Genomic DNA, 71290 nt, shown 5'->3' on the forward strand with positions numbered 1-71290 from the left:
ATCCACAACCTAATCCCTCCCCATACTTGCAGCATAACAAATCACAGTCAAGTCTCACATCCCAGCAGGTATTGTGTGTATTAGTGCTTTTTTTTTTTCTTTGCAAACGTAGTTTTCCATACAACGTGGGAGACGCTCAGTGTTCCTTACCATAAAACGGCTTTTACTCTAGTTTGTCAGTTTCCCTGTAGATAAACCTGTCAGAACCATCAAGGAGGAGCTCCACAGGATTACAGGTGAATGACGTAGAAATCTGATAAATTAATTTGAAATTATATTCTGTTAATGATATTGTGCTGCAGACTTGCATTAGTGACTTTAATTTCTTTTATGATTTCCCAATATATTTTTGAGTCTTTGAGGGCTTTTATCTGGAGGACAGGCGTTACCTATGGCAACAGATGCATCTCAATGCATTTCATCTACAGGCAAAAATAGATGATGGGACTCTCCTCTCATGTTAGTCAGTGGATGTTGGCAACAGATTTGCTGATGTGTGCACTTCTTATTACATGAAGCATTTTGTGCTGCATGCAGGAATAAAAAACCTGTTGAGTTGTTATTCAAAGTACTCTTGCGTTATTTGTTTTTTTACTGCTTATAAATAGTATATTTGACCAATAAATGGATTATACTCCAGGTCCAAGGCAACTGTCAGGCCCTTTAAAACATTAAAACATGACTTTATTTTGAACTTTAATCGCATGTTTGAATAATTTTGCTTCCATCCGTGTATTGCAAGTGTAATTGCAACTAGACAAAGTTTCCCGCTATAAAAATTCGAGGCGCATGATGTGTCTTTAAACCGTGTTGATCTGCAGTTTCGGAGTAAAGGAAGGAAAACACATCCTTCTGGTTTTTTATGTCATTTCAACGTAACCGGATGGAAACTCCGCGGTAAAGTGCGCTTGCGCCCAGCGGAGGGGATTTCGGCCAGAAATGCTGCGCCTTTTATCAGTCCGTGTTCGAAACCCTTTATTCAGAGAGAACCAGTGAACGATGGATGAAATATCGGTTTGGAGCCCGGTTGGTAACAATTCAAATGAAGCCAAAGCCAGATCCATGCACGACCAGGTGGGTTGTTTTAAATCTTATTTTTTATTATTTACTTCTTATTGTAAACCTTTTCTTCCTGGACGCGTCAGAGCCTCTCCTGTCAGGTGTTGTAGGGAGTTCACACCTGTCTGCTCACACCTGTCTGTTCACACCTGACTGCTCACACCTGTCTGTTCACACCTGTCTGTTCACACCTGTCTGTTCACACCTGTCTGTTCACACCTGTCTGTTCACACCTGTCTGTTCACACCTGTCTGTTTAGATAGAAGACGGAACAGAGCGTGGAACAACTCACATTCTAACACCAGTCTGGATTTGTGTTACAAACTTCCATCTCCAGATACATAATTTCTGAGTAGTTGTAATTTTTTTCTGATCAAACAAACAAACAAACAAACAAAACTAACTCCGAAACACAAAGAAGAGAAACTTACTTTATTAATTACTTTATTATTTTCTATAACACACACACACACACACACACACACACACACACACACACACACACACACACACACACACACACACACACGGGATGTAAGCATACAAATTAGAGTGATGGTCGAGTGAAGCCAAGCAGCGCCCAAACAAGCAGCTCCTGGTTTGGTGCCTTGCTCAAGGGCAGCTCAGCTTTGCACAGGAGGTGAACTGACACCTCTCCAGCTACCAGTCCACACTCCATACTTTCTGGTCCACGCTGGTCTTGACCCAGCCCCCCACCCAAACGGGAGCGACAGACTGAGCGGTGCACGTCTTCCTGCAGGTGGTCTCACACAAACCCTCCAGCATGGACCGACTCCTCCAGGTGATGCAGGCAGCGGCGCGGAGGAGCTGCTGTCAGCTGCTCTGCTGCCTCCCCATCCCCCTGCTCTCCGAAAAGCTCACCTGGCACCCAGGTAAACTTCATTTCTGTAATACTATCTGAACTATTTCATATGTTAGCGTCACCTTGCTTTGTCACTGCGCTGGCCAAAAAGTCAACATCCAGCTTCAACTCTCTCACTGTCCTTACAGCTCCAAATCATCAGTCAGCCAAGGACGAACCTTCACGAGGTAAACTCAAGTTTGGCTTTGACATCACGGCCTGCATGTTTAACCCTTTCTTTGTCTTAACAAATGGGAAATGTCTTTTTCTCTTTCCTGTTTATCACGTTTTCATTATCGGTAGATTCTTTAGCAGTCTGGACGACCAAATTAATGAGACATGCTGCAGATTTCTGTGTCATGCTTTACTTAAATAAGGACGGCTTCAATGAAAAGGCGTCAAAGTGCTGAGTCAGTTCATACAAGAGAGGGTTCTCTTATTATTCTGCAATTGCAGCAGCAGGTCATCTTTACCATTGCGTCAGTCTGTAACAACTTCCTAATATCTCGTTGCCTTCCCTTTTCCCCTCTCTCCCTTGTCGACTCACTAACAGTAGTGCTCCAGGGGCCACCATCCACCATTTTCATTGTGAACATCAGCAACTCTACCTTGGTCAACTGTGTGATCGGGAAAGATAACTACCCATCTACGGTGGAGGAAAGGCACCCTTTCCTGCAGGAACATCATCATCATCCTCAAATTCCCAGTAGGTCACAACAAAGACAGAAAATCGGAAACACTGCCTCCAGATTTTATTTTTCATTCCTGATCTGGACAAACTGCAGTGCTCCAACTAATGAGCAACATTCTGTTGGTGTTCACAGGTCACTTGAGGTGCAGCTGCAGATGCGGACAGCAGGGGGCAGCACAGACCACTCCCCATCCTCTGCCACCAGCAGAGACTCAGAGCGTCACCATCCACAGCTCCCACGTCAGCTGCGTCATCATCGGAGACAACAACTGCATGCACGCCAAGCAGACCCACTACACCCAAGCAGATGAGGCAGAAGAGTGCGAAGCTTCGGCCTCACAAGGCTGACACACTGCTGTTTGGAAATGGTTTCAATATGACTTCATCAAACTTTTGTGATGCTGGGTCACGATTTAAAACCAAACCACAGCTCGTCTGGGATCTCCAAGTGTAAATAGGAATATGTCACAATGTCAGTTCCTCTGCTTCCTGTTTTGCAACCCTGGGCCCCCGGCTGATGAGAAGACAGGAAGCTGACAGCCCTTTCATTTTCCTTGTGGATGGAACTTTGTAATGACTCACGTCACCATTCGTCTCTGGTATCCAGTACGAGGATGTGCTCAGTGTTGTTGACTATACGTTATGTGAAACACTGTGCTCATCGACACTAATCCCTATCATATCCTGATACATGTATGGCCTATGGTCATTAGCAGTATACGACATAGTCGTGCTCATCTCTGATTCATCAAACGGATTCCTTGAATTTGTTGGTCTGGTGTTACTGGATCTCACTAAATGAGTTTCACCTTTGAAAGAGGACTTTGAATCAAGGTACTCTGTGCTATCTGATGACATAGTGCTGTTTCATGACGCCTTCACACAGGGTAGTGTGTATAGTATTATAACTGATTAGTATTTAATATTGTTCTTTACTGAGTGTTAACAATTGTTTGCGGGTTTTTTTTTTAACTATTTCAAACAAAGAACAAAGAATATTCAGCGTCTTTAATCAGGAATTGTATTATTCTTTATTGTAAATAAATAATTTCGATTGAGAAAATGATTTCTTCTACTTCCTGTCCTCCGTCTGAATCTTTTGCTTTTAAAGCACACAGGCCTCAGAGCAGCATGCAGCCTCTCCACCAGAGACAGTGTAACAAGGCTATGGTCACCTGGGCCGTCTCTGTAAGGTCAAAGGTCACATTCAGGTGTAGGAATCCATACAGTAATAAAAGAGACGTCATAATGCATATTAGCTATGATGACATGACGGGAACACGATCAGATGTCGAATTTAACGACAGCATGAAAAACAACTACTTACAGCAGGTACAGCTTTGATCGCCACGATAGTTCAGAATTTTTTTTCTCGTATTTTCTCACAATATATATTTTCTGCTTTTTTGTAAATGGAATTTTTGCGTTTAATGTTGTAGTAAACCACAAGTTTAAAAGTTTGGCTCTGTGGATTTAATTTTGAATGTGGATCGACATAAGATAATTTTATTTAGAATCAAACCAGGGCTTCATTCAGTGTCATCTGAGGTGAGACTGACAGTGACGATGGCGTGATCGGTGACGGCGGTAGAATTTAACCTCCGCTGCTGGTAGACAGTAATGAGCATTCCATCCTCTCACTGGAGGAGGAGGGGGGGGGCTTTCATTAAGTGAGATTAAATCACACATCTAAAGCTGAGGCAGCACATCCCCAGAGGTAAAAGCCACCCCCACTTTAAAAATAGACAAGTACATTTCAGAGAAGATTTGCTCTTTTCGTTGGTGGTGGCTTGACAACCTGTTTTAATGTTGCAGCAGCATGACTGGGATGTCACAGCATGTGGGAACAAGACGACGTGTTAGGTGATGCTTTTGGACGTTGCCCTTTTCTCGATTCCACACCCACCTCCCCTTCACCAGTTCACGACATGTTCTGAAGCAGTGCTGCTTTGCACCCGTCGGGGCCGATCACGGGTGAGGATGGCTTGAATGTGGCCCCGTGTGATCCCCAGAGACAGCTGAGAGTGATGCGGACAGCATCTCGCTGAGGGTAGAAACGGGATGACGAGTCTAAAGCACAAACAACGAAACCTTCTCATCCTATTCTGCCAGTGCTGCCGAGCAGGAGGAGCTCCCACGGCAAGAAAAGACAAGTGTTCAGCTTTAAATTACATTTATTTGATACCGTATGTCGTTATATTCACTCGAAATGTTCCTCATGTCATGACATAATATGATTTTCTGGAAACAAACAAAAAAAACCCTGCATACCAGAAGCACCAATGAGTTTATGTCATTTCCAACATGTACAATAATAAACTTTTTGCTTACAGTATCCTCTACTGTACATACAGAGGATGTTCTCCCCACCATGCACAGGTGTGTTCTAACCTGAAGCATAGGCACTGAATTTATCCTCTTTTAAAAAGACAATATTAAACTTCTAGTTCTGCTCCATTTGCTTCCCTTCTACTTTTTTGGTGAATGTCCAACAAGCCTGAATATATGTTTTAGAGCAGTTTTTTTTCTTTTTTAGAAAAGATTAATGGCATATTTGTCAATAACATTCCAAGAGTATTCAATACATTCTTCAAAACATGAATCCATGCACATTACAGGATAGATGTCTTTTTTTTCCAGTCAAGCTCAAGTCTTAAAGGTTGTTGTTTTTTTTGTCTAAATGTTGCTGATAGTGGTTGAGAGTTAACACGGAAACACGGATGATCATGAGAGAACTCATGTTAAAGAAGTCCTGTGTGATGCAAACTCCTATGTTTGATGCCCCCCCCCCCCTTTAACCGGCAGCTGCAAAACTTGTCTTTGGCAAATGTCTTTCAAATGTCGTTCACTGACTGTCTGGCATCCATACATTCAGATGTAGAAGAAGAAACGTTGTAAAGTAGCTGTTGTGCTACTCCTTAAAGGTGCTATCTGTAGCTGTGGGTTTCTAAACCAGTACACCGCTGAAACCAGCAGGTCATTAGCTATGTTTGCTATTGGTTGAGCAAAATCCGAGGGGAAAAAAAAAGAATCAAATTAGGCATGTTTCCATCACCTGCCTTTTAACAAGTAAGCAAGGCTACAAAATTACATTAGTTTTGTCAAAAGAAGCCAAATGAATGCAAATAAAACTGGATCACCACTAAGCTCCAATAAGTATTAAAGAACAAAACCTGTGACCTTGACCATTTATGAGGGAATATGGGAATTCATCATGGAATGGGAATATCCAGGAAGATGTTGCTAACAAATACCCCCCCCCCCCATGTCCTTCTGTGAAAGAGAACAGCTGATCATTCTTGTGGGGTATTGTCAGAACATATTGAGGAAAGTCATTCCCATCTTGGACCATTTCCTTTTTTTATTTTTTTTAAATTTCCCATTTCCATACACATTTTCTAAGAGTAAAAATACGTTGGTGGAAACACAACAAATTCAAAAAAAAATACTGATATCTGTGATGACTTGGTTGTCATTGCTTTTGTAGATAAAGAGCAGAAAATGCCCGCCTCCATTTGACACCACTGGAGCTGCATTAGTAGTGCTTGAAATGTCAAGACGTAAAACCGTTTCCTGGAAACTCTCCAATCACATTGCTTCTTGTCCCCATGAACTGTTGTCTTTACTAAAGTACAAACATGTCTCATCTTTGCCTCGGCATTTCTCAAAATCCATAGTTGCAATTGTCAATGTAGATGTTTTGAACAAACCTGAGTGAAAAATTCAGAGAAGCGACTTCTGTGACAGACTGCTGAACAAACCAAATTTAATACTAACTGAATTGAACAGGTTAATGGTTAACCGATGATATGTATAGCACCTTAAATCTACATGAGCCCGCCTCCTACTCATTTGTGTGTCTGCGAACACAACGCTGACATCAACCGGTGAGCTCCATTTAGCATGCAGTCATTTTACTTATTTCCCATTAGTCACTGACATGCAGTTATGTTAACGTCACCATTGAAAAGACACACAATAGACTGAGAAAAGCTCAGCTGTCTTTTAGTCCCTTTTCTTTAAAGGGGTAATCAGCGCAGAATATAATAACTTTAAGATGTGATGTCCACAAAGGACACAAGGGATGTTTGTCTCATTTAAAAGAGATATGGAGAAAACACGTCTACATCATTTCCTCATAGAAGAGCAGGTATGCCTGAGAGTTGAGCACTCTTGACTCTGGTACCATCTGAACGGTCGTATCGCTGATGTACACCCACTGGCCCTGGGAGCTGCTGCTGGCATCCCTCGCACCTGAAACACACACATAATGTTCAGATCGTGTGGAAAGCGTCTCTTGCTTAAAAAACAGCCAAACAACGAAAGTCTGATGTAGGTCACAAACTTGTTCAGTGTATGGATCGTGAAGAGAGCTAAACGCACTTTTCATGTGTGAAAAGTGTGTTTAGATGGCAAGACTTTCCACATTTACACAAAAACCACGGGACTAATTTCCATGAAGCGTGGAGGAGCTGGTGATGTGTCAGCTGGAGACACGTGTAGGACTGTTTGGCCTTGGTGAAGGAATAGAGTGTGTCAATGAATGCTCTTTTGTTTCCTGCTCTATCAACTCATCTGATGTTTCAGCAGGTTGACCTCCACTAATGTGTATTGAAGTTTACAAACCACGAAGGTGTAATGTGTGATAATTCTCCAGAGCTTTCCAAACTTTAGCTGCTATCTTATCCAAGAAGAATACGGTGCTCATTCTGAGAGGCCTCAATGTTGGTATATGTTGACCGTCACATCCCAAGTCCAGTGGGCATGCTGGTGGAGCTGACCCATCAATCTGGTACAATCAGTTCAAGAGAAAGCAGATTCCAAAGGTCAAATGTTCAACGTGAGGCGAAAGCCCTACCCATGGGCCACTTTTCATAAAACATGGATGCAAGCATGGAAAAAGCCTGAAAAAACTCAACTAATGTGAATTTATATTTCATAAATTACATAGTATCAAATGAAATTAAGCTTGACAGTGGGTGACACGGTGGCGCAGTGGGCAGCGCTGTCGCCGCATAACAAGGCGGTTCCGGGTTTGAGTCCACCTCTGTGTGGAGTTTACATGTTCTCCCCGTGTCTGCGTGGGTTCTCTCCGGGTTCTCCGGCTTCCTCCCACCTCCAAAAACATGCCCTTCAGGTTAACTGGCCGTTCCAAATTGTCCGTAGGTGTGAGTGTGTGCGTGCGTGTTTGTCTGCGTCTCTGTGCGGCTCCGTGGTGCACTGGCGTCCAGTGTTTGTCCTTAAATGCTATGGAAGTTCACCAGGTCTCTGATCTCTGGCAGCTTCTAAAACTGCAGCACCGTAACATCTCAGTGAAGTTTTAGAATCCACATTAATATTCTGTTCAAAATGTTAATGCTTTAAATGGCCTAAAAACAATTATAATAATAATAGTAATAATATCAGCCATAATCATTATTATTAAAAATACTGTATTAATTATAGTAATAATAAAAATGTTATTATTATCATCATTATTATTATAATTATCATTATTATTAATAATAATGGATTTGATTTATATAAAGCTTTTTCGTGGACTCTCAAAGCGCTTACACTGGTTCCATTATTCATTCACTCCTCCATCATTGGTGATGGTCAATTGGACTACATGTGTGGACACAGCTGCCCTGGGGCAAACTGACGGAAACGTGGTAACCAATCTGTGCCAACGGATGGAACCTTGGTGTCAAATGAAATCAGAGGATGCAGCTTTGCTGGTTGTTCTAACCTCCTGATAAAGGGTCTCGCCCAAGGACACAGTGACAGACGACTGGGGGAGCAGGATTCGAAATGCCAATCCTGCGATCATTAGATAACCTGCTCTACCACCTGAACCGCTGCCAGGTCTCCATGAGCCTCAGTGTCAAATAAATTCAGGAGATGCCGCTTTGCTGGTTGATCCAACCTCCTGACATATGACTAAAGGTCAGTCTTTGTGGTCAGAAGCCGTAGACATTAGTTTCTTAGTTTTTTCTTGCATTATTTCCTACCAATGGCTCCATCTACATCTGCAAATATGGATATTCTACTTATGCTGAAGAGAGAAAAAAGACAAACCACACAGATCTATAGAGCACAACAACATCCACATGTCCAGCTTATTGAGGAAGACATGTTAAATGTTACATGGCTGCTCACACAAACTGTCCCAGAACCGATCACAGGCCTTCAAGGAGCTCCAGAGAAACACACTCTCACCTGACAGGTTCTTGTGGTGATGATCCGTCTTCTTCTGATGATTGCGGACTTTCACATAAGCGGTATAGTGTCCCCCCCGCATGGATCCACTGTGTTCAACGATCCCATACAGACCATAGAGGACACGTTCACCTGCCGACTGGTTCTAGCAAAGAGAATGAACCAAGACAGGAAACAAGGTGGAGGTCAGCAGGGACGAATGAAGGAAGAAACAGCAGATAATTTAAACACGGACGGTGGTTCAATACCTTGCAGGACACCGAACAAAATGGAGCCAGATCCAAGATGAGGGGGAAGTCGACATGACGGTTCACCTTCCTGAAATTCATCCCTGCCTTTAAACAGAAAAAAACAGAACATTACCTTCGAGTAAATACCACACAGATCCCACACACTGTCACTGTGTGAGATACAAACACACACAGATGCAATAAATGGAGGACGAAAAGAGGCAGTGTGTTCTCACCTGATGGAAGCGTTTAAGATGCAGTGTGATGACAGGAGGCAGCCAGGATATTAGCATTTGTTTCCTAGCGCTGGTGTAAATCTTCTCCACCTTCTTATCTGTGACAGCAGCCAAAAACAGAACGATTTAAAAGTTTAAAAAAAAAAAAAATCCTGGTTCAGTCAAATAAACAGAGTCCTGCTCGTTTTAAATAAAACAGCTGAGTGTTTAAATGCAAACAGAGATATTAGCAAATGTTCATTACAGGATCAGAAAAACCATCAGCCACCACAGAGAAACTGATCCCTACAAGAGAGACACTGAAGGTCTTTATGTTCACACTAGGACAAACTCACTCTGTTGTGATGTGTTCAAACCCACACAAACAATTAAACTCTGGTCAGATGTTGGAGTCAAGGTCTGACATGGAAGTTGAATCGAAGCATATACTGTAGTTGCAGAAATGAGTGCTGGAATAGTCAGAAAGAAATAAAATACACTGCAAGGGTGGATTGAATTTTTCTACAGATATTTTCCAGACAATTGTTGTTAATGACAAGATTTGAAGTTGTCCGTGGCTCTAAGCTCTGTGAAGAATGAAATGACAAACTCTTTCACAGAAAACAATCAAGTCAATCTGAAATGAGTATTTGGTTTTCAAAAGACAGAGGAGGGATATGACTTTGATTCTTGAAGATGTGCACCATCTTTTAGAAACATTTTTGTAATGAAGCTGTATCATATCATCGCTCTGAGCGGGTGCTCATATTCGAAACTCTTTGTCGCTGCGGGTGATTGGTCTTACCGGCTGAGCTGCTCTTGCGCAGCTGTTTCTGTCTGCGTTCAGTGCAGCACTCACACAGCAGCTTGTTGTTCCCCATCAGCAGCTCCACAGAGGTGAACTGGTGGAGGCAGGACTGGATGGAGCACTCCTTAGAGCTGGGCGTGTAGCTGTGGGACAGGGCCTGGAACGCCCCCTGGTGCTGCTGATGGTGGGAGTTCTCTCCTTGCTCCTCAGGGAAACAGTGTGTAGAAGGAGAGCAGTCCCCAGAAGCAATGCTGATGCTGACCTTTGACACTGCAGTAACCAGCTGCTCTACGGCGCCTCCCTGCCTCACACACGATGATGACGAAGGGGAAGCGGCAGAGACGGGTGTAGGAGACGGAGTGAGGGTGGAAGTGGACGAGGGGGTGGACGTGTGTCCTTGGCTGTGGCTAGAGAAGGAGGTGCGAGGCGTCCACTCGCTCTCCGACGCCTCGCTGTCGGCGTCATTACTGCTGTCCTGAGCACCAGAGTCTCTTTCGCTACCGTCTGACAGGCTGCCGGCCGCAGCCATCTTGCAAGCTGAGACACAACGGGCCGATCCTCCAGCGACACCCTCCTCCTCCGGCGGCTCCGTACTGCAGCCTGCTGCCTTCTCCTCCACAGAACTTGAGGATCTCCTGCCCTGCTGCTTCTGGAGGAAAGAAAAGCACATTCGATCTTGGATTAATTTCTCTGTGGATGATGCTCCGGTCCTCAGCTGACATGATCACAACTTAGGAATCAGAAAAGTCTGGTTTCAGTTACTGGTAAATTTGGTGGACCAGCTGTTAATTTCAGAAGAATGAACACCTTTTCATAGCGATGAAGTGACTAAAGTAGAATTTTCTTGCTTTGATGAATAAAAAAATGAGACATAAACCTTAGATTTTGAAGTGACTCAGGTTGCCGTTGTTTGGTATCAGTTTGGTTTGAAGATCCAACAAAAAAGAAGCACACAAGAAACCAGGAGGGTTCCTGTTCCGTTTCACTGGACTGTATTTATCACACACACCCTTCCTTACCTGTGCACTTGGCTTCCTGGTGTTTCTGTTGACAGAGTGCACTGCAGAATGGACCTGATCATTGTGAGTTACATGGGCGTCCAGCTCCCGGATGCCCTTCCCCAGCCTACCAGGGTTGGATGGTTTTGATATCTGAGCACAACACATGATCCATCATCAGTTCAGAGTGGAACCGTCAACAATGAAGCCTGACAATGACAGACTTTCTCTGCTGAAAAGGATTAGATGCATAAAAGCTTACTCGTGTTGCGCGGTTAAGTTAGGCAGAGTGTGTGAAGGCGATCAGCTTCACCTTTTATATTCATCTACTCAAAGTTAGACAGAACAATTAAAGGAGCTCACCCGCTCCTCTATGATTGGCAAAGAGATGTCTATGAATGCCTCCTTCACAGTGGAGATCTGAAGTAGAAATCACATGCAAGTCAGTGTCAACATATTCAATGCATCACTGTCCTTAATACACATAATAAAAGCCAGCTGTTAACAATAAACTTCTACTTTTAACAAGTCTGAAAGGAGATGAGAGAAGTGGCCATTTCTTTTCCTTCTCCTCTTCAGCTCCACACCTGGTGCTCTCTACCTTCAAGGTTTTCTTTTAGTTTTCATCTTGGCAGTGGCTTTTGTTAACAACTCCAAGCTCAAACATTTTATTGTAAATGCCTGCTGCAAACAGTTGGTGTTTGAACTGGTCCTTGAAGTGCTTTTTGTTTTTTCCAACTCATGTCTTCCTCCTCTAACTTTGGTACATCATTAGCTGTAGGTTGTGTGTATCGAGTCAAAAATGTTACAATTTGGTCTTTACTTCAAAACAGTAAAACCGATCTGCCGGTTTGTAATCGGTTCAGGAAATATATTAATCAATTTGTCATTCAGTGCCGCCTGCAGCACGCTCAAGACGAAGCAAAATAATTTCGACATAAGAAAAGACAAGGATGGTGTCTCGTTAAATATTATACACGTACACTTACATGTCCACACTCTTCACACATAATAGTGTTGGTCAGTTCACCAACAAAGATGCGATCCACAAAGTTCATCTTCACACCTTCCTTCCCGTATGCTAATGGGAAGAGAAACAGTTTTCCACTGATAACATGCATAACTTATTTGCAAACAAACACTGTCAATTCACTGTACAACATAATTCTGGTCCCCAAATTATTTACCACTATTATTTCATAGTGTGCTGCATTATATAGTATGAATGTTACTTTAGAAGCTTCTTATATTTTAAAGAAACAAAGACGTTTTGATATAAATGTGACATTAGTTGTGCAGACAGTGTTCGAGGTGAAACACATACAACAGACCCTGTCATTATGAAGTATTCTGTTGACATGAACTAATGACCATAAACTAACAGGTATCACAACAGACTTTGTGTAAACTGATTCTTCAAACCAACTACACCTTGTCAGGAACTGAGCTGCATTTCCTTCGGTTGCCACAAGGTGGGAGTATTGCTCTTGATCGTCTGTCTACCAGCGTACAAACCTTTGACTTGACGTTTGGTGTCCTCATCCGCCGTTTTCTCTGTGGGATTGTTGAAAGCTTTCAGAATTCCTGCTTTCACCCTCTGGACACAACAAACAAAAATATAAAACAGGGCAGACCTTAAGTCGTAGTTCCTGATGAAAATTTAATGCCTAAGAAAATTTTTAAAAAAAATCAGATTTCATTCAGGAATTCTCTCCATTACATCCATTAGTGGAACGTCAAACCATAGCCGACAGCTCTGTTTGACAGGTGTACCTATTATTAAGCGTCATTAGTGTAAAATAATTATTGTGCCTGTCTGAAAATGTCAGCTTGTAAATCTTAATTAAATGTACATGTTTGTGTGCGCAGAAGTTTTTTCATGGGGCTCGCTTATCGAAGGTGACATGGGTCAGGGAGCGTCTGTGAGCGAGCTGCGAAGAGGCGCCGCCACGGTAAAGCACCGATCGATAGATAATTGGCCACGGTCTCTGTCTGGGGTCGAGACCAGTCACCCCCCATTTCCCTGGGACCCATGCACTGGACTGGCTATTTAGGTCAAAAAGTCCTGCTAATCCCAGCCTGGCCAGCCTGCACCCCACTCAGTCAGACCAGGCAGAGGCTCCACCACTAATTAATTACCAGCAGCCCCCACCTCCCCCTCCAGCGTAACAGCACGCCCTGTCCCGCACAGGACGGGCTGTGGGTTAGGGATGGGGGTAAAGGGGGTGGAGATGGCTGCTGGTACGAGGGTGCAGGGGTGGAAACTAAAATGAAGACGGGGTGAAGAAGGACGGTCCATGCCCTGAGAGAGTAACACCGACCATCTCAGCTAATCGCTCATAATTGACTGAGGCTAAATTAGCATATTTTGTTCTCTGATACTAATGGCCAATCAACACAAATACTTGGGGCCTCTAAAAGGTTGGTGGCACCCACAACACACAACACATTCACACAAGGCAACTGCGTATGATTTCTATGGTATTTATCAAACATACCTCTTCAAAATGAAAGGGTTTATTCAGGCTCAGCAGCCTTAAAATCGGACATAAAAATGCTGAAGATATATTAATGAAACATTACAAACGGACTGCATCTTTAGGAGGTTAATAACTGGTTAATATTCACGTTCATCAGAAAACCAGACTCAATAATGTAGGCTAAAATGCCACTGTTACTCCAAATGTACTTGGCAGGATAAATTAGTTTCTGAGTGAATGAATAGAGGAGGTTGCGCCCCCTCCCTCTCTGCCTCGCTGATTGGACTCAGAGGCAGGCTGATGAGTGTGTGTGCATGTGGGTTGTCAATGATGGGAGCCATGGGTGACCCTCAAGCACAAAGGGACGGCCCTGGAGCTCATTCAGCAGCTGTGGGTTTCCCAAGATCACATAATGATGCCGGTCGCGCCACTTGCAAGTCTCCTAAGTGGCACAACTGTAGTGTTCACAAGTCTGAAAGGAGCAGGGGAACCCAGCCTGCGGCTCCTCTTGGTTCTGGGGGCTGACCACTAAACACACCCGCTAACTTCTCCAACTTGGTTCACACTGCCACTGGTGGGGCCATGGGGGGCAGCTCAAGCCTGAAAAGGACTGCTGTGGGGTCTCCTAATTGCCCAGCGTAGAGTCGAGGAGGGGGCTCTCTGTACGTGCCAAAGACATGACACTATAAGGTTAAAGCACAAAAACCAGTGAATCGAGTGAAAGCACACAGTCACCTAAACACTCCAGTGAGTGACTGGACTCATCTCAGATGGACTTTAAAGGCAGACGACAATAGTTGTAAGGTATTACCACGTTTGACTTGCTGAATCATTTTAAACCATGATCAATTCAGTGACCTGATGAGACAGACAGTTGGATCAAGACGGCAAAAAAAATGTAACCAGGAAAACTTCTTTAAAAAACTTCTTTAAAACAGTGAATTCACTCCTTACACTTTTCTAATATCCAACCCCCCCCCCCCCACACACACACACACACAAAACAAAAGTGTTTGGGTATTGTGGGTACATCAGAAATATACTTGCATAACAGATTGTAGAATTTTGTCGATAGAAGAACATGACATAAGACGTTTATATAGTCTGGAGTGACACAGCATTTAAAGCATCGCAGGGAGTTAAACACAAGAGAGTGTCAACTGAGTAAACTCACTTTAGTTTCCTCTACTCGTATGGAGTCCATTAAGTAGTGCAGGAGCTCCTGGCTGTCTTGTTGTTGGTAGCCCTTGAAGCGCGGAGCTCTGCAAAATATAAAAAGAATAATTAAAAAACTGATGAAGTAAGGAAATAGTGGCTGACTGGAAAATACAGACTACGGTCTAGAATTAAGATACGGGTACATTTAAAAATTCAGGTACAAGAGATCTACTGTTAGTCCACAGAAATGGAAGTCACACATTAAAAAAATCAAATAATATTCATTCATTCATTTTCTGCCGCTTCATCCGCCATAGCGGGTCACGGGGAGCTGGAGCCTATCGCAGCTGGCATAGGGCGTGAGGCAGGGGACACTCCGGGCACGACACCAGTGCATCATGGAGCCACACACAAAGACAGACAACCAATGTTAAATAATAATAATAATCTATGCTGTTCTATTCTAGAAAATAAAGCGATGATTTATACAACCTTGGCACCACTGAGTCATCCCTGGAGAACAACGGAGACTCATTACATTATGATACGCAACAAAGATGGACAGATGTTGACAGTCAAACCACTGCTCTACAGTCATGGCCAGCAGTTAATCTGAGCATGATATTGGTAGAAATTCATCCTGGACATTAATAACAGAGCGGTTAGAGGGGAGGCTCTCCCTGGCCCAACATGTGAACCAGATGTGCAGACAGATGCCGGGGCAGATGGGCAGCTCAGGCCAGAGCCGTGACAACCTGTTGACCGAGTCAGCCACATAACCACAGGACAGGCTGGTCCGACAGCCGCCACACACACCAAGAGGCCAGTGCTGGTTTGAGAAGGCCTCAGTCAAAGGTTTAAATGGAATCAAAGCTTCCAAGACTTTGACTGGTAGGTCACTCATTGTTAGTATTGCTCATTACCCCTGTGTGTACACAGAATGTGACCACAGTTTGTTGTAGCTGTCATTTATTCAAAATGAATGATCACTCCGTGGTCGGGGTAGAGATGACACCCCACCTGCTTGAAGCACAGATCATTACCAGGAAATGTGGAGGAGCCAAGCCTCACCCCCACCCATAGACTCAGACATGATCCATCTCTCTTGTCCTTTTCATGCAGGCACGAGGAACTGTGGGTGGAGGGTAGAGGATGGTAGTGAGGACATATGCTGTTTATTTGCCAGCCCTAAAAAGGAACAGCTTGAAAGGGAACGTCCCCTCTTGTGTCGATGACTAGTCTGTGGATCTCCCAAGAGAGACATGCAGAGGGAGAAAGATGAAGCAGAACTGCGAAGTAAACAAGTGAGACAGAAAAAGAGTGAGAGACAGACAGAGCAGCGCAGTAAAACAAAAAAAAGGAAAAGCTTGGTTGGGATCAGTCGGAATGAGAGGGTCTACAAGCTCATCCCAGTGGAGAGAAGCAGAAGGGCCCTGTAGCGCTGCTCTCAATCTGGCCAACACAAACAGCTGCGGTGCTAACACAATTAACAGCCGGATGAGTTAGTACCAGACACAAGGCCACACTAACCCCCCAAACACACACACACAGTTCACTTATTATTTAATCCAGCATTTACACACACAGAAGCATACAAAAGAGAAGTGGCTCAATATTTTATAGTTGAAGGAACATGTCCGATTCATACGTACATAGAGGACTGAACACATGTATGACCAAGGCCCTCAGACAACTGCTCAGTGTTTTCTACTCTATGCTTCTTGTATTGGTTTAACGCTTAGGCAGAAATTCAAAGCCAGTATTGATAATTACAAGATGTTCATTTACCTGCCGTCACCTTGAAGAAAGTACGCATCAAGTTTGACTCATGCATGAAACACTATATGCTATTGGTAAAGTTCAATGTCTGTGAACCAGTGGTACGTGAGACATTCACATACATGGATTTCTAATCAAACTGTTAACGTCTGGTCCTCAACAGAGCAGACTTTATGTTCTTTTTAAATAAACAACTTTAATGCACACCACAGGAGAGTGTTTTCTGTTGAAGTAATCACAGTTATGTTCTCATAAAATAACATAGCATTGCATATCATCTCATTGTACATCACAGATGCTTACCATATAAACCCACGACTGCTTTATATTACTGTAGTATATTTTACAGCACTCAGGAATTGATTTACCTTAATATTACTTTTGATCCTATGGTGTCTTTTTTTCAGGACACTTGTGTTCTTCTGGAATAATTTACTACTACTGAAACACACCACTCACTTTCAGCTTTGGGATAGGAGTCAGCTAATGAATTAGAGCTCAAATGCACAAATACACACTTTTCTATTTTAGACACAATGGCAGCATCAACATCATTTTCAGGTTTCAGGTTTCACAGCTGAATCCAGGACTGTTAGTTTCATTTTATGTCATTTTTAATCAGCTACAAAGGATTCTTCCCCTGAAGATGAAAAAAGTCTTCCTCCAGAGTAGATCTGTATGACAGCCCTGTGTCTGTGTGAACACGATCAATGTCAGTGTGGAAGGGTGATTGTGTGCCGGGTACAACGCCACTACAAGGAGTCCATTGTTGCTTTCTCTTGTTTGCGTCAGGACGTAGGTGTCTCAAAAGGCCTATGAGCAATATTTGAAAGATAAGTGGAAACTTATTTACAGCACCTGGAAGGAGAAGAAGAACCAAATCAGTCCTTGAAAGACGCAGGTGCAGATGAGTGCCTTTATGTACAAGCTGGGACCCTCCCTGGCACCAGATCATGTGGTGCTGACCATCCATCCCACATAGCTTGGCAGTGGCAGTAGCCCACATCAGACCAGTCCCGCTGGCAGCAGCAGGAAGAGTCCAGCACAGGGATGCTCAGCTGGTTGAGGTCAAATGCATGTATGTGTGGAATGCTCACAAAAAAACTGGCTCCAGCACTCTGGATCCCTACAGGCCAAGGGCAGACCCAAACCAATCTGAGTTGCAGCGCTTACAATGACAAGTAGGACGACAGGCTCACTTCAGTGTGCAGGCATCACAAAGGTCATTAATGGACGAAAAATGTCCTGGTAAACACCAGTTCTTCACTGCGTCCTTTCAGATAAAAGCTTCAGATCGAACCAAATGATTTGCGATAAGCTGCTGTGGACAAACATGTGAAAGCTCAGGCTGGTGAAATCATGACTGCAATTGTGTGCATTTATTCTAAGGCTTTAAAACAGGGGGAAAAAATCACCACTGATTTGAATATTATTGTTGTCCATGTAGGTTCTCAGTCATCCAGGTCATGGTTATCCAAAAGCTGTTTGAGTCGATCCACTGGACGTTAAGAAAGTTCTTGAGGACGTTTCGTCTCTCATCCAAGAGACTTCTTCAACTGAAGAAGTCTCTTGGATGAGAGACGAAACGTCTTCAAGAACTTTAACGTCCAGTGGATCGACTCAAACAGCTTTTGGATAATATTATTGTTGAAGATACTATAGACGTAAAACAAGGACGAAATTATTTGGTGAACATAGTTGTTAAAACAAGCAGGATTAAGGTGTCATGTTGCCCAAATCATTTGGTCATCTCACAGGCTGCTGTAGATGAGGTAACAGTTTAATCAATGAGATTACAGATGCCCCTGTGTTTTTGTCTTTGTGTGCACAGATGTGTTTAGCAATTACGCAAGCATTGGAATTGTTATAACTAGTGGCAATGGTATTGCAGATGCTGATCTTATTCTTTCAAACTGCATAACATAAGACACAACTAACAAACAAGGGTTTTAGTCTGAGCCTATAGTGAGTGGTGGATATTGTTTTGGTTATACAGTAACATGTCGAGAAGATAATCTGCCTTCAAAGGCACCGTAAAATATTATTTACATGGAAAATAAATAAAATATAAAGACAAATAAAATTAAAGTCAAAATAATTAATTAATCTTAACTAATATTACTTTTATCATTTAAAATTACGTGTAAAGGTTCGTAAAACAAGACCGTTTAGCAAATATGCTGTGGAAGACACGACAGCCCTTCATGATGCATTAAGTACTGTGGGATACCTGCAGCATTCCAACATATATTACCTCACAGGATTATTGAGACTGATTATTTTGTTAGTTGAATGTAACTATGGTGGGAAAAAAGGGACAAGAAGGAGAAGTAGAAGAAGAGGAAGTTGTAAGAATGACAATTTGTGTCTTTAATTCTATCCTTTTTGCATCATCAGAACCAATCTAAGTGGACACTTTATCTTATTTATGAATGGATGCATTTACTGTATGTAAATTGTGCTAAATAAAGACAGGCATCAAAAATGTTTGTTTGTGGTGTGTAATGGATGCTGAGTCTACAAGTCGTAGCTTTCTATTGAAATTTAAATCAATAGAATGGATAAACCCTGAAATTAGACGCATAAGAATTCACAAGGATTTGTGCGATGGTTGCTAAAGGATGAACAATTGCCTGTATTTGTGTTGAAGGCTGAGGTGGTACCAGATGAAATGACAGCACGCATACACACACCATCACACACACAGGCCTTCCTGATGAAAGCAAGGTACCAGAATAACTGTCAAAGCCGCACCAGAGACAAACCCAGTCATCCAATGTCAAACACCATGGTCACCAGACACTCCCTCTCACATACACACACACAGGGTGGACCCAACCAGCAGTGCACCATGCTCAGACAAGAACCCAGTCGACCAAACATTCGCAATGTTCACAAAGGGAAGAAAACAACGGTTCGTTTCACAAATGTTGGTTGTTTCTGCCCGTCACACAGCTTGTCAGACCCTGCTCCGGATCAAATATGACACAGGTGGCACAGCAGTGTGGCAAAAAGCAGAGAAAAGAATAACAAGCTGCTGCTACACATTTAATAGGGTACAGTGCTTTGGCGTGCTTTATGGTTGTTGGGCTTAGGAAGGCATTCTGCTGGGACCAGGTGCTACCTGGGTCTGACAGGTTAAAACGGTCGCAACAGCAGTGGGGGAGTAAAAGCAGGTGAAAGCTGTGGCTTCCACCTTGTAAACTGCAGTGATGATAGAGAGCTGTAACACAAACAACTGTGGTACAGTGTGGCAGCTTCTGTATTCCTGAGTTTAGTATCTGTGTTCACATCTTGAAGCAAGTCTATCACATAGGGTGATTTCATTCAACTGAGCAATACGGTCTTACTTTTGGCAGAGCTGGTTGAAAAGGATCTTGGGACTGAGCGGGCCTTTCCCTGGTTCTTTCATGCTCTGGAGGAACAGAAACATGGCTGCTGTCAGGGGCTCTGGGCTGGGCAGTGCGACCGTCAAAGGACTCTAGAATATGAGAAGAGAAATTAAGAAAAGTTTGGTCTTGTAAATTATACAGTCACACTGAAAACAACATAAAGCTGTAACTCGGGATGCTTACAAAGACTATATAATAACACAGAGTTAGTACACGTTCTAAAAAATCAAATTCTACGACTATACAAGGACTTTCCAGACGCAAGCTTCTGTTATGCAGGGCCAAAAACTGCACTGTTTGAGATATGGCTAAAGTTTAACTAGTGATTTTCAGAGGATTTGAGGAATTGATATTAATAATTAACATTTATATTGATTCACTTAGCAAAACCTGAATATTGCAAAAAATAGTTTTGAATGAGTGCAGCTTTTAATCAACTAATTAAAACATAGTTTATTTTGTGTGACTGTCAGTGATGTAATTATTTTAGCAACAAATACAATGATGAACAATCTGTCAGGTGCAAACACTATGCTCATTTTAAAAGTACATTGTATTGATTAATGTGTTTATGTGCAGAAGTGTAATGTACAGCATACTGTACCAGGTTGGTCTCCACGGGGGGGCAGATCCTGAGTTTGTACCCTTTCTCCTTCACTTCCTGGATGAGGTCAATGAGCATGTGTGTCTGAGACAGGTTCTGTGGAGAGATCATTTGTTGACCTTTAGTCCATCTGTGCATTTAATCGCATTGAGGTACTACTCGAGCATTACATCGGATCAACAAATTTTAAGCAGGTGAATACCATTCAAGAAATAGAAAACTGATCACTTGAATTTATTTCACAAGTCTTCAAATGAGAAGACAAAATATGAAACCGCGTTCACACATAGCATGAGAAAATTCAATTTAAATGCCTTTGTGAAATGTTATATCCACTTTAGCAGAATTACAGAAACTTGTGGCAAGTTCATTACTCTGAGGGACATTTCCATTCTATCTATGATATGTGAGCTGAAAATGTGAAGAAGATACTTAGTGACGAGACAGCCTGAAGCAGCCGTTGTCCCTTTATGTTAGAGAGACATCTTTTCCTTCCCTTTCTTGAGATATTTGTTTTGTCACATCCTGGCAATGAAAACAGTTGCTATGGAAAACACACAATGAACACAGACACAGCTCGTCCTCTGACAATTACTTGCTTTCACCAGAAAGATTGCAATTTTCAAGGAGACAATACAAAAAGACAGGGAGAGGGAGGGAAAAGCATGTAAAGCGCGCTCACTCAAATTTCAATCAATGAGGAAGGCCCTGAGGGTGATTAATAAAATAGAGAAAAACACTGCCATTGTTGAAGAGGCATGTCAGTTTGCAGTCACCATGACTCGACCACAGAAAGGCCGGGGAGGCTCTGTAGTTGTGTTGTATGGTTAATACGCTCCGCACCAACTGTGTGTGGGTGGGTAAACGAGACCAAGCCAGCAGTGCATTTACTGTATTAAATAAATGACCTCAAGGCCCAGTCTCTTTACAATCCGTCACTGTTAGACTATAATCTGACAGGAATGACCACAAACAAACACCACTTGAGAAGTGTTTACACTGTGAAAATGTACAGTAATCCCTCGTTACTCGCGGTTAGTGTGTTCCAGAAACCACAAGCAACTAACAAATTCCGCGATACAGCCACAAACTATTTATTTTATTACTTACGGTAATTTAAATGTTTATGAACCCTCCCCACCTTATATCTGTATGACCTTTTCCCACACTCTTAATAGACTGTTTAAAGCGCTTTTGTGTTTCACGGAAGTGCGCTGCGTTCCGGGAGTCTCGGAACGCAACCCACCCGTACACAGCATGCCCCTACGGTATCATGTGACTACCTACCAAAAATCCATGATGAGGTGATGCCGGGCATCTTGAAGTGCAAACAAGCGAGAGATTACTGTATTCATATTGTAATGTTAACAATTGTAATGTAAAAAAATTAGATTTTTAAGCAGCTTTTCTGTAGTGAGAAATCAATTTTCAAATAATGTGGCTTCGCTCTAGGTTTAAAATGATCAATAAAACAGAATTTGATCATAAAATTCTGATTCCACTATTCTGGCTGCATGAGAAAAACTTTTATTTGGTCTGATTTCATACATAAGAGTTGTGGTTGTGATCCACCGGCTGCTTTCCTAGAATTAATCCTAACATGACATAATGAATTATATTTTTACGCTGTATTGTCTTACGTATTTTATAGCCAGATTTTTAGAATACACCACTTTATGTGTGAAACAGTCACTCACAAACAAGGAGAAACTTTTAACACTTTGTAAAAGACATGCTTGCATAAAGAATTTACTTACGAACAACGAAACACTTCATAAAATAATTGTTGGTAAATAGAGTTTGTATCTTACGTATCCCAGAGATTTGTAATTTTAAACCTAAATTTGTAATTTAGTACAACAACTATTCTCAATAAACTCTTGCTCTACCTTTTTCATAAGGTAAGGTGAAAATCACAGTTTAGCAACTAGTTCCCCTTAACAGTACAGACTCAGGTACACACACTTTGAACCACGTAATTAAACCAACCTGCATGACTGCGTTGAAGAAGCAGGTGTTACCGAGGTTATTGATGCCTTTGACAGGGACCAATGTGCTGTTGACAGCTGGGCTCTTGCCTTTGGGTTGATCAGTATAATCAGATGGTTCTTCTTGCAACCTGATGATTTTGGGTGATGCTCCTGGAACACAGACATGGAAAATCTGTGTTATTCAACAAATGGAGCAAAATGTTTTAAATCGCAGACGTCAGTCTATTTTCAACCGCTTCATTCACTGTGGGGGGGGGAGCTGGAGCCTATTCCAGCTGACTGAGAACGTGAGGCAGGGGGAACTCTGGGCACGACGCCAGTGCACCGTGGCGTGCCACACAGAGGTGCAGACAAACACGCACGCAAACACTCACTCCTACAGTCAACAGCCAGTTAATCTGAAGCGCATGTTTCTGGAGGTGGGAGGAAGCCAGTGAACCCGGAGAGAACCCACGCAGACACGGGGAGAGCATGCAAAATCCACTAAGAGTGGGACTCAAACCCGGAACCGCCTTGCTGTGCGCCGACAGCGCCACCCACTGCGCCACTGTGCCGCCCAATCAGACATATTTTGGGAAATTAAAGGACAGCCTTTGAAAAAAAGATTTTGCGTCTTAGCAGAACATTGGCTCTTAGCAATAGTTTTTGCTTGGTATCCAAACTTGGTACCCTGAAGCGTGTAGTTTCAGGGAAGTTTCCACCCTGGAACTACACGCTTCAGGGTGGAAGACTTGTAGCTGGAAAAATTCAGCTACCATTAAATTGAGATCGCAGCACAAGGCATAAAAAATTTGGGCTTAGCCTTAACGAAAGGCTGAGGCTGGGAGCCGGGTGCTGTGATGGCAGCTGGAAGCCAAGCTGGGTCATTTGGGAAGGCAGATGACAGCTGTAGACGCTTCCGCTGGATAGTGATGGAGGGGTGGGGGCTGGGACTGGAGAGATTGCTGTTCAGGGCCAGCTGTAACTCCTGAACACCAATGAAACTGACCTTAAACAATACCTCAGACACAGACAGACAGTGATATAGATGCTAGGGAAGGTAACAGAGCTGTGTGACATTTGTGTGTGATGTGCCAGCGTCTAGCAACAAAGCCAAAATCATGATAACTCAATACCAATAGGTATTATTGACACAAAAGAGAAGAAGACCCCATGTACACAATTTATTGAGTTCAGATAAATGACATATATTCAGCTAAAGTCATCCATTCAAAAGTAAAATGAGAGTAGAGCCACTGTTTGGGTCAAAACCGGGAGCATAGTTATTAGGGTTGAGCTGGGTACTCGTTTGACGAGTATTTTGACAATACGAGTAAAACTCGCCAATACTCATGCTCATTCATTCATTCATTTTCCTGACCGCTTCATCTGCGGGTCACGGGGAGCGGGAGCCTATCCCAGCTGGCAAAGCTGAAGGAAAATCCTCAAAAACTGACTGTGTTCAAGCTTTGTGATTGGTCAATCACAAACAGCGCCCACCCCTCGCTTCAGAGACATCATCAGACATCACTGCAGCTAGAGCTGTCGATGGCACTGCCCCATTCTCGTACACACACACAGACATTGACTGATCTCTCTGTGCGTGGCTTCACTGCAGCTGTAGATAGTGCTGTATTCGCTCATCCCTAATAGATACTTCAGTCACGATGGTTAAGGACACAGATACGTTAGATCTCAGTAATGACTTATGAGCAGCCAAAGAATAGACACTGAATAGTGGAAAATTTTCTGATAAAGATATCAAAAGTAGAACCAAAGATGTAAAATAGGTGTAATGAAATCTGTTAAAGGTTAAAAGGGGAAAAAGGGGTAAAAGCATCAATGGAGTACAACAAAATGGAGGTGGTACTAATGGATATAAAAAGAGAGAGGTGAAAACAAGTTCCTCTGAAGGGTGCGGATTGAGACAGAAAATTGTTACTCCATGTGAAATTGGAAAAATTTGACATATCCAGAAAATTTCATGAAGCTTCATGCATAACAGCATGGGCTCCAGGTTGAATTATGCTCATAAAATACCTTCTAAACCATATGATATGTCAGTGGTGCTGATAGAGAGTTCATCAGAAAGAGATAATGGTCCACAGGTAGCTACACGTTCCTTTACAGCAGGTTTATTTGAGTACATTTTTAAGTTAAGTGATGTGTCAAAGGATCCACAATACATTGTAACCTTTTAAATTTTTAAATTAATGTTTAACCACCACTGGATAGTCCCACAAAATGGTGAATATTAAAATTGTCCTGTTATAGATTGCAAAAATGTTAATGTCTAATGGTGGAAACACATTGTCCTTAATAGGATTATTACAATGATTGATTAAAGTGCAATCAGTGTTTTTTATGTATAGAAAATAAAAATACTAAGAATTTTTAAAGACAAGATGATAACAAAACAACCCAGGATTTAATGAGGGCACCTTGAGGACTCAGTGCTGGAGAGAAACATTGATGGCTGGTATACATAAAACGGAATTTGGTCGACCAGCACTTCATCCACAAAAGCCAGTGAAGAAAGCAGGCCAGGAGCAAGGTCACTAGTCTGAACCTCCTTAAATACAAAACAAGGAAATTCAATTGAACCATAAACCATCATAATCATCACAACAACCTGCACCTTTACTCTGACCGTTCTCTTCTATACATAAAATGACCTTGTCCTAGAACATACAGAATTGATATTCCATGAATGAGGTACATATTGAAAAAACCTATTCAACCTACAGAGGTGGTAAGCCCAGTCCTGGCCACCACCGTGTCAGTTTGTCTTCCTCATGTTCAACTAGTTAGGCCATAGTCGCTTTTCAATTTGCATTTAATACACAACAAATTTCCACTCAAAGCAATGGAGGAAAAAAAGGGACTTCTGTTCAGCGGATTTAATGAGGAAATGAAATTACAGAAGGATTAAAGGTCTCTTTTGGGTTTGCTGCGTTTCTAAGGTTTTTTCAGGCTGCATCAAATGTCCAAAACCCGAACAACTTGTCAAGGACAAGGACAGTCAAGGACACATATGTTCATACTAGAAAAAAACAGAAGTTGTGCTGATATGGACCGATCATAGCCTCAATAATAGGTGAATGTGAGCAAACTGACATTAAAATGTCCCAAATAATGTAAAAATAATCAAACTAAAGAGAGCAAGTGTGAGATGAACACTTTAAGTGATCCTGCAAAACATTTGATATTGTCCTGAATTCCAGTGGCTTGTGAGGTGGTGTGGAATGACTATTCCCAGTATCATCTGTGCATATGTTCAGACAGACAAGGGTATCTCTATGTGCCCCCTTTGGAGGGGAAAACAAAAACACTAATGACAAAAGGTGTATTTTTTTGGGCACATATTTTAGTCTGGAGACAAGGATGGGTGAGGTTCAGCTTGTCAGGACAACATTCTTTTGTGAAGCTCTACCCAGTGGTGTTAAATGCATCTGGCTCACTGTGCATGCAACATCTGGAGGCCTAGTTCCATCTTCAATATGTAGCCATAAGGGAGCTCCCATATGTCAACACACACAGTGCAAAAAAACATAAGAGGGGGAAAAAGAGCCTGGATCAGAAAAACTGTATTCTTTGGATTTGTAGTGAGGATGAGAAGGTGTGAAGAGATGAGTTTATGTAAGTGTGAACAAATGAGCAAAATAGAGAATTGACAGAGAGCTTGATTACATGAGTGGTTGTTCAGCTGTTTCTGAGCACAAATACAAAATCAACAAATCCAATGAAACTTGACTGTAAATATTGTGACTTCAGCTAAGAGGAAGCAGAGGAATGAGGAAACTAACTGGGTGGAATGGGGATGCCAATAGACACACTCGGCATCTGGGACCATCACCCAAGGTAAACAATGTTCAGGGAGCCATCTGGCTGGGGCTGAGGGGGGTGGCAGAGGAGGGCAGAAGGGGCAGTGGGTGGAGGGAAGGGTTGCAACGAGCACAAGCATATGGAAAAGCAGATTTTTCCTCTCCCTGCAGCAGTCAGCGAAGGCAAATGCCAGCCTGCGCTGTGTCCACGCTTGACTGTGCTGCACTCGGCACCACCACCTGGCCCTCCTTGCTCAGCCACCGAGTATGGGCAGCAGCGACACTGTGGAGCCTCTCCCCAGGGTAGACGAAGGCATCCGTTGCTCTCAGCATCGTTCACATGCACGCAAGTACATCAACACCACGCTCTTTTTCACACAAGAGAACAAATAGAAACGCTGAACTTTTGCCGAGAACAATACTTCTTAAAGAAAAAAAAAAACTTTAGCTGAAATTACCTCTTTCAAAAAGTATTTGCATTGTTCTGGCATTTTAATGAGGGGTAGAAAAAGTCACCAGTAAACCTCACAGAAAAAATTAGAGCTGAAATTATAACATATATAGGAAATAATATATTCTTGTTAAGTTTGTTTCACACCAATACCTGCTGCTCACCTGGCCTAACACTGTATTTTGGTCACGGCCACTAGTCCTGATGTAGGAATGCTAAAAACATGTTCAATTCAAAACTTTATGTAAAGGTATACTTTCTATATGAACAAAAACATTTTTTAAATGGATTTTCATATTCTTCCAAATCTGGACCACAGTTGGGCTGAGAGACCATCAAATTGTATGGCCAGTGGGCTTTGTGCCTCCGTGTTGACTTACAGTGCAGCAGTGTGGAGGGCCAAGGCCAGCTCCCATCATGCAGAGGAGGCAGTCAAGAGGAAGGCCAGGCAACACCAAATGTCTTATTAATTTGCTAATTTGTTGTGACTGCAGGGCATGAAAAGCCTGTTTCCTTGCCATCTGAGGCCAAGAGAACCCAGGCCGTGTTACTTACACACACACACACAGACGCACCTTTTGCTACCCACTATCTGGCCTACTTTCATGTGCGGTGGTGGGAATAAAGACAGCATCACCCTTGATTACCTCCATGAAAGCACCACCAGGGGACAAGCATCTTACTGGGTACAGATTTGGCTGAGCTAAACTGACAGTAAACTTAGAACTGCCCTTTCCAAATGAATGCGTAGGGGCAGCAGGCCATGTGAATAAGTGAGCTGTACTCACACAACACATTATATGTTCTACTTTGAACTTTAACCAAAGTCTCTCTAATGAAGAATTATCGATGCAGACATCAGTCCCAGGAAAAAAACTGAATCAAACAACCGATGCACCAACACGATGACAAAAATATGTTACATACCAAAGTCTTCACACAGCACCCAGTTAAACCAGCATTTTGCATGTAGAAGAACAAAAACCCCAAAATAATAACGGAAAAATAAACAAGACAAAAAGTTCAGACTGTCGACATACAGACTAAAAAAATTTACTAACATGTAGTTTACGATAGTTTATAGCACAGATCAGTCCAGTATCCTTCATAAAGGGTAACCAGAACTTAAAGGGCTTTGAATGAGTGTTGGGAAAAGTTCAATATACAGACAACACAACTCACATCATTAAGTTGTTTTTAACAAATGTGATTTTTGCTGCAAATTCTGAAACATCAACATTTGTTTCCTTTAGAAAAACTTAACTTGGTTGTTTATTTCCTTAAATCACTTGTCCTGTGTGCAATACATGTTATGTAAATACTGCATGCCCACACCGGCAATGAAAAGACTGCAATACTGTTATGTCAGCTTTCTAACATTATTCAGTTGATACAATTTCGATGTGTTGTATGACTCAGATAGATGTGACAGGTGTGAATGGGGGCTTGCAGGTATGCATTTATATGTATGAGACTATGGTAGGAAGGAAAACATCACAGATCTGTACCCTAAATACATTGAGTGACACCTGATTTTGATGCACTTTAGCACAATTCTGATGTATTCATTCACACAAAATGTAATGATGAATCCAAAGTCAGGTGGCTTGGAAAAATTAACATTCTAATTACTAGTAGATGGTTTTTTTAATGGGGTAAATATCTCCCCAGCAAAATAAATACATTAAAAAAATCGACATATTTACACGAGACAGACCAGAAAATGATCATTATTACTTATTATTTATCATTATTATCATTATTGGTTGATCTCCAGTTAAAATGCTAAAGATTAATTTTATATGAATTAATACATATCTGAAGGTACTGGAGAAAATTAAATATAAAGAGACCTTTGATATCCAGAAAACAAATATCAAAAGATTCAATCTGGGACAGTAAAATATAGCAATAGATAATAATCACCACATCACACTGAATCAGACAGAATTGACAAATTCCTATGAGGAACAAGAACCTCTGATACCCATTCAGAACCAACGTTGTAACCCTCTTAACCCTAACCGTTAACAACATTTAATTTGCCCTACAAAGACTCCCCAGCTGTGATACAAGCCGGATTCTAGCTCCCTGAGGTCAATTCGCTTTTTACTGGGACTCTGGTACTTGAGCTGAAGGCCTTGGTGGTGAGAGAGCACAGTTAATAGACTTTCTCTCTAGCCTGAGCTGTTGCTGTACAAAATGATTATAGATTCTAAAAAAAAATCCTTGCTAGAGATCCTTTGTGTTGGGGGAAAACAGAACAACAGCAGCTACTTCTGAAAACATGTCCTTCATACTGAAATGCAATTTCACAAGCTCCTCAACAGACAACCACCTCTTTTTCTGCAACAATGGCTGCCTGCCTCTATACCCACTGGGCCGACCGGTGTGGAACAATTGGGTAGCAGGAAAGGTGACAGGTAATTCAAAGTGGCAAAGGGGAAAACTGCAGGCCTGGACTGTCCACCTGAGCAGATCCTTCTTCACTGATGGATGTGGACCCCTGGCCATGTCCACTAGTGTAGCACACACAAACAGTACAAGCACATAAAAGACACAAATAGCTCATTCAGACTTTTATTGCTGAAGTGGTTTAAAGAACTGGTTTGTTTCTCTTGAACATTACAAGTTGTATTAAATACTGGGTATTTATGGTGAAATTTGAAGGTTAAAACTTGTGAGTTTGATGCACAAATTTTAATTATGTCATTGTACAGAATGTTTGCTTTCTAAAACATTTTATACTGTGAGGCTCTGCCACCTTTTATCCTTGGATGCAGCTAATCAACAAAATTTATGAAGGCCTTTAAAATGGCATCTTGCTTAAATTACCTGTAAAGTCCTCCAGTCTGTACTTTGCTTCCTGTTGCTATAATATTCATGTACAGAAAAAAAAAAAGTATATGGAGTTGATCATTATGTTCTTCTATTTACATCTATCTGTGTGTGCCGCTGAGAATCAGTGCAGTCCAGCTGTTAGGATCCAGCCACTCTGACTTGTTGAGGGCCCTGGCTCCCACTAGTGCAGCTCACAGGCCCAGAGGTGGTGAAACATACATCGCTTCGACAGAGGAAACAAAGGACAGAAACAGATAGCAATGGAAAGACAAAGAACGACAGAGCAGAGATTGAATCCTACGCAGCTGCTCTTGTTCTTAAGGGAACTAAGCCAGGAAACACTGCTCAAGCGCCTAATTCCTCTAATGTGTGCAGTCATGCAATGTGCAAGGTGGGGGTGAGAGTGGGGGGATTGTTGCAGCATCAGTCCCTCAACTCTGAAGCTGAGACCGATGGTGGACCAGCTTGACTAGGCATGGGCGGCTGGCCTCTGGCCACTGGGCTGAACAGAGGCAGCAAGTGAGACCAAAAGTGCTGATGCCCACCATCCTGATAAACAGTCTGTGTAGAGGCCTCTTCACGTTCTGGTACCGAGTGGGTGAGGCACTGAACAGAAGGGGTATAACTGTATAAGGACAGAAGGGGTGGGGGTGTCTGACTGGATGAAACGGGTTGAACACGGTGCAAAGACATAAAAGTTATATTCAAAATATATGTAAGATGTTATTTTCAGTTTTCAGTGGTGGTCACACTGTTCTTTAATGTCATAACTGCAGTATTCTAAGCTAACGACCCTCTAGTCTGAAGGCATGGACCCCAACAGCTGCCATTTTAAAGGACTTCAGTTTTGTTGCTGGTCTGATCTGCTTTTATCTATAAAATTAAACAACTGAATGAACATCCTTCTAGACAGGTGAATCCGTAATTTTTGTCAGGGGTTGTAGGCTGGTACACTGCAGGAGAAAGCCTTTGAAAGGATCCAGATGACCACAGCCACCAGGGGGAGCAGGTGCACTGCAGTCAACTCCTTGTAAGGAAGCGCACCATTGGTAGAAACAAACGATTACACAGCTGTGCACAGAACTTGTTTAAGTTAGGAACTCAGATGTGTTCCAGAAGGTAAAGTTAGCAATTCCTTCTACAGCATGTCTTCCTAAATGCAATCTTCCACCTTGTTCTTCTCTATGACTCCCTCATTATCCAGAAGTTCTGATTCATGGTGCATGGTGGATAATGAAGATGCTTCTCTCAGTCCCTGATAGAACCTTGGATGAGGTGTCGACATCCACAGAATGGAGACAGCTGGTTGAGGCTGCTTTTACAATCCCCTCTGTGGTTTCCGGCGGTGCATTTGTGTTTGACAGGTGAATCTGAATGAGGGCTGAGAAACCAACTGATGACCGTAGAGATCTGTACTTCCCTTTATTATACTGAGATGTCTGCATCCCCATTGACGTGCTATAGTACTCAAAAGAAGTGCAGGGAAAGGCGATCTTCTTGGTGTTGAAGTATCACTATGGATTGCTTGTACTTATGACTCGGACCAAGCCAAAATCCACCTACAATGTAGAGTCTAACTTTTATCTGCCGGTAAATCACTACCGTACGTCCAAACTATGCAACAACCTGGAGACACTTTTCAGATAAGTGTTTCCTTTTGCTCTGGTTTGCTTTTACATTCCATTATAGAAGCCTAAATAACAGACTGTCTGTTGTTTATTAGAAATCTCTCACAGTAGTCCACTTGATATGTGCTGGCTAGCAAAGCATGCTGATAAAAAAAAACTGTATTAACAATAACGAACAGTTGCTGGCTTAGGCCCCGTCCACACGATGCCGGAACTTTTTGAAAACGCAACTTTTTTGTTGGGTTTACGCCTTCCGTCCACACGACAACGCAGATATCCGGAACGAAAATGCAACTTTTTGAAAACGCTGGCCTAGGTGGACTTTTTAAAAAACGCTGGATCTGCGTTGTTGTGTGGACGGTGTATCCGCAACTTTTTAAAAACGCTGACGTCTTGCCTGCAACGAAAACCTCTGTGACGTCATATTTATGGGCCCGTGTGTTGTGACAACAAAACACGGAGGATTCCTATTGGATAAAATTTGACTCAATACTGCCTCCACATGGTTTGGCATGCTTATAGCCATCTTCGAAAACGCACTGCTGCGTTTACGTGTGGACGGAGATTTTTTTGAAAACGCTGTCATGTGGACGCGAATCGTTTTTGATACGTTTTTAAAAAGTTGCGCTTTCAAAAAAATCCGTCATCATGTGGATGGGGCCTTATACTTGAAGTTACTGATGCAACACATTTCTAATTTTTGTTGAGAATGCAACAAAATGCAACCTATGTGAGTAGGAAAACGAATTCATCTGTATGACTGCAACTCTGTGCAAGAGAAACTAGGAACTAGTAACGCTCTGGTGTCATTGTGCAGATAGATTCTGGTAGATAAGAACACGCAGATACTAAGAACAAGGAAGGACAATGAACCAAACTTAGTTTGAGGGTCACCAGTGCAGATCATTGCAAATAAATATGTTTCATTTATATCTTATTGTCAGTGTAAGTCTTCCGTGTTCAAGGTCAATCACTTCATGTTGAATTGAAGAGATGGTCGCTAATTAAATGCTTGTATAAATCTTTAACTAATCTGACTTCAGCCTTGCTGATACAGCTGTGCAAATATGTCTAACAAAAGCTTTTTTCAGCATCATCCAGGGGGCCAGATATCCAGGAGCCAAACACCTTACCCGATATTGCCTTGACTGAGTGCTTTTGTAAAAAGTCCAGGGTCTGGGCCAAAGCTTTCTTGTTGCAGTGCGTGGAGAGCTCCTCATTACATTCAAAACACCTGTTACAATGAAAGGAGCCACAGACACAGAAAGACTAAGTTGCTGTGGAAACACAAACATTATAATGCTGCCAGAAAGCACTTCAAAATACCATTCCATTGGTAAAAACACAGTATTCATACTTTTATATTATGTTGAACAAATTCTAAGTTTGGAAAGTGAAACGGACTTTTAAACAATCCACACTGAGCATGCTTGGAAACACCAGTGCCTGTTTATCTGGGTTAGAGTCAGAGTTCTATGCAAATCCCCAAATTGCTGACATCCTGCTGTCACCTCAAAACGATGCACATGAGCAATATACATAATCTTGGCTTTATTCCCATGCAGGTTATGTTAGTCAGAGTTTTCTCACCAGGCTTTCCATGTGCTCAAACTGATGGTGATACAGTGAGATTCTGGATGGAAAGCTTGGTGGTGCTTCATGGCATGCTGGATTCCTGACTGCATACAGCCCTGTAAGACAGTTCAATAAAGAAAGATGAATTGAGTAAAAATACTAGCAGGCTTACAGCACATATTCCATACAGTTGTCTTATTTTTTTTTAGCATTTTGAATGTACATATATACTATAAATGTGAAAAAGTGTTGGATCCAGGTTTCTTCAAATTTAACAAGTTAAATATGAATACAACCTTTTTATAATGACATTTGGTAACTGGTAATAAAAACAGTATGAAAGGATCAGCAGCACCTAGACACTTCTATCATGGATAACACAAACCACAACACTGAACCACGTTCTGTGCAGAATGTGTTTCAGTGCTGTCTGTCTGTAATAAGCAAGGACTACACTTGGCTGCATATGTACCTCACCACCTTCTATCAATCAGAATCAAAAGTGCCCTCACTACTGTACAGGTCACCAATGCCATGTGCACTAATGCCCCCACCACCACCACCACCACTACCACCACCATGGATGTTAACATTTGAACTGTGGGCTGCGAACAAGCCGATGGTCCTCTACTTTTTAGCCTGGAGGACATGGTACCCAGGATTTCATTAAAAAAATTCAAATGACTGTGATACCACGGGACAATTTTCCAACTCAGTCCATTTTCAATAAGCTTATAAGTAGCTTTAGTCAAGACAATGGATTTGGTTTAAAAATGTTTCGCTTTATTTGTGAGGCAGCAATGAACTATGTTCACAGAAATTGGCTTTAGGAAGTGTTCCTGAGCCCAAGCAGTGAATGAGGTACAGAACATAAAGATCACAGGCATCTGATATTGGTTCTCAGCCTCTTATGAACTGAGATTTTTCAGATTTTTTCAGATTGTCTGATTCTTTTACTGTAATCATTTTGTGATTGAAGATGATGAAATCCCAAAACTCTTTCTAGTTTTACACTGAGAAACATTATTTTTCAACTATTTCAGTATTTTCCATCTGTCTTTCACAGAGTTGTGAACCCATTTCCATCTTTCTACTGCTCTGGATGCTGTTTATACCTGATCATTGTACGAAGTTGTTGCCAAGTAACCTGATTGACTCGGAGATGATCCACCAGGTGTTATCTGCTGGCATTCACAACCTTTTAGTCTTTTACGGCCATTGTCAAACCTTTTACATAAGTTGCTGGCATCAAATTCACATGCACATTTTTATTTTGCAAAATGAAATCTCATATATTGTCTTTGTGTAATTTTCAACCAAATATGGGATTTCTATGTTTTGCATATACAAGACATGACATTCTGTTTCCATTTTGTAACGTTCAAACTTGTTTGGATATGATAAGTGTGCATAAATGTTGTCAATATTGACCAAATTACTATTAAAATGTATATGTAATTATAAATAATTTTGTTAAGTTTGAGTAAAACGCACACACAAACACACACACACTACACACACATACACACATCACCAGCTGAAAAACACCTGCATGAAATTCATAACTGTATGTCTGAACTGAAAAATATTATCTCACGTTCCATCTGACATTAGTTAAATGCAGGAAATGTAACTGTAACCCGAAAGAACCCGCAGTGACACCAGTGTAACATGCAAATTGAATAACCCTGTTGTATGTGGTCTACTTGGTTTTTGTTATAAACCACATAATTTTCCTTTTACGATAAATGGTTTTGGGCTCTTTATGGTTATTGAAAGAAACAACAACACAACCACAATCAATGATGGATGACAAAGTTATCAATGTTCCTATCACTTAGTAAACAGCATCTTTGTTTATGTAAAAACAATTCCCTGATATATAGTATAGTACAGTACAGTACAGTATAGTATAGTATAGTATAGAATAGTATAGTATAGTATAGTGCAGTACAGTATAGTAAAGTAAAACAAAGTTCTTGTTTGCATGCGCCCTTGCATGCGCCCTTGAATGAAAAGCAAAAGTGAAAAAAAAACTGTATTACATCTTTTCTTATCTCTAAAATTGTTTTTTAATGACTATCAGGCTTTAACATTTTGATAAAACTAATATATAATTTTACTTTACTTTTTTTTTTTACTTAAACAGTTATGTTATTAACAAAAACATTAAAATTATCAGTTTGATTAGTTTTTATATTGTACTATTGGCAAAACTCCATGCGTACGGATTGTACCGTATATTCTACTATAACTTTTGGGATGCATAAACGTCATGTTGGAATGCACAAATGTTTCTTGAAGCACATCCCAGGGATGCACTACTTGCTTGAGATAAAATGAACTCTGGTGTTGTATAGTATAGTGTAATCCATGTGTTATTCATAGAGTTGAAACTGAAATGACTAATTACCTGGAAGCCACACTTTAAGCACACAACAATGTCATGTGAAGCTGCTGGCTCTGCATCAATCATCGTTCTCTCTTTTAGGCACTCGGAGCACACCAACCACACACTGGAGAGCACCGACTTCTTCACTGAGCTCAGGTCCACTGCCTTACTAACATGTTGACATGTCAAACCTAAATAAAACAAAACCATATCAAAATAAATTTTCATTCATATCAGTTTAACAGCTGATTTGACATGCTGAGTAATTTCATTTTTCAAAAGATAGACTATGTATACGCAGGACACACAAGACAAAACTTTTGTAAATAGATGAACATGATATACTATTCTTTACAAACCCAATGTAATGGATATTCCACTATGACACGGGGCTTCATCTTACTAACTTGAGCCAGTAGGACTAACCTCATCGTTCTACAATGCAGACAAATAATAGATTGAGATCGCTGTTCAGGTGAAGCAAATGTTTTTCCAGTACTGTCCCAGATTGTACTCAAAGTGTCTGATGTTACACAGGAGTATTTTTTTTTGCTTTATAACAAAATAATTCATTCAAATCACTATCTACTGTGGACAGGGGAACACTTTGAGCCTCACAGTCACACCAACACCAGCCCATATGCAGCATCCTGTTGCTTTCATGACTTACCACTAACTTCATCTGATGACTCATCATCCCGAGGTTTTCTTGGTTTAGTAGTCCGCTTCGTCATATCTGCGGCTTTCAAAGAGAAGGGATCCTTTAGCCGCATCTGGAGCTCTGAGTTGAAAGACAAAGAACACAGATTTATTGTGAATTTCCCAGTTTGGGATCAGTAAAGTATATCTTATCTGATTATAGACAGAATTCAACGACCTCTACAGAACATGTTTTAACAACAGTAAAATCCACACAATGCAGTATTTGACATACAATGAACCTACGATATACTCAGGAGTTAAACTGGGGATTTCCCAGTGTGGGATCGATCAATCAATCAATCAATCAATCACTTTCTAACTCAAATGTTGTCTTGTAATTGCGGTGGAGTGGTTTCACACAGAACGATTTCAAACCACAGATGAGCGATGAGGGGGAACCAGCGCACCGACGGCCGCTGGAGCAACAACACATTTACCAAGTGTCACTATCAACCTTCCTCATATTATGAATATGAAAGGCCTACTCTTATCTTTTTTTTTTTTTTTTAATTTTTAAATTAAGACACTTTCACATCAATGTTTTGAGTAAAACCAGAATGGACTCACCTTTTTTACTTTAGCTTCTATGTTGACAATTTGAACTAAACTGAGATATCAACTCTTCCTGGCTAGCAAACAAGCTAGCTAGGTTAGCTTGTCAGAATGAATAAACCTGTCTTATCAACCGTAAACTGAGATGTTGAGGCATTTCGAATCAAAGTACTTAAATATATCAACAGCGGGCGGGTGTAACGATACCTCTTCGTTGTTGTCTTTAACTTAGTGAATTTCAATAATCTTTCGGTGTAATCAACTAGCATGCTCCTGCCAACATGTGACGCAGTACGGCAGCTCGGTGTGGTCCGGTGCTGCGTTCAAAGGCAATAGAAAATCTCAGGTGTCACAGGTGAAGACGCTTTCAGTATTTTTTATAACACAAATATAATTGTATCGGGATATATTTATCATATTCATAAAAATATGTATATTTTTATTTGAAATAGTGACTAAAACTGTTTACCATATTCATAAAAAATATTTTCATATTAAGTTGAAACAGTGACTAAAACATTAAAGCATTCGGAAATGCATGTGAGAAAGGAGCGAGATTTACATGTTTATATAAACCCTGGATGTGTCTCATCGTTCAGTCATAAATGTTTATCTTGTGTTGATACATCTGTAGAGCACTGTTATAACTACTGATGGTACCTGTACTGCTGCTTCTTTGTATTTATCATGGTCTGACCTTAGGCCCATTAGGTTGCATCAGCGACGTGAAGGGGGCTTCGTATTTTGTCCTGTGGCGCTTTCCGTACCTCGGGGGACGTTCAAGTTCCGTGTGGTTGGGTGAGACAAGGGAACGTGGTTCGGCCGTCTCACGCACCGAAACTTCGCAGTTACGGATTAACGTTGATGAAGCGTTAACCTGCGGGTTCTAACTAGTCCCACATGACTCTCAGAAGGTGCTGGAAGTTGTCGCGGGTTGTCCCGCGGCTGCTATGGAACCCCGCCGTCTTTCCTGCAGCGTCCGTCCCTGAACAGCGACACTCTTTGTCCGCCTTCGCTAACACCCCCTCCTGTTATAAGAGTGAGTTTTAAGTCCACGGTCGCTCTGATTTTGTTATACTCTCAGAATGAACTCTCTATTCACCATTGCGCTTCGAAACTTCTTATACCTACTCTATGTTTTGCGTCAGCTACAGGGCTTCTGCTCCGCTCATGGAGTTCAGGAGCGCCGAGCATAGAGGTGAGTTACGACCGGCTAAAGCAGCTCCTGGCCGGGCGCAAGTCAGTGGTGATAGACGTCAGGGAGCCGTGGGAGCTCAGGGAGTACGGCTTCATCCCGGGGTCCGTGAACGTCCCACGTGAGTGTCGCTCCAGAAAATCACGATTTCACTAGTTAGACCTTATAACTAGTTATAACACTGATGCCACTGAAGGCGTATATGCATCCTTTATTATGTCATGTAAATTTTTATATAAATTTATATTCTAATAAAGTTTAAAAAAAAATCTCATCACTTTGCAGACAACTTGGTAAATGTTATAAGGAAGTACCTGCTTCCTTATATACAACATTCCTTCACAGTGTGTTTAGGTAGAGTGTCACTCTGATTCGTTGTTTTGTTGTAACTCATGTCAAGAAATGTAGAGTGTATCTGTTAATATTTAATCTGTTTGTGTATCTTGTGACTCTGCAGTGGGACAGGTGAGCGCTGCCCTACAGCTGGGTCCAGAAGAGTTCAGAGAGAAGTATGGTGCTGAGCTGCCTCAGCAGACAGACAACATTGTGTTCAGCTGTCTGGCGGGGATCAGGAGTAAGACAGCGCTAGAAACAGCCGTGTCACTGGGATATAAAGAGTGAGATATGTTCTCCTTGCATATGAATACTAGTGCATGTTGATCACTAACTTTGGATTTGGATTATCAGACATCAACTTGAACTTTTTAACCCGTAATTTCTAAATGACAGTCTGTAATGCAGTGTTTTATTAAGAGCAGCCACAATATGCATCTGTCCATAGGTGTAAGTTGGGACATGAAAGAAGTCACACATGTACTATAAAAGAGTTTTGTTTTTACTGCACCCTTAATTTTCTTCTTGTTTCCTTTTCTTTCAGTGTACAGCATTACCCAGGCGGATGGCAAGGATGGGTGGAAAATGAAAAAAATAATTGATCATTAGATAAATGAAAAGCAACGCATAATCGAAAGGATTCGAGAAAATGACCAGAAATCACCCTGCAAATTAAGATTGTGTAACCAGTCTTGTAAGGTTTCTGCAGAGGATTTTTCTTTCCCTTTTGAGAGAGAGTGATTGAAGTTATTCCCAAAGATTTACACTGAAGGGCTTAGCATCAGCAATCACAGTAGCTGAAAATATGTAATCACAATAAATGTAATTTGAGGAATCTTTGCACTTGTTTCAGCACTGGACTATTTATAAAGCATTTACCTCAACCTGTCACTATGAATACAGTATTAAGAGAAAAATGTGGTTAAGGTTGTTTCAGTTTCTCTGTGCATTGACTAATTTACTGTGTACAACTGTGACCTGAAATGAAGAATTCTGTCATGCAATGAATGGAAAATATTATGTAGCTTGTTGTTCAGAGATCATAGTTTATGATTGCCAGAATCATTAAGTGAATAAATCATTTTGGCATGAATATATTGTGCTGTGTATTGTTCTTTGTCAATTATAAAGACCATGGGAAGTTACTCATTTTGATAATTTATGATGTAAATAGGCAATAAGCAATTTTGAATAGATGACAACTGCTGGGACTTCGATGATCTACAGTATTGAGGGGCCATGTCTAATATCTGCTGTGTATTTGCCACCCACCCTCCAGAGAATAAAAACAGGTTGCTTCGTCATCCACGGTAACGAATGTGTTTGTTTTCAAATGAGTAGACAGCCATGGACCTTGTTCACTCCCCTTTTACAACTGGAGATGAAAGTCCAAACAATGTACAGATAGCATTCTCATGATCAACTAAAGATTTATGAATGATCTAAATGCCTCACAAAACTTAGAAGGGCCTGATGAGATGAAGTCATTGTTACGGTACAGGAAACTGACCTTGGAGTCTTCTCCCCGATGAATGAGTAAATAATGTCACAAGTGTTTATACTCTTTCTGCTAGAATAAATAGGATTCTCCAACCATGAAAGAAAATGTTCAATAATTTTAAAGCAGTCCCAACTGTGCCCTATATTTGACCTACTTTTTAGGGACAGCACTAATAATTTACTTATGACAAGAATGATTTGAGAATACTATCATAATACTACATATGAATTCATGTGATATCTTGCCATGCTCTTCTGCCCTCCTGCAGCCTCCTCAGCTCAGCATCCAGATCCTGACTGCCTGTCTATCTTCTCTCCAGTGCAGCCACGGACATGGAGGTGGTGTATTAACCATAATCTAATCCAAATGTATGAAAGGGATACTGACACATGATTATATGCCATACTTTTGGAGACTACCAAGTGAACCCTTCACTTATGTCGTCAGTCTCAATCCCAGCCCAACTATTCTCCTCACAACCTGCTGACAGATATCCCAACAGCAGGTCAAACCCGAGTTGGTGCAGAGGCTCCAGATTCCACAAGTGTTTGCTCATACATTGGGCTGTGTTTGAGAGAGCCAGGGCTTGGTGGACAAAGAGGAGAATAAAACCCGAGGCTGGGCTGATAATCGGGGGAGTGCATACGCGGTTGATCAACCTTGAATCCTTGCAAACCACAGACAAACCCTGCCTGAGTGTTTTCATCTCCTTTCAGAAAACCAGAAGACACACAGCTCCTGCCGCTACCATGAGCCGCAGCCCAGAGAGGATCTCTTCCTATCGCCGCCACTTTGATGACAGCGACGCCTTGACCTACCAGGTCAGGGTGTCCAGTCCATCACCCACCAGGAGAGGCGCCCGTCAGGCCTCCTTCGGATGCTCCTGCAGAGCTGGAGCGAGCAGCATCATGGGGGAGTCGGTAGGACGAAGGACCGTCTCAGCTGTACGCAAGACTGGTGTGTTTGGAGTAGGGTAAGATCTACGGGTTCCGTGCAGTGTGAGAGGTTCACCTGTTTGTTTGGTGGTTTTCACCTGATGTGAAAGAAAGTGCCTGAACCTTAAACCCTCTTTCAAGATAATTTCAGAGTTCTTTTTTTTTTTTTTTGTTATCATATGATGATCATCCTAAACTTCAGATTTCATGTCTGTAGCTCATGGGTAATTTTTCAGTGTGAATGCAGGAACCCTGGTATGTATTGGGCCAAATGGAGAACGTCCTATAGATCTGAATATTGCTGCAGCTGAAAACCAAGAATTCCTCAACACCAGAAAGAGTGAAAGACAGGAGATGATTGTCCTCAACGACAGACTAGCTGTATACATAGAAAAAGTGAGCTGCCTTCACTTCAACCTTCATATTGATAAATTCATCTGGTCTAAAAATGCCTTCCACCTAAAAATAGGGCACATACCCCCACCTCTGTGGAGGGTATTGTGGTTATACCCCACCTGAACTCACAGAGTTTGTTTACTGCTTACAGGTTCGATCCTTAGAGCAGCAGAACAAGCTACTGGAAGCAGAAATCGAGGGGTACCGTAACCGATTCGTGAAGCCAACAGGTCTACGCCTCTTATATGAGGAACAGCTGAAGGAACTGAAAAAGATTGCTGATCAGATGAGAGTTCAGCGGGTGAGACAGAATCCTCCATGCCACACAGTTCCTGTTTCACTTATTATATATCAAGCAGTCAACAGAGCGTATACACTGAGTTCTTTCTTGTTTCGGGCGAGGTTTACACCTCGCTGAGCTGTGGAGGATCCATCCAAGCAATGATACAAGACGTCAACTTGGTGTTTTCAAGGTTTCTTACCTGGTAACAGGCTTATTCCTGGCAGGCAAATGGAGAGGTGCCTCAGCACGTTAAGGTGACACAGAGCGCAGCTGTCTTCAGCTCAGTTTTACGTATAGATGACAGATGGCTTGATGATGCACTTGCACACATACATAAAGACATGCGCACAAGCACACAGGCACAGAAATAAAGGTAAAGTATAAAATGCTAAAGAGACTGATCTACATGTTGCACACACCTTCCAGTAGACAACCACATAACTTCTGGCTTTTTGATTGTCAGGACATCTCCTTGGCAGCAAAGGATGCAACAGCGGCTCAACTGGAGGGCATCAGAGTCAGATATGAGGAGGAAGTAGAGCTGAAGAGGAAGGCCGAGTTAGACATCCAAGCTATCCGTCCAGTAGGTTCCGTTCCATAACACAGTATTTCCGTAGGCCGCAAGCTGATTTACAGCTTTAATTTACATGGTAATAATGGGATGTTTTCTTCAGGATGTTGACAAGGCCACCTCCTCACGTATCACCTTGGAGAAGAAGCTGGAGCAGTTAGAAGTTGACATTGAATTCTTAAAGCGGGTCCAAAAAGAGGTGGATACCATTTTTCTGTCAGAATTCAAATTTGGTCCTATAAAATCCTTATAAATTAAGTTTTCTTTTCTTGTTCAAAGGAAATTGATGAGCTCATGAAACAGGTCTACGCGTCACACATCTCTGTTCAGAGTGAGTTTGCTCTCCCTGACCTCGCTGCCGCTATGAAACAAATCCAGGCTCAGTACGATGACATTGCGGCCAAAAATCTACAGGTAAATTAAAGAAAAAACCTCCACTCTCTGATGTCAAAACAAAGCTGTCCATGATGTTCATCTCACATTATTTTTTTAATTTTAAGGAGATGGATTCATGGTATAAAAACAAGTTTGAAGATCTAACTAATAAGACATCAAGGCATGTAGAAACGACTCGAAGCGTTAGAGAAGAAATATCAAGAGCCAAAAAGGATGTGAGTATCAAAACTGAAAAAGGAGGATGCATCAAAAAATGTATTTGAATTGTACATAATAAACATGAGTATATAAAAATATTTTCAGATGCAAAGCAAGGAACGTGACCTGGATACCCTGAGGACCAGGAACGAAGCTCTGGAGGCCCAAATACAAGAAAAACAGGAAAAGTACAGAAAGGAATTAGAAAACCTGCAGGTAAACTAAAGCTCATATTGTGTGTGTGTGTGTGTGTGTGTGTGTGTGTGTGTGTGTGTGTGTGTGTGTGTGTGTGTGTGTGTGTGTGTGTGCTGCACATGACTGCTCACACCAGAATAAACAATTACAACACAGTAATTTATTCACGCTGTGTTCGCTCTGTTAACAGGCTCGGGCGGAAGCCCTGCAGCTTGAACTGAAATCTACCAAGGAGAAAATTGCACTACACCTGTGTGAATACCAAGACCTCCTGAATGTCAAGATGGCTTTGGAGATTGAGATAACAACATACAGGTAATAGAAAAACATTGTTACAATGGATTTTTTTGTGTGTGTGCCTGAAACTGTATGTAAATCAATACCAGCAAAAGATTTTAGTATTTTTAAAAACTTATTTCTTGCAGAAAACTTATTGAAGGAGAGGATCTGCGGCTCGCTGACATGATGCAAACCATGTCTCTGGCCAACCTCAGCATGAGCGCCATTGGCAGTGGAATGAGCTTTGGTGGAGGAGGCATGGGTGGTGTTGGTGGGATGGGTGGTGGGGTAACTGGGGGTAGTGGTAGTAGTGTTGGAGGTATGGGGAAGGGTGCAGGGATGGGTGAGGGCATGAGTGCTGGAAGAATGGGTGGAAATATGGTTGCTGGAGGTCTGGTTAAAGGGAAGGGTCTTGCTGGTAGGGCAGATAGGGCAGACATTGGTGGTGGTCATGGTTTCTTATATGGGGGTGTAGGTGGTGTAGAAACTGGTGTAGGTGGTGTGGCTGCTGGAGAAGGAGTGCATGGTGCAGGAATGTGTGATGTTGGATCTGGTCATGGATTGGAAGCTGGTGGTGGAGCAGCTGGTGCAGGCAGTGTGGACGCTACTGGACGTGTAGGTACTGCAGGCACTGGTGCTGCAAGTGTGGGTACTGGTGCTTTAGATGTAGGGGCTCCAGGTTTATGTGTAGGTGCTGCAGGTTTAGGCACTGGTGCTACGGGTGCTCCGGTTTTAGGTATAGGTGCAGATATGGGTGATGTTGAAGGTGAATTTGACACCAGAAGGGATGGTCTTGGAACGGGCACAGGTAACATTGGTGGCATTAGTATAGTGCTCAGTACAGGAGTTGACAGTAGTGGTGGAGGGATGCTTTGTGGAACTGGTCGAGGCGTAGATCGATATGGAGGAACTGGTCAAGCTTCAATGAGTGGTGGAATCAGAGGCAGTGGAGGTACTACAGTTGTAGGTGAAAGTGATGAAGATGGAATTGGTAGGGGTGGTGGAGGAAGAGGAAATCGCAGCGTTTTTACAATGACTCATGGATCCAATGGCTACAGTCCCAACCGAGAAAACTATATGGAGCAGGCGGTGGAGCTGATGGAGAGGAGGACGGTGCTCATTAGGTAAAGGTACTGCAAGGTATCTGATTAGTTCCAATAGTAAGGCCAGCACAAAAAGACTCTTGAAGCTGCAGAGTTTTGATAAGCTTGTTTTGTCTATATTTCAGTGTTCTCCGTTTTCTTCTATCCCTATAAGAACCGTCCAAAATGAAGATGATGTGCTGGAGATGGACCATCAGGAAAAAACCTACACCATCTCTGGGGCAGCTGACGTATGTGATGAAGACTAAGTAACCCAATCTCACAAGTGGCCTCCTCTCCCCCTTAAAGCTCCACGCCCCCCTGAGCTTCGCACTGACCAAAACCCATGTCTGGACACCAACCTTTGCCCTTTGCCCTGGACAAAATAACCCATGACTGACCTTTTGCTCAAGTGGAGCATTCTCTTCATAGAGTTTAGCTTCACCAACACTCAACATGGTCTCCCAACTTTTGTGCGCCTCATGCTCCCTCCCTCATTTTTTTATGTGCTGCAAATAAAGCTATCAGCATTCAATCACCTTGTCTTTTAACATCTTATTCTGAATTTGAGATGCCTGATAAGCTCACAGATTGCAATCCAATAATGATTTCATGTAAGAGTCTGTTTTGGCTCCATGAATAGGGATTGTTTTCATAGCTTTGCCTTGAATGGTAAAAATGGGAAATGAAACAGTGAAGGAACAGCAAAATAGAGAGGATGGAGTCACCTGAGGGTCAAAGCAGTCGCCTTGACACTTTCTGGAGGGCTAAGGCATCCGTCAGTCAAATTTTGTCGTGTAGCGGGGGTGACGGCACACAGCCGTTTCCTGTCCTCATTCCATCCACATCCACACCTTTTATTCCTGCTACTGATTGGGAGCGATTGGATCTGGCCAGCAGATGCCAAACACGCTCAGCATCCTGCTCCGGTGCTGAAAGCAGAAACATGCAACTTAACTACGCTTTGACAACAAACTGCAACAAAAGATTTCTGTGCCATTATTACTATAATGGAACACATTCCACTAGAGTCAACTTGATCTACGGAGGTGTCTCCATACATACAGTGTGGTTATATATGGAAAAAAATTACCAATTTGTTTACATTTTTTGACACTGTCAATATAGAAAACAACATCATTCACCACTGCAAAAAATAAAATGTGAAACACTGATCTATAATAAGATGAATAGATAAATAAAAATAATCATGAAAATTTTTTGCACAACATTTTGATTCAAGCTGCAACGTAATGAAAGACATGGATAAAAATCAAGAAATTACTTGAATTATCCACCTTGTTAAAATTCACCGATCATCTCACTTCATCTAATCATTCCTTAATAACTCACCTAAAGATGATTATGAACAACTTCATGTTGTAATAATCAATATCTCTCTCGGACATCATTTCCACAGTCTCATCACATCCGAACATGCAGGAGACAATTGGTCTGAATCTACTAGTAGATGTCAGTCGGAGCTATGATGACGAGAAGCCGAGAGACGGTCGTCATTACATTACTGAGTGCATCCAACCCGAAAGACGCATATTTCTACGTGTAATTCCTCCAATATTTTCAGAATTAAGGGAAATACACAGATCTCATTGAATTTATTACCAAGGTAATTATTAAAATAGACATGGGTAAGTGCGTGTGGAATGCGGAGCTCTCCATGGTGCTTCGTGTGCAAAATAGGACCAACGGCGCAGCGGGAAAAGACGAGTGATAAATAAAAAACTACATAAATAAATAAATGAGAAATTCCTAAAATTATCCACCCCTTAAAAATAAAAAAGGTAGGTTTTTATTACTTTTCCTATTATTAATATTATTATTATTATTATTGTTATTATCAATGTAATTACTTTTATTTTTATTATTATTAACGTAATTTTAATATTATTATTATTATTATTATTATTATTATTATTATTAATGTGCTACATTTTCACAAGTCAAAACTACTAAATTACAATACAAAATAAGCGTAACCTGGACTAAAATATTAAACATAGAGACCAGTTAAGGTTGCGTGCCTTCTGATCCGCTCTCAGTTCGCAGACAAACACCGCACATCTAAATGGGTCACCAACCTCCATCCTTGTAGAAAAATGCATTTAAACCCTGAGCTGAGGGAATAAGTTCCTCATATTCATCAAGAAGGGCAAAAGTTGTGACTTTCTTTGAAACCTGTGATTTTCCGTCACTTTGTGCGTATACTTTGGGTGGCTAAATCCCAATTAGGGTCGGCTGACACGCTGCTCCATTCATGCTGAGCCCGGCCTGCATACATTTGCCTAGGAATGAACTTCTCAAATAGATCTCCTGCTAAATGCGTTGGACAGCAGAGAGAATCGGCCTGACTGACACGTTCTTTCTGAGGCGCTCGAGTGAGAAAAGGTATGAATTTATAAGGTACACCGAAACATATCAATTCACACAACTTCACACGCTTTTATCCGCGTCTCTTCATGCGAGACAAAGTGAGTTTAAAGTCAAGGAAATGTGTCTTGGAAAAGCTGGGCGCTGAAACTTTGTAGAGACTTTGAATACCCAAGCGGTGCAGCCCACTTCTGGCCCCCAAAAAAAAAAAAAAAAGAGAGAGAGGAGGCATTTTGAATGAAATCACGCATGAGCTGCGTTGAATCAGGTGCCGTTTATTCGGCTCCTCTCTAATGCGATCTTGAATATTAGTCTGGGTTAAAACCCAATCATGTCATCTGGTGGGAGTCCCATACAAGCATAATTACTATTCAAACGCGTCGCTAATGTCCCACCCGCATCAAGGCAGCTGGTCTGCCCTTGGTGCAGCCTGCGTCTTTCCCCAAGTCGACAAAGTTCAACGCCTTAAATATGACATATTAAATAAATAAATTTAAAAAAAAGAGATGACAATAAGATAAACAACCCTGTCTAATGTTTTTTTTTTGTTTTGGTTTGAAAGCAGATCTTGAAAGGAATAAAACATTTTGACTGAAGAGTTTTATCCTATCCAGAAAACCAAAAGCACGATGATTTAACTTTCCTTCTCTTTTCTTAATTAAAAGACGTGTGACCAAATGAAAGTGAAAGGTGTCGTGAGTGTGGGCTTACATGTGGAGAAATAAATGGATTTAGACAAACACAACGCCATTTCTAAGACGTGGGAATCTGTGAGAAATAGGCCACATTGCTAAGTGGGACAATGATTGGGCTCTTCTGAATAGACCCGCACAGAGTTTATGGGTCGACATAAAAAATGTGTTTTCTTCTGAGCTCGGAGGGGTCTTAAATGGTAGGCCATTGAAACCAGTCCAGGAGAGGTGGTGGTGAACCCTTGGCACCCTTGAAGTATAGTTGGGGAGTATGAATGGAGATCCCTGGTGGGGCATTGCTCTCTGTATTAAGCGCGTTGCTTTGCAGGCAGGTTGTTCCTCTATATTCATGGCTCTTTAATGGCCAACCAGTTAAATCAGAGCCCCACCGTTCAAATAGTTCAAATCCAAAAAGGCCTGGCAAGACCCAGGCAGAGCCTCCCATAAAAACGTCTCCTGACTCTGCTCCTTCTCAGGTCGTTAGTTAACTTTATGAAAGACTTTCTGGGTCCATTTGAGAAAAAGCGCACTTACGGAATTCTATTGATTGACTCTGCAATACTGTCTCGGAATAAAGATCCGGCCATGTAATTAATGTGTCTTTTCTTTTTTTCTTTAAAAAGCGTGAGGGACAATAACGCAGGTGAAGCCATTTCATTACATTTCATTTCATTTTCCCTCCCATTCGTTCCCAACAGTGTTCTCTCTGACACTGAGCCTTTTTGAGGAGCGCACAGTGGAGCGGAGATTCTACACAGAGACGCTCCTGAGAACAGAAAGGAAACGTCTTCTCTCCTCCTCCTCCTCCTCCTCCTCCTCCTCCTCTGCTCGGAGTATAATTAATTTCACTGTGGAGAAGTCAGGGGCTTTAAAATAGAGCAGGGGTGGATGGGAACCAGCCGCAAATGGCGAGGCGTTAATAAATAACCCCTCCGCACAGCCAGGCGCAAACATTGCCCCTATTGATGAGATTGTTCGCGTGTCGCTCAGACTCTTTTACTGACTGGAGGAGTGGAGATGGGGGGGGGGGGAGATGGATAGACTGAAGATACGGAAACAGCAACCATATTAATAGTTAATAATAATAAATAAATATTGTTACTCTATTGATTTTATTCTATATTTAACTAATTATTAGTATAAAAAAACATGAAATATAACATTAAGGAATTCAAACACTTCACCTTCTGTGTTGTTTTTGGTAACTACTCCAGGAGATATTGGTCCTGACGTGTCCAGATCACTCGTCATCCGTCAGATCCAGCGTCAGGTCAAAAGTCAGAATCGACCGCCCGCAGGTTCTGCTTCAGCTCAGAACGGAGAGGCCAGAGCGGGTGAACACAAGCCGCTGCACAGAGACACATGTTAGAGGACAACCTCCTCCCAATGCGGCACAAGACCAACAAGTTCATCACTTTGTTATATATACATTCTATAAGTGAAAGGTTTCACGTTTTTTTTAACTCAAAGAAAAAATCATCTATGCAGCAGAAATTAATTTAAAAAAAATTTAAAAAGTGAACAGTATCCACGGTCTCACCGAATGTAGAATGGAAAATATTTGCTGGAGAAATAAAATAAAAAAATAAAAAAAAATATATATATACAAAGACCAGTTTTTGTTTTATCATCAAGGCACTTAAGTATTTGAAAATTATAATTTCCTTTCAACGCGTGTGAATTTGTGACACGACACATTTTAAAAGGGAGAAACTTAGTCATTTTAAACATAATTGTAATCATTTATTTGCTAGACTGGTTTATTTATTATATATCATATCATATAATTATATATCTGATTGCGTTCACTGGTCCTGCTCTTGATTTCAGCAGGTTGAACGTGAACTAAATAAGTTGGTGTGTGTTTGCACTGCATGGTTACACTTTCCTCCTCTCTCTCCCTTCCCGCTGCTGGTTCTCTCTTTTCAGTACCTGCCTGATCTCAACCCGGCACACGCCGAGAGTCAATAGAAGTTAACAAGTCGTCTAAACTTTCCTGCTCCTTTGATTGCGCTCCGGTCACAAAGGAGGAGGCAGGATAAAGCCCTTTGAAGTGTTTTAAACCCCAAGAATGCCAGCCAAGTAGATTTAAAGTAGCTCCTGATTTCAAAAACCTTCTTGAAAGGAAAGAATGGAAAGGGTGAGGATTTATGGAGAAATTATACAGTGGATTTGTCAGTTAAAATATCGGAACTGTCTGGAGGACAAAGCCACATGCTGAGGATTAATGGTCGCTCCGGACCTTTGATTCTGCTGCCTCTTTTCTCTGCCCTTGACAAATTGGATTTTGGGGATGGGAAGGTCGCCTGGCCCTTTGTGTCTCTTTGACCGTTTTGGAGCAATTCATTATGTGGCGGGGTGAGGGAAAGTCTCCATGTGAGCAGGCCGGCCCGGTTCCCCTCTCCTCACAGCTGCTGGGGGAGCCCAACTCTCTCACACTCACTGCCGCAAACTCAGGACCACCCCCCCCTCTCAACCACCTCACAGCAGCATCACCTCTCTGCACGCCCCCCCCCCCATCCCTTCACACACACCCATACACACACACTTGCATCCTGAGCTGTAGGGGTCGGGAGGGATGCTCGGGGTTCGGGGGAGGTGTGTGTGTGTGTGTGTGGGGGGGGTACCTCGCCTGCACATCACTAGAAAAGCAGGAGTGCAAAACGCCACCGCGTCACTCTGAGAGCGGATAGCGGCCGGTCCCCTTCATCCTCCCTCACCTCCCTCTCTGCTCTCTCCCAGTCGGTCTCCATCGGCCTTCATGGTTCTGATCTCACCTCATGCCATGCAAGCCACCCGGGCGTCCACCACCGTCAGTGTGTTCGCGGACTGCAGCATCCCGGCTGGGCTTCGCATAGGACCGGTACCGGGGGTCTTCAAACTCGGGAAGTACGTGTCGGACCGCAGGGAAGTTGGACCGAAAAAGAAGGTCAGTTGAACCACTTTAAAATATTCATCACCTATACATAAGATTTAATTTATGTTTTGAATAATTTGTTTTCAATTTTTGCCAAGAAAACATCTCATGAGAAAGATGCATCTTTGATTAAAAGTTGCATTACTTTTTTCATCAGCATTATTATTATTATTATTATTATTATTATTATTATTATTATTATTATTATTATTATTATTATTATTATTATTATTATTATTATTATTATTATCGGCAACAGCAAAGTAAAATTTTTTAGAATAAGATCAGATTTGGTAAAGAAAATTTACGCTACCAGAAAATGCTTTATTAATATAAAGCATTTTATATTATTGAATAGATTATTTATCATTTCGTTTAAATCGAAATGTGCCTTACTAACGAAAGCATTGGCTTTTACTGCGCTGTCAAACTCCATCGGCCCGTCGGACATTAATTGGTTTGGCCTGTCATGTTGGAAATAATTGAGCTCCATTAGCGGCCAACTTGTCAGTCTGCGCCTCTACTTAACCGGCCTAATGGGGACCCGGGCTGCTGTGCGGGACTTCATGCCCTGAGCCGCTTCACATTTCACTGCCTGGCGGGCCTGTTACTCCGATGAGTCGTTTAGTTTTAATGTAATCCGGCCACAGAAAGATGCCACTGAGGCCAGAGCCGCAGCCCGGGGCACGGAAAAATTATCATAATGATATAAATAGTAACTGAGATTTTAAAAAAAACAACTAAAATAACCGTTAATATTCAGATTAAAAGAAGTGGTGATAGGATGTATTATATTTTTTAAAAGCAAGTGTTAAGAAATCAAAAGTTTGGAACATAATAATAATAAATTATATTTATTATATTACCTAAAAAAACAAAACAAAATTATAAATAGATATTCTTCATCCACCGGAGAGAACTATTTGCGGCTATAAACGCGTCCATAACCGCGCCCTATTATTGTTGGAGCTGTCAGCGGTGGTGATTGATGCGTCTAAATGCGTGGCCCCCGGGCTGCCCGCGATCATCAGGTGCAATCTCTGTGTCAAATGTCGCGCTTCGATCTTTAATGTCCTTGAACACTTTAGAAACGCTCTGACACTCTTCAAATTCGTTTCCCATATCAACTCAATTAGGCCAGTGTGTCATTCTCTTTAGTAAATTATCAGCAGAGCGGATAAAGACGCATTAAGCGCTCGTTGACCAGGCGTGGCCGCAGCACCTTAAGGTGATGAAGGAGACAGTCTGGGGCGCAGCTAGAAATACATGTCGATGGTAAAAAGGAAAATGATCAATAAGTGAAAAAAACACCTAAAATGATAAATAAAATACAGGAATAAATAAACAACTGGGAAGAGAAAACTGTTCGAACGGTTGTTGTTTTTTTTTAACCTATTCGTTGCAATTTATGTCCGGTGTTGGTGATGGGACCATGTGAGAGAACTTGGGTGTTCATATTTTTGAATTAGTTTTAATCTGAAACTTATTCTGTTTGTTGGTTGGCCTGTTTAGGTCCGCTTGGTTCGGGGGGAGTTCGTGGATGAGTCGGGCTGCTCTGTTCCAGATTGGATCGGCTTCATCCGCGCCGCCAGGAGCAGCCAAGAACAAAACCTGGAGGCTGTGTCGGATTTACCTGGTGGACAGGTGAATTTTTGTCACTTTGACTTTTAGGCCAATATTAATTTCCCACTCCCATACCTTCTGACTATTTCAGTTGAACTTCATTTTCTTCTTTCTGTTTCTACTGAAAGATTTTCTACCGTGTGATGAGAGAAATCCCTGCAGGAGAGGAACTCAGTGTTTGGTACTCGAACGCTCTGGCCCAGTGGTACGACATCCCCACGACGGCCACTCCCACCCACGACGAGAAAGGTAATTTAGATGGTTAATGATAACTTTGGAATGTGGGAAATGAATCAAACGACTCATTTACTGGGAATAAAGTAACAGAAAAAAAATGTTTAAAATACTCAATTTCGTTGTTTTGATTAACAACGAAAATTAAAGTGATTCTTGGAGAGGAAAAAAGTCAGGGCTGAACGAAGTCTGAGATGGACTGATGTGAAACACTGAAAACATATATAAATAAAATAAATTATTATTATTAATAATAATAATAATAATAACTTTAAATGTCTGTTATGTATTGTGCATAAAATGTTCTATATTAATTCTGGTGTCGGGCAACAAATGTCATAACAGTGAAGGCTGACACTGAAACAACATCGACGCATTGGGACCCACGTCACTGCTCAGTTAAATGACTGCCGATACCCATCACGCTTCTGTTTTATCGCCCAGAGATGGAGATCGATTGGAGTTGCCCCTCCCACACTCCCAGCCTAACCATTACATTTTTTTCAGGTGCGAGACAAGTGGCACGTTTTTATTTAGGAGTTTTAAGGTCATTCTATTTGGATTAAAATATAAATTCTTTTAAACGAGCAGATCTGTTTTTAGAGACACGGACGTGGAGCAGCCTCGGTTTAGTAAATTAATGACTAAACATTGAACAGGACAAAAAGTGATTGCGTGAATATTAAAGCCAACACAAACCTCTCACAAATGAATTAATCCCATACACTTCAATGACCTCAATCCTTTCAGTGATCCGATCATTTCTTGTTTGGCTGAGTTTTGTTAATCCGTGTGTTTATCCTGGTAATAATAATTTAGTCTTGGGTATTATTCCCTAATCTTGGCAAAACACCAGCTCATCAGGAACTAATCCTTTTAAAGAAGAAAAGATTAATATCAGGAGATGCTGTGAGGGGAATTCCATCAAGTGGATTGTACATTTTGGTAGGGCCTTTTAATTGAAGACAATATGTAAAAATTACAAGGTTAATTGAAATCATATCAAAGTTATAAAAAAAATAAAGTAATTACTGATATTCAGGCATTGAATAAAAAAAAAGCAATTAGAAGCATCAATTGACGTGGTTCGGTGACCATGGAACAAGAAGAGGCTGGCGATTCAGTTGCGAGAGGGAGGTTAACGAATGTCATCGCGTCATTAATATTCATGAATTCAAAAGCAAATAAATAAAAAAAAACAAGTGTTTCACGGTAAATTAAGTGTGTGCGTCAAGGTATTGTGGCTTAATGAATAGTAACTTTTATGTGGGGTGTATATTGCCCTGATTCTCCGGCCAAACACATCGTGTGCGCTCCTGGACATACGCTCTCGCCCATTATTTGGCGTCAACAGATGGGCCGCAGTCTTTGTTTCGGGAGACTTGCGATTTCAAGCAACAGCTGCCATCACTTCCACGGGAAAGAGTGCAGGGAGAGAAAGTCCCGCATTCAATGCATCAGTTTGTGAGTGCCAGATTGGGCAGGGCCTTTGCTCTTTTGATGGCGAACATTAACAATGGCCCGTATTAGGATTACAAAATCATTACATCTATATTAACCTCTGAGTGCTCGTCTGGGGGTCATTGAAATGGTTTCCTGTGACTATTACCATTTGGCACCAGATCTTAGAACCCGGATCCACCCGAGGCCACGAGGCCCAATTTAAAATTTCATCTAAAGCGCAGCAGTGACATGCAATTTTGACTTTTAAGTGGCGTCTTGAGAGGGAATCTGACAATAATGTGACAATGTAGTACGGTGTATATTTCTATTGCATCACACACTGTTCACCTGCGCCGTGTGTTGGGGTGTCATTAGGGGGTGTTGGATCTACAGACCCTCAAAGGTTTACAGGTCGTCAAACCTGTTATTCATATTTTACGCACGGACCTCGCATTTTACGCATGAGAATACAAACTGTCACGTAATCAGTGTTATCCGGTTTCACGCTGTGTTGTGTGATCTATAATGACCCGCATCCATCTCATTTATCAATATTATGTTTACTATTGTCTCCACAGGTGAAGAGCGTTACATCTGCTGGTACTGCTGGAGAATATTCAAATATCCGAACACACTCAAGGCCCACGTCCACTTCCACTGCGCGCTGAGCAACGGTCGGGGTTTTGTGAGCAGCGAGCAGGCTAGAGGCACAGAAACCTTCAGTAGGTCGCCGAAGTCTGGAGACATCCCCAACACCTCCACCTCTCCGAGGAGCGGGCACAATAACTCCTCCATTTTAGACTCTGGCGTGCGAACGGTGTCCACCTCACCGTTTCTAAACAAAGCAGGATTGTCAAAGAAAAGTATCACAGAGGAGCAAGACAGGGCCCTCGACATGAGTGTCACCTCGGCCAGAAACCACGGACACATTCTTGGCCTCAGCGCCACATCATCAGTGCTCAGCAGCATGGGATTCCACCCCGGTGTGCGCTCTGCCTTCAAACCCACTTGCGTCTCCAAACTCCCGGGCGTGGACGGCTCCAGAGAAGACGCAAACGGAAAGCTGAATAGTTTAGGATTCAGCAAAATCATTGGAAGCATGAAACCAATCCGTAACGTAGGCGATGGTCTAAACGGTGGTGGAAACCATACTTCTAAGTGCGCACCTGCTGTTATGGACTCATCTTCCCCAATGGTGCCATGCGCAAACGGCATACGAAGCTTCCCGTTACTGCCTCATGTGGAGGAGACGTCAGCTTTTAAGCACGTGGAGAGTCGGATGCACTCGGGCCTGTCCCCGTCCCGTTACCCCCCGATGCCCCCTGGACTCCATTTTGAAAGATTCTCCCTCCCCCACTTCGACGGTGTGAAGACTTACGGCGGTGAATGTAACATCCCACTCATGCCATTCACCGTCTACAACGGGGAGCTTTTATACAGCCCCCCTTATTATCCGCTTAAATTCCATTTCAGTAACCTCCTCAAATACCCGGAGTCCATGTCCTACTTCGGTGCGCCCTCACTGAGCCAAGACCTGGGCTCAATCACCAACATCGACCGGGAGATCGCCATGCACACGCAGCAGCTGTCCGAGATCGCCGCCGAGAAGAACCGGACGCGGTTGGACTCGATGCCGGCCGGGAGCGCCAGCAACGCAGTGACCGGCAAACCCAAAAAGGGACACCTGTGTCTCTACTGCGGGAAGCTGTACTCAAGGAAATACGGCCTAAAAATCCACATGAGAACTCACACAGGCTACAAACCACTGAAGTGCAAAGTGTGTTTCAGGCCGTTTGGAGACCCAAGCAACCTGAACAAACACATTCGGCTCCACGCGGAGGGAAACACACCCTACAGGTGCGACTTCTGCGGGAAGGTGCTGGTGCGTCGGCGGGACCTGGAGAGGCACGTCAAGTCCAGACATCCCGGGCAGACCGTCAAGAAACTGGAGGACAAACCAGGAGGTCTGTTCGAGGACGCAGAGCACAAGAGTGACAATGACAGCGACGTGGACGTGTGCTTCACCGACGACCAGAGCGACCAAGAGTCGAGCAAGAATAATGACTGAAAGTCTTTCAGGTGCTCTGAGAAACTTCTGACAACCACGTGAACAACAACCCACGTCATTCAGTCTCGTCCCGAAGCTTTCCACATAAAACACTTATCCAAAGGCGCCTGACACCAAAAAAGTCGCCTTTTGTTTTAGAGGACATTTTTTATTGTTAATTTCATCATTAGTTGAGAAAAATGTCGCTATCCTTATGTGTAGGACACCAACAGTTTCCCTGATTCAGGAAAAGCTAAAAATCCTCATGTTTCTTCTTCTTTTTTTTTTTTTTTAATACAAATGTTTCCATTCGCTGCGTTTATGATCACTGACACTTCAACAAAGCAGTCCCATCAAAACAGTCACAAAACAGCAAAACAGCAAAAATGACATCACTGACAAACAATGATGTCACAGACATTTTCGGACGTTTTAAGGAAATAAAGAGTTTTGATCATAGGAGAGCCATATAGAGATGGATGGGTTTGCAGGGGCTATAGATTAATTAAATGCCTGATCAAAAAGGAGAAAGAGCATCTGACTGCATTTTTATTTTCTTTTTTATTTCGAATCACATGGATAAACTAATATTCACATTTCCTTCTAAACTGTCAGTTGCACTTTAAAACAACAACGGGCATTTCTTTTCAACAGACCACCGATCTTTAAAATTGAACTTATTTCCCCGCGCCTCGCTGAATAACACGCTGATTTAAAGATTGCACTTTCTCGTCGAGGCGCCCAGTTTATTTAAGGAATTATTTCCAGGTATAGAGGAAAATGTACTGACTGCAGTTAAAGCCTATGTAAAGAAGTGTAAAGTATGTATTTCAGTGGAGAAGTGTTGTACACGTTTGTTTATAAGTGATATTGTCTATGAGCAGAATATTTTGCTTCTGTCCATTATGTCGTTGTTTTTTGAATAAATATAATTTAAACTATTAAGAAATGTGTTTGGATTTTTCGTCATTATTTTTAAAAATTCAGACCCGGATGAAGTCGTTCCGTTACCCTCTTTTTAAATTTTTAAAAAAAAAATCTTAACCTTAGGGATTCATTCGGCAGACACATTCCGGATGCCGATTTTAAAGATTAGAAAAATAAAAACAATAAATACAATAAAAAAATCCCTAAATAATAATAATAATTATGTCTGCATTTTTGTGATAAATATTGTATATTCAAATTTTAATTCAGAAAAATCGTGTAAGCATAGTTATTATTATTATTATTTATTATTCTTATTAACAATAATTATAACAATAACAATAATAACAATAACAACAACAACAACAACAATAATAATAATAATAATGATAATAATAAAGTACCTATATGTTGCTTGGTATAATGTGTACAGTAGGAGTTGTAAAGATTTGTCATAGTGGTGTAAAAATGATAATATTTATGAAATGTATAGTGTAGAAGAATAACGTGGACATACTGTAGATACACCACCTGTGTAAATATACTTCACTTTACTTCACTGCAGATGATATTTCTTTCTTTCAAAGTAGGTTATTTTAATAGGTCAATTTATATTGTAAATAATCAATTAATTATTGCAAAAGGAAAATCCATGACAAGTTGAATACTATTTAATTTTCAAGTATTGAAATGGTTCTCAATCAACTTAAATGCTTGCCTTTCAATTTTTTGTGGTTGGTTTAACCATTAAGCCTGTGTTTAGATGGGGGGATAATAAAAGCCATGCTGTCATTTCTGCAGCTGCCCTCCACCCATTTTACTCTACTGACCACCTTCCACTTGACACAGACAGAAAAATCCTCTGCAGCCATTTGTGAGATGTGTCAGATACGTGTTCCTCACTACTAATCAGATGTGAACCTCAGCAGTACAGGCCTCCAGTACATGTTTCTGTTCATATGTGGTTATGCATGATGTTTTATGTCTTTTCTGTTTGTCCGAACCTACAACTACCCAACACTTATTATTTGTTTTGCACACAGGCGTTATCTGTGGAAGATGTGCAACATTCAAAGTAAGAGCATCCCGCAATAACTGCTGCTGGCGGTCATTGCTTGGGTCTACAGTAGCTGCTGGTGAATGGCCATCTTCTTTCTACGTGGTTTAGAGTGCTAAGGTGTTGGCTATAGCAGTGACCTTGATGTAGCACTCCAAACCTGTTTGTGAACTCACTCTGCCTATAGCCTGTATTCAGTCCCCTCTGTCCCTGACACCGGTGTGTAACCCTATTGTAGTGGTTGTGACACTATAAGTAACTCAACCCCAACATACATATAGCACACACACACACACACACACACACACACACACACACACACACACACACACACACACACACACACACACACACACACACACACACACACACACACACACACACACACACACACACACACACACACACACACACACACACACACACACACACACACACACACACACACACACACACACACACACACACACACTTGGATTGACATGATGGGTTTTGTATTTTTTGAATCACTCTTTTATCTTAAATTTAGAGATAAGGGCAGTATTTGAAGGATGTTTACACAGATACATTCATGATTTAAGATTTTATTATCAGTTTTTAATTTTTTTTTCTGTTTCTTCATCGTGTAGACGATGAAGAAACATCATTGTTTCACTTATATGTCCAGCTTATATGTTGCTGTCTAAATATTTGGTCAATATTCAACTCATGTTTTGCAAACAGTGTAACATAATTTATTTACATGCTCTTGACCTTCTTCCTAAACTGATTTTTAGAAAATAGCGGAGTCCAACAAGACATAATCTGAACCCCCTCCAGTTCATCACGACCATAATGCCAACACCCTTGTATCACATTAAATCATATGTGTTGTTTCATAATGATGCTTACTATTAGCAGTGCAGTAACAATAACATGAGTGGTCCTCTGAGAAGACACACAGACACACCTTTGGAAGCGGCATGAGGCTCATGCCTGCTGGCTGAGGTGACAGCATCCGTGAACAACTCTCCGTCCAACTCCTGCTGAGAACGTGCCAGCGGTGAAACACGTCAAAGCAACAGAGTGTGACCGGTATCAGATCCTGTAGTTACTGTTCAGAAGCTTTACTTTACAGAAAAGTACAACCCCTTCATGTCTGATTATCATCTGTCTGTTCTCTGTTTGTTTTTTGACCTCATACCTTTTTGAAGCTGTAAGAAATAGTTCTGGAAGAAACACTGAATTTGGGCACACATCCAGATGGAAGGAGGTACGAAGGAATTTTCCCCTTTAATTTTTCAAGAACTAATGAACACATAGTGATGTAAAAAATAATGATGCATATCTCTAATGCTCTATATCTATGAGTCCAGTGATAAAAATGTATGTCTGCTTAATTAAAACTTGTATTTGTAGGGTTGAGCTCTGGTTGGCTGCTCGGGGTCAGGATTGTTTAGACTTACCAGATGCCTGAACTCTGAATGTAGTGGGGATAAAGTAATGTGTCACTACCTCTTACAGGCATTAATTTGCTTGACACTTGCATTGTAATAAAGACACTACGAGCACTAATAGTAACCCCGATCTTAGAGATCGGCAGTAGTGACTGAAATGTGACAGGGTGGTGCTCCATAGTGATTATAACTACACCAATTCAAGCCCCATGTACTTGTTCTCACTGAGAATGAGTGGAAAATTTGACTGAAAAAATGTGTTATTTTTTTCCCAGATAACTGTCTCACATAGCATCCTGAGGTTTTTCCATTAGTGGGGGGGGAAAGGATTTTGCAGCTGAGTGTGAACCGTGTCCTTGTTATGTTCAAGACAGAACTGAACAATAAAGCACAAACAAAGCTTTTGACTTGCTGGTTGAACTAACTAACCTTAACACTAATCCCGTTCATCTACTGCTCAAAATCCCTGGGTTGTTCTTCAGGTTGATGAGAGCAGTCACACTAGCCATCAAATTGGATTTTGTCCTGGGGATGAGTGATCTGGCTCTTCCCAATAGAGGAATTCAGGGATTACAAACCAGACTTGTTTGGTGTGAGGAATTAACAAAAAACAATGACACATGCTGCTTTGACCACAGAAATGGTTGCAGCTAACCTTAGGTCTGAGAAGGAGGCTGGCTTCAGAGCATCTGGTCTGACTGTCCTTTATGTGTCCCCCGGACCCTGAAGACTGAACCCAGTCACGGCTCTCCAGTGAGGGACCCTACATCTGTCTGGACTCAATCCACGTGCATCACACACACACACTGTAACACACTAATCACCTTCCACCACCGTTTTCAATCAATTATTGCTGTTCGTTAGTAAACTGGGAAAAAAAGAGTTCGATTGAAAGAGTTGGACTCCCAGGCCTCCCCGTTTTCACCCTGCCCATTTTCTAGGCTAATATTCAGAGTATCCTTGATCCTAGGAAACTTTTTCACTTGTGTGCTTTGATTGATATAGCAGCAGATGAGGCATGATAAACATGCATATTTCAAAAACTTCATGTTTGGGTTAATTTAAAATGATAAATATACTCTTCACTGCATTCAGACAAAAGGCTGGACACTGTGAGTGGTGAGTTGTGTGTCATTGTCACTTTGTGACCCTTTATAACACATCCCCTTCAGAACCTGGAAAATACATGTGGGCACAGTGGACATACACTTTTGATTTTGAAGGACTTTTTTTAAAATCAGTGCCAGCGCCTGTAGTAGAGGCCTATTCAGAAGCCGATTATTTCTGCATTGCATTTAAAAAAAACTTGACTCTGTGGCTCAAGTAGTGCTTGTATTCTCTAGAGAAGAACTACATTGAAATGATTCAGATGTGGTAAAATAAAATTAAATTTGAAGATCAAATGTGACTCATCCACCTTCATCTTTCTCACCTTTATATTCTGCTGACACGGGAAATTCCGATCTCTTGTTTAGAATTAGACACAAAATACACTTCCTTTGATAATTAAATAATAGCTAATGTATAACAATCAAGTAAAACATCAGTCCTAGCTGCCATTTTTCATTCATTCGTTCGTTCGTTCGTTCATTCGTTCATTCATTCATCGTCTTGAAGATGAAACAATCATAATTGCCTTTGATGGAGCTGCTTACATGAAATACTGGTCACCTGTTATGCTGGAGCCTGTCCCATCTGACTACTGGCAAGAGGTGGGCTACACCCTGGATGAATTGCCAGGCCGTCACAGGCTACCCTTTTTCTTATATTATATTAACAGGCTAATTGGGGGACATGATAAGCAACAGAACTACTAAACATTAGCATGGTGACATTGTGTGTAACTGTGTCAATGTGCTGGCATGTGTGTACTAAAGGCAGACTCCCAGAGCTGCTAACACAGATCTCCATCACAAAATAATCTAGAAGCAGCGACGTGCAGTGAGGTTCATGGCTGTTGAGGCACTGACTTCATCATAATCAGATGAAGATGTTTACAAACATATGAACCTACAGTTTAGCTTATTCACCATTTAATTATTAACAGTGAGTGGGTTCATTTTAAAGTCTCATAGCAGAATTATTTACACATACAAACTGTAACACACAAATAAGCATATTTGATTAAAAAACGTTATTTTGTTACCTACATAATTGTTAATATGTTATGTTTAAATGGATTCCATACGCAGCTCCTTCTGAACAAAAGCATCGAAAAAATTTTGAGTTGAGATCTGTAGTCGTCCATTTTTATAATAAGGCAAGGTGAGCGGAAAACAAATGAATGGCTGCACTTGACTTGCTGACTATAGATTGTAGCTTGCTGTCACTTATTCTGTGGCCGAGGAGTCCCAAGAAGAATCCCTGGGATCAACAGCGCCCCCTATCATGAGGCAGGAGAACTGTGTGCCTCTTCCCAGCGGTTTCAGGACTGCTCAACTGAAGAAAGACATTACACATACACAGTTGTTAACAAAAAAACAATGTACATTATATACACATTAGCTAATCCATGTAAATTTAGCTCATATAAGACACATTGAACATTTTAATATTGACATATAGAGAGATAGTATTACAGTCTCACTGTATAGCATGCCAGCACAGCTAGCTGAGCCATTGATCAATCCATGGTGAGGCACGGCTGGCTGGTGCCTCACACCAGGTCTCTTCTCCGTATTTCAGTGGTAAATAAGAAAATTCAGCAATTTTGATTAAAAATAATCTAAAATTTGTGATGTTATAATAGACACCACTGGATAACCATTTAATTTATTTCTTCTATTTTCCATTTTTTATCTTTCATGATGGCAGGTGAGGCCGTGCCTCTCCTGACCGCATGTCACTGTCTTGTAGGTATACCAGTAAATAAATAGAACAAATAACAATGGCAACGTCTGCTGCTGTTCTAAGATGAGGGAAATTACCTGAAAACAGACTTCAGGAAAAATGAAAGGAGATGCTGCCAGTGGGACGGCAGCTAAACTAAATTTTGTCTTTGGCATATACAAGCACTTTTCTCTGCACGTGTTCTTTACTGTGAACCTATTGTTTGTGTGCATAACCTTAGATTGTGGGAATAGAAGCCCGCTCACTAGAGTGAAAGACAGCTGTAAATATCTTATAGTTATAGCAGAGTAAAAACAGGTTATTTTAATAACTTTAAGAGCTCTTACTTTTTATTAATCAGTGATTAGAGGCGTGAGATCAGAGGACCCTTTGTAACTAGATGACAGGCCAAACATAAATGCCTCAGTATCTTAATGACCAGAACTAAGCTACCTATACAGTATCAGCCATTATTGACGATTGGAAGTCAACTAAATAGTCTTGGTTCACTATTATTAACGTGTTTGTGGTCAATAGCAGCTTCTGTATTTCAATAGAGCAGGCAGATAAAGATGGAGGACTCAGCAGTTACTATGTTGTTTGTTGAAGGCCACAGATCAAGTTCTGTACTCAAGCCAGTATGGGAAAAAAAATGCTGCATCTCTTTGTATGTAATGCGGCATAGCTGGTGAAACAAAAGCCTGTCTGACAGAGAAACAGGGACTGCTTATCTCAGTTTCTCAGCTTGTTTCTGATCTTACAGACCTAATGTTGTGTGACTGCTCTGCTGCCGGCAGCCTCGTCTCCCGGAGCAGGTAGACCAAGAGATAAACGCAGGTAGAGTCAACACGCACAACTGGTCAGACGGAGTTTGAGAGAGATTGAATAAATGGTTGTGCTCGCATACAACATACACAAAAAACCCCAACACACAACTTCAAAGTGACCTAGCTGTACGTCCAATATCTTCAAAATTTGAAGTAGCCAGGCACTCCTCCTGGCATTGATGCTGGTCTGATGGAGTAGATGTGACGACATGGATGTTGAGGCTGGCAGCCTGCTCTCCTGGAGCAGGTTAACCAGGTAGAGTAAACACACACAGCTGGTTTCAGAGAGAGAAGGATGGACACACACGAGGAAAAAAGAATGAAGGCACATGAAAAGACAGTAATGTATGCTGACATGCGTACATTCACATGTAGGAAGTTATGTAAAGAGGAATAGGATAAGACACAAGAATCCAAAAGGCAGACAATTGGACATCTACTCTCCCCTGCCAATAACACATAAATGAAGGCAAAATAATTTTCAATACTTGTTTAATAGGAAGATATGATTGAGGACGCAGCCCTGGCTAGTCCATTTTGCTGGAAGGGTTGGTTATTGGAGCCAATTTAGGTGACAGGTGTACAAGGAGGCTGGCAGGACACACAACAGCAGCAGAAACAAGCTGCCAGCTTTGGCTCAGGTGGATAAAGATGCTGGCACAAAGATAAAAATGTTTGGTAAATCCACTGCCTCAACTTACTGTAAGTCCATCAGTACTTGGTTGTGACCCGCCTGTCAGTTATGATAGCAGCAGGTAAAAAGCCGCGACTGTGGCGCACCAGCTGTGGCCCACTGGTACCCTCTCCTCCTCCATCCCTCCACCATGTGTGCAACACAAACACATGCTAAACAGGCCACTGTCTTCATTGCCTCCCACATTCAGCTGCAAATGAGCAGTCTTTGGGCCTCAAACCTGTTTGATGTTGTGAATAATAAAGATGAATTTTCATTTGCACGGGTTTCAGAAAACTCTTGCTGTTTGCGTCCCACATATCAGGCAGTCGCTGACGGCTATACAGCAGCCCATACAATTCATACCCACAGATTTTATGAAATGAAGACGACAAGAGCAGCTAGCAGAACACCGCTGAAGTCAGCATGTGTCAGAATGTGTTGCGTTCAATCGGAAGGAGACATGTACAACCCTATTTTCAATAATGGTGCCACTGAGATGTATAGATGTTTGGCAGTAGCCATAAGAACAAATCACATATAGGCAAATGCTAATGTCACTAAAACATGACTTGATTGAAACAACCCCAATGAATCAGTAGAATAAATGGAGCTCTGGGGCCTTTTTTCCCACCTTATAAATTTTGAAAGACTTTGTGTTTCTAATTGTTATGATATTAATTTTCTTGCTATCTCTCTTTGTGTCCAACTGTGTTGCATTTTTTATTTTAGGCTGCAGTTACATAGTTCTTCGCTTACCTCAACTGGACTAATTTAACTAATAATAAGGGGCTTTATTTACATTTATTCTTTTGCTTTTCATAGCTGCAAAATTGGATTTAAAAAAAGGTAAGCCATAAACTGTGTGTGTTCATTTAGAAAAGCCCAGATGATCACTCATGATCTAAGAACACTACTGTCATGTAAGTGCACAAGTTTAGAGAAATAATTTAATAATAATTACACAACGTGAAAATTTCTAGCATTTTCCTTTTTAACAGCCTGCATTACATTTCCATGCTGGAATAATGTGCAATAATTTCAAATACCAGTCAACCCTTTAAGCTGCTTAATGTTATTCAAGGTAGGCATTTGTTGAGTTTCTGGTAAATCTGGTTTTGATGTATTGAATTAAATTTTTTTTGCTACTTTGTGCAAATCTACAGCCCACAATCAACACCAGTACACCTATCGCTGCTTCAGTCTTTAAGTTGTGAATTTTAACTGAGAGGCGACAGGAGACAACTTGTTTGAGAGGGACGGGATATTGGGAGTCGTTTGGCCTGTCCAGAAAACACTGTTGTTGCCTAAGGTGCCACCTGCATGAGCTGTCACCCTCAAGCTCATGTTATTCTTGGTGTATTTCATAGGCCTTGATGATAAAACTATCTGAGTAGACACCCAGTGATGCATTAAGTAAAACTTTCCATTCTTAAGAGGAAGATGACTTCTTTTTCCCATCATGCAACGCTCAAGAAAACACAAAGCAGCTGAAGTCTGACCTGAGTTGGCCAGATAGTCCCATCAAAGACCGTTTTGTGCTCATTTGTAAAGTTTGGTCTATATACTGTGGAACTGCAAACTTAAATATCTGCAATGTGAGTGACAAATAGAAAGTGTTTTCTCTTATTCGTATCCTTCACAATGTTCTTTCTGTCTACATTCATTATGTTCTTTTTTACTTTCACTTGAATAATAAACTTGTGGTCAATATTTTCAGTTTCACTGTATTTCTTTGTGTAAAGAATGTGCACATACAATACAATACATGCAGTAACACTGGTGTTCTATCATATTCAGGGATGACGTACTTTCTTTCACTTGCATCCACTTTACACAAGCTAGTTTGTGATATTGGAGAAAACTTTCATATGCCAACGCTGAAGGCTGCGCTGACTACATGTTGTGTGTGAACAACATGAAACAGGATCCCAGGGGGTGTTGTTAATTTTGTGACATTATATTGGGGTAAATGGAGTTCATTGGTGGTAAAAGGGGCCACTGCTAACTGCTGATATGATAATTAGATGAAAACTAATAATTTTAGGTAGTTTTTAACTTTAATCATGCTATCAATTTAATAATAAAAATTTAACTGATCTTTGGTAACTCCAGACAGACATGTGTAAATGTGGTATAATGCACGCGCAACATATTTCTCTGTAGTTTAAAACAGTGGTGGGCGGTCAGGGCCAGCAAGGCCTTCTCTGCTAGTCTAACATAACCAGAAATCATGACAATATTTATAATAAAAGTTAATTATATTTTAATGCATTTTCCTGAAATAAATATATTCAAATATATCTATGTATAAATATATAATTATACATTTGGATATAATGTGACATAGACCAACACTGGGTCAGTGTTCTATTTTTAGGTTAGAGGGGTTTTATCCAATCAGAATTCAGCTAGCTTGTGTTGTCAGGTTGAATGAAATCTGCCCAGGACCTTCAGAATCTAGAATGCAGGTCTCCCTGCAATGTGGGTGAATGGGAACTTGTAGTTAATAGACAGATATGATAGCCAATCAGATCACGAGTTGGCGACACTAAGGCCTTCTAGCTTGCTTCACATTCACCTGACATGTACCTGTCCTGTGATTGGATACTCACTCTAAGAAGGCAGCGCCAAGCAGACGCACATTTGAAAAGAAGCTCTAGTGAGATCCCTGAAGGAGCTAACCTGTTCTTGCTAACCTGTTCTAGCTAACCTGAACTAGCTAACCTGAAGTAGCTAACCTATTCTAGCTAACCTGTTCTAGCTTGCCTGAACTAGCTAACCTGAACTAGCTAACCTAACCTGAGCTAGCTAACCTGTTCTAGCTAACCTGAGCTAGTTAACCTGTTCTAGCTAATGGGGTGTTCTAGAGGAATGAAAGGAGAATGGATTTTTTGTTTAAATAAGCAGTTTGAACTGCTGCTTCAGTGAGTACAAGTGTTCATATTTAATGTTCTTGTAATTTAATTTCATTTATATCATTCATTCATTAATCAATTATAATTAAATAAAAAGCAAATATACTAAAAATGAAAACAAAACAAAACCGCTCGCTCTTCTGCAATGGGTGTAAATGATGTGGTGCACTTGCGCAGCTGTGTGATTGTAGTTGAAATACACAGAGACTTGTGTCCCTGCTGGAAAATAGCCTGTTTTATACATGATAGAGGTGATGCAACATCTAGTATTGTGTTAGTGTATGTCTGTATTTCGTTTCTCTAGTTGTGGTGTCATAAATGATGGTCATTTCAGTCGGTTTTGTTCTGTTACGTAGTTGTGTGACGTCTATGAAAGGTGTGGCCGAGAGATTCTTCAATGAAAGGAATGGGGCTAACACCGGTTTTTGTCCCATTTGACAGAAGTTATAAACATCCTGAACGCTACATTGATGGCAGTGGTGGGAGCCACTCACAGTATTATGGGATGTATTTATGCATGTTTGACTATGGAGAACATCACTGAAGGCCTAGGTGTGAAATACACGGCTCTGTTTGAACATCATGTGGATGACTGTGGCTCAGTTTGTAGAGCAGTTACCCACTTTTAGAAGGTCAGTCTTTCAATCTCCTGTCCGTTCTGTGATATGTCCTTAAGTCACTTCACGTGTAGGCATTAGTGCGAAAGGTTATCACATGAGCAGATGGCAACTTCCATGGTACAAATGTCAGCACCCTACATCTGTACCCTACATCTGTTGTGTGAATGGGTGGATGATGGCTTGCGTTGTAAAGTTGGAAGGGTCTCCAACTAGACAGGTGCTCTAGAAGTTTAGTCCATTTACCATTTACATTGGTAAACAATTGGGTATATACTCTATTAGTTCTAGAAACATTTGACATTAATTGTACTTGTGGAGATACATCTATGCTCTACATTAAAGACAGAGACCAACAGAAGTGTCTGTACATACTTCTGTACATAAGGCGGAATAATTTCAGAGACCTTAAAGAGGCATCACAGACGGACCAAACAAAATCATCAGAGCAGACGCCGTGTACGGCTGAGGACAATTCAAGCAATGCATACGTGTATGGACACAAAGAAAAGAACAAAAGAGGGGAAAAGAGAGAAAGAGCTCCATCCTCCTTTCTGGTGTATCTCATGGTCTCAGACTGCTCAGCCAAGCGTTGCCCACATCTTTACTACTTTGTGTTTATTAGGTACATTATTAGAACTGTCCCCATATTTGTTGTTGTCAAAACCTTTGCTTTATTTATTTAGTTTGTATAAAAATTAACCCATGGATTGATATTTTATTTGTATTTATATTTATCTCATCCCTATTAATTCATGATTATTTATTTATTTATGAAAATGCTTGTTGTGCTTTAAAAACCATTTTACAAGAGAGTCCTGACAGACAGGCAGCAGCATTACTAAACAGGGTACACATAATTTTTCAATGACTTTTAAAATATTTCTGTACTAAAATGACTCTTCAGAACTTCTAAATTGGTCTTAAAACTCCAAATATGTTGATTACATTAGCAATCCTTTTCATAAAGATGGAGTACTGTATGTATGTAGTGGGAGCAGAGTGGGAGACACAAGCGAGTGGCAGTAAACGTAGCAGGTCTGGCTCTCATTGACTGACTGGCGGGTTAAAATTTGGATTTAACTGAAGCCCACAGGCTGCTGTAAGCTACTATCAACACATTTCTTTGGTTAGTCAATAAGGGACTAACAATTCACTGCTGATCGTCCTCGTTCATGACACTGGGTAGAGACACTGACGTGTGTCTTGTGTTTGGTGCACGACCTAAAGAAAGAAGCTATCAGCGTTATGGTTAAACAAATTCCTCCGTTGAAAAAACTCATTATCTGTCAGTGGTTTGAATAAAGTTGTGTTGAATGCGTTGCATTGATTTCCTCATTACCTTCAGCCTACTAAACAACCAGGCGCCTGCTAATGCACGTCATTTCCATTCAATCTACTGGACAAGGTCTCTAAAGGCAACCCTTTCTCCACAGTCACCAAGGACGTTCACCACCGTTATGTCATCTGTGTGCAAAGTTTACGTTAGAGAAAAATATCAAAGTAGAGATTTCACAAAACAACCAACACTATTCTTCATTTTTGTTTAATTTAAATGTTTCATTACCATCACACATTTGAAAATAGATAGCAGTATGACACAAAACATTTTGAGTTTTTCCACACACTTGCTGATGATTTATGGGATTACCTTTCAACCTGTGATTGTGAAGTTTATGAATTAAAGAAAGATGATGGACGTTGGACTGAAGTCTGACATTCTGCTTTGAGAAAGGAAATTCAATCTGTCAAGGTTTCTCTCTTTTCAGCAAATTTACTTTGACCTATTTTTTATTTACTTCCTTTTCACTCGCAGTGTCATTTTCATGTCAGTGGAGACAGCATGTTACTGCTGCTTAACTGTGATCTGTCCAGAGTTTGACACACAAGCAAGAATTGTATTCTAATTCTGACCTGTATGATAGATGTGAATGTACAGGTTCACAGTATCTATTCAATATAAAATATCGCAACGCTTCACAAACTATCTATAACAGCCATGTTTTTTGAGTGTCCTTAAAACATCTGTTTCCCTTCCAGTCTGTCTGTCACATCCTCTGGGGACAATCATTACCAGAACTACTACAAAGACTAACTATTTAAACCCTTGCTTCCATTGAAATCCAACGCAAACTGACTGAAGAAGTGAACTTAAAAAAGAGAGAAAGGGAAGGAGAAACAAAAGAAACGATAGACGCCGAGAGAACATGGATGAGAGAAAGAGGATGGAAACACAGAGAGGGAGCGATGGAAAGAGCAAGACATAGAGAAAGAGATGGAGGGAGGCTCTTTTGGGGTGCACTGGGGTGTGAGACAGGTCCATTCACTCCCATCTAAACACTGTGTCCCAATGTGCATCAGTGCTCTCACCCAGGCAGCCAATACTGTGGTCACAGACTCAGAGTTAACCAGTCAACTCCATTACAGTGCAGGGGGCGTGTACGGACCTGCCACACCAAAGGGATCGCACCGGCCGGCCGAGAATATTAATTGCCTTTAAATGAAGTGGAAGTCTCTTTATTGGGTGTCTGGTGTTGGTTTGTTATCTGCAGACCTGAAAAGGCCTCACTGCTCTTTGGTCTCACCGCCTTTGAAAGAGAAGCTGACTCTGGATGAGGTCATTGATCAGCGGGGGCTGTATGCTCCCAGTGGGTTTTTGTGTGTCCTGCCCCTTTAACTACCGCTGTTGTCCTCTGTCTATTCAAAGCTCAAAGCACTGCAGTCAATAAACATATTTGTTAATGACGTGTCCTCCCCAAATGTAGATTAACTTAGTGCATACTATTTGTATGAGTATATGTATAACATTTGTTATACATGAAACCTTTATTAGATAGAAGATAGAAGAACTAGTTCTCACTAATAATCATACATGTCCTCCTAATGTCTTCAGATTGTTTTTTGAGGGGGTGATTTATATCAAAACCTAAATTATTATAGTGGAAATAGATAAAAGTAATGTTATGCCCAGGAAGACACCCAGGATATATTGGGATTATTTCTAAAGCTGAATTGGAATCACTTTCAATTTGAAATAACAAACTGTTGATTCTTCGTCGACCCCACTCTCCTCTCATAGATATTAAACAATGTTCTGCACATAGATTCATGGGTAAACTAATGTCTGCCAGATTTGAGCTGTGTGTGTGTGTATGTGTGTGTGGTAAGGCATAAGCCAAGCGTTCTACTCACCATTAGCATCACTGTACGGCAGGATAGAATTTCATAGCTCGCAAAAGTATAGATTAACCAATCATAACAGGTACTCTCACAAGACAAACGTGACTACCATGTACTGAACACTAGCCACTGTTATTCTGTCACATATATGCCGTGGCTATGACTGAATGCGTTTCCACCTGTGAGCCCTATTGGGACTACAATGGCTGCTATTGCTCAAATCATGTACAGTGTGTCCACCTCTCTGGTCCCCACTGAGCGCTGCGTCTGAGGCCTAGCAGGCTAGCAGGGGGAGAGGATCGAGGGCATTATCTATAATTCCCTGCACCGTCTCTCTCTCAAAAGGGGCCCGGGCACCAAACAAAGCCCTGCTGCTAGACAGCTCCGGAGACGAAGACGAAGCTGAGGCTTCACATCCCCATGAATAAGGTTAGATATTAATCCAGCTAAGAGAAGAAAAAACATGCTACAGGTTGCTTTCTCGGCTTCTTTTGTGGGAGTATTTCTTTGTGTTGCTTGTCTGTCTAGCTTGTGAATAGGACCCCCCTCATTCACACTGTGTCCATTGAAAAAAATTGCCTTCTAAATACAAGCTATTAGAATATTTGTGGAGATGAGAAATAAGTTATTAGTTGCAATTACTGGTCATCTATTAGTCTGGTATAATAGACTGATTAGGCAGCGGGCCTTTTAACTTCTGAGGAAGTAATTTTGAAGACAGCCTACCTTTGACAAGGCAAAGAAAGGCTTCCTTTATTCAGGCCATATCTGGCTATTGTACTAACAGACATGTTATAATGGGATTACTAGCGACTACAGTGGACTGATAAAATCAATGGCGAACACATCATTTTGTATAATTCACAGGTACTGGAGATGAGAAGAGATTTTGTCTAGGGAGAGGGGGTACTTCAAACTGGATGAATAGGCAGTGGTGCATACACCATGCAACCTATATTTAATGCAATTTACTGCATTTGGACATGGTCATCGGAAATTACACTCCCTCAAGGTAGTCAAGGTATATATTTTTCTGTTGCAGGGTGACCTGTGTTTGACCTTGGAGAAATTCGAAGCACAGCTACTGTTGTACAGGTAAACCTGGTCCTTTGTCAGAGATGATGACAAAACCTCCATTCATTTCCTGTCTGTTTCCCAAGGACAACCCACTGTTGTCTAGCATATCTCTGCCTGGATTCTTTCATTATAAAGAACAATGATAGCTCTTGTGGTTGCTGTGCTTGGACTAGTTTTGTCATTTCTCTTGCCCTCATCATTGTCCTCTATGCAAGGAGATACTGGTAAAGCTTTTCTGTTGTATTAATCAAATTGTTTGCGTATACTTATATAAATTAACAAGCCTTACCAACAAGGGAGGTCAAGAATTTAATGAAAAACCTTCAGTGACATAAGGTGCACATTGCTGCAACCTTCAGAAACACAAATAGAGCATAGTTTCTGAACATAAACATGACCAGTCTCCTCTGTTGTGCACCATGTAGGAGGTTCTTCATGCATCTCCTCCCTTTGGTTACTGGCTCAGGTCGCACTCCATTGATCCTCCTTCACCAGTGGCCACAGATGGAGCACATTATTGTCACTGGGCCAAGTAACACAGAACAATATCATGTTTTCATTGGAGGCGCGGAAGAAAAAACTAGCCTATTTCTTCCTTTCCTAGCCACTTGTCTCCTCTCTTTATACTA

General features: G+C 41.4%; 5 protein-coding genes across 8 annotated transcripts; 4 read left to right on the plus strand and 1 right to left on the minus strand.

Annotated features, from left to right (window-relative positions):
* The first annotated feature begins 936 nt into the window (after window positions 1–936).
* On the plus strand, window positions 937–4232 carry si:dkey-29h14.10 (uncharacterized). The gene is made up of 5 exons (XM_068323779.1): window positions 937–1074; window positions 1820–1952; window positions 2071–2109; window positions 2475–2627; window positions 2746–4232. Exons 1-5 carry the CDS (start codon window positions 1000–1002, stop codon window positions 2958–2960), a joined length of 615 nt encoding a protein of 204 aa, XP_068179880.1. The 5' UTR covers window positions 937–999; the 3' UTR covers window positions 2961–4232.
* A 180-nt stretch (window positions 4233–4412) lies between these two features.
* On the minus strand, window positions 4413–36727 carry usp45 (ubiquitin specific peptidase 45). Of its 3 annotated transcripts, none has more exons than XM_068323777.1 (18): window positions 36620–36727; window positions 35829–35939; window positions 35180–35349; window positions 32782–32882; window positions 32325–32425; window positions 22467–22618; window positions 20478–20573; window positions 19832–19962; window positions 14719–14806; window positions 12580–12661; window positions 12048–12145; window positions 11428–11484; window positions 11086–11217; window positions 10064–10715; window positions 9280–9377; window positions 9062–9148; window positions 8814–8958; window positions 4413–6866 (listed from the first exon to the last, which is right to left on the minus strand). In XM_068323777.1, the coding sequence occupies exons 2-18, from the start codon at window positions 35929–35931 to the stop codon at window positions 6736–6738; spliced, it is 2424 nt and encodes an 807-aa protein (XP_068179878.1). In that variant the 5' UTR covers window positions 35932–35939; window positions 36620–36727; the 3' UTR covers window positions 4413–6735. The 3 variants fall into 3 exon arrangements, with proteins under 3 accessions (XP_068179878.1, XP_068179877.1, XP_068179879.1); XM_068323776.1 differs by having other exon boundaries at window positions 36428–36717; XM_068323778.1 differs by having other exon boundaries at window positions 4414–6866; window positions 12054–12145; window positions 36428–36717.
* Window positions 36728–37171: 444 nt separating this feature from the next.
* Window positions 37172–39149, plus strand: tstd3 (thiosulfate sulfurtransferase like domain containing 3). Of its 2 annotated transcripts, none has more exons than XM_068324122.1 (4): window positions 37172–37451; window positions 37567–37728; window positions 38065–38224; window positions 38485–39149. In XM_068324122.1, the coding sequence occupies exons 1-4, from the start codon at window positions 37313–37315 to the stop codon at window positions 38540–38542; spliced, it is 519 nt and encodes a 172-aa protein (XP_068180223.1). In that variant the 5' UTR covers window positions 37172–37312; the 3' UTR covers window positions 38543–39149. The 2 variants fall into 2 exon arrangements, with proteins under 2 accessions (XP_068180223.1, XP_068180222.1); XM_068324121.1 differs by having other exon boundaries at window positions 37174–37451; window positions 37561–37728; window positions 38485–39146.
* Window positions 39150–40190: 1041 nt separating this feature from the next.
* On the plus strand, window positions 40191–44266 carry zgc:172323 (uncharacterized protein LOC564165 homolog). Its single transcript, XM_068323574.1, has 11 exons — window positions 40191–40414; window positions 40613–40772; window positions 40924–41073; window positions 41519–41638; window positions 41730–41825; window positions 41906–42040; window positions 42127–42237; window positions 42326–42436; window positions 42606–42730; window positions 42841–43818; window positions 43952–44266. Exons 1-11 carry the CDS (start codon window positions 40191–40193, stop codon window positions 44043–44045), a joined length of 2304 nt encoding a protein of 767 aa, XP_068179675.1. The 3' UTR covers window positions 44046–44266.
* A 5288-nt stretch (window positions 44267–49554) lies between these two features.
* prdm13 (PR domain containing 13) lies at window positions 49555–56123 on the plus strand. The gene is made up of 4 exons (XM_068324329.1): window positions 49555–49785; window positions 51286–51417; window positions 51525–51645; window positions 53652–56123. Exons 1-4 carry the CDS (start codon window positions 49618–49620, stop codon window positions 55139–55141), a joined length of 1911 nt encoding a protein of 636 aa, XP_068180430.1. The 5' UTR covers window positions 49555–49617; the 3' UTR covers window positions 55142–56123.
* Window positions 56124–71290: the final 15167 nt, after the last annotated feature.

Source organism: Antennarius striatus, chromosome 9 (genome assembly GCF_040054535.1).
Source record: "Antennarius striatus isolate MH-2024 chromosome 9, ASM4005453v1, whole genome shotgun sequence".
Classification (NCBI taxonomy): Eukaryota; Metazoa; Chordata; class Actinopteri; order Lophiiformes; family Antennariidae; genus Antennarius; species Antennarius striatus.

Bases quoted from the DNA above. Each gene is read 5' to 3' on its own strand.
- si:dkey-29h14.10 (XM_068323779.1), top strand. From the start codon at position 1,000: ATGGATGAAATATCGGTTTGGAGCCCGGTTGGTAACAATTCAAATGAA. The intron at 1,075-1,819 runs GTGGGTTGTTTT...GTCTTCCTGCAG, and splicing joins CCAGATCCATGCACGACCAG to GTGGTCTCACACAAACCCTC. The intron at 1,953-2,070 runs GTAAACTTCATT...CTGTCCTTACAG, and splicing joins AAAGCTCACCTGGCACCCAG to CTCCAAATCATCAGTCAGCC.
- usp45 (XM_068323777.1), bottom strand. From the start codon at position 35,931: ATGCGGCTAAAGGATCCCTTCTCTTTGAAAGCCGCAGATATGACGAAG. The intron at 11,218-11,427 runs GTGAGCTCCTTT...TGTTGTGCTCAG, and splicing joins TGCCAATCATAGAGGAGCGG to ATATCAAAACCATCCAACCC. The intron at 9,378-10,063 runs GTAAGACCAATC...CTGCTGTCACAG, and splicing joins GCGCAAGAGCAGCTCAGCCG to ATAAGAAGGTGGAGAAGATT.
- tstd3 (XM_068324121.1), top strand. From the start codon at position 37,313: ATGACTCTCAGAAGGTGCTGGAAGTTGTCGCGGGTTGTCCCGCGGCTG. The intron at 37,729-38,064 runs GTGAGTGTCGCT...GTGACTCTGCAG, and splicing joins GGGGTCCGTGAACGTCCCAC to TGGGACAGGTGAGCGCTGCC. The intron at 38,225-38,484 runs GTGAGATATGTT...CTTTTCTTTCAG, and splicing joins GTGTCACTGGGATATAAAGA to TGTACAGCATTACCCAGGCG.
- zgc:172323 (XM_068323574.1), top strand. From the start codon at position 40,191: ATGAGCCGCAGCCCAGAGAGGATCTCTTCCTATCGCCGCCACTTTGAT. The intron at 40,415-40,612 runs GTAAGATCTACG...GTAATTTTTCAG, and splicing joins ACTGGTGTGTTTGGAGTAGG to TGTGAATGCAGGAACCCTGG. The intron at 42,238-42,325 runs GTGAGTATCAAA...AAATATTTTCAG, and splicing joins TATCAAGAGCCAAAAAGGAT to ATGCAAAGCAAGGAACGTGA.
- prdm13 (XM_068324329.1), top strand. From the start codon at position 49,618: ATGGTTCTGATCTCACCTCATGCCATGCAAGCCACCCGGGCGTCCACC. The intron at 49,786-51,285 runs GTCAGTTGAACC...TGGCCTGTTTAG, and splicing joins AAGTTGGACCGAAAAAGAAG to GTCCGCTTGGTTCGGGGGGA. The intron at 51,646-53,651 runs GTAATTTAGATG...TTGTCTCCACAG, and splicing joins TCCCACCCACGACGAGAAAG to GTGAAGAGCGTTACATCTGC.